Source organism: Pinus tabuliformis, chromosome 9, assembly GCF_031772625.1.
Source record: "Pinus tabuliformis cultivar Carrire ecotype Pingquan chromosome 9, CPIR1, whole genome shotgun sequence".
Taxonomy (NCBI): domain Eukaryota; kingdom Viridiplantae; phylum Streptophyta; class Pinopsida; order Pinales; family Pinaceae; genus Pinus; species Pinus tabuliformis.
This window is the reverse complement of record NC_142307.1, coordinates 346,365,803-346,437,891: the sequence shown is the minus strand read 5'-3', so window position 1 is coordinate 346,437,891 and position 72,089 is coordinate 346,365,803.

The following is a 72,089-nucleotide window of genomic DNA, read 5'->3' as shown; positions in this document are numbered from 1 at the left end:
GATTTCCTTACAAGATGGCAGTTTCATTACATGTTTAGGGGGAGAAGAATAGTTGAAGTATTATAGATTCAAGAGAGGAAGTGATGAAAAAAATATTTATGTGAAAGTGGATTGAGAAAACCTAACAATTATCAAAGTATATGTGGATGATATAATATTTGGAAGCATTGATGACAGATTAAGTAAAGACTTTGCCACAAAAATGCAAAGTGGGTTTCAAATGTCTATGCTTCGCGAACTAACATACCTTTTATGGCTTCATATTTATTAGTAGGATAAAGGAATATTCATATATCAAACCAAGTACATCAAAGAAATGCTCAAGGAATTCCAGATGTAAGATTGCAAGCGAGTCCTTATCCCCATGATAATAGGTTGCAAGTTAAACTTAGAAGACTCATCAAAAGGTGTTGACCAAAGGTTGTATATATCCATGATTGGTAGTCTCCTATATGTGAGAGCTTCTCAGGCAGATGTGATGCAGGTAGTTGGAAAAGTAACACGATTCCAAGCAGCAAGAAAAGAATATCATATTATTTCCATCAAAAGAATTCTTCAATATCTTAAGGGAATAATGGAATATGGTCTCTATTATCCCAAAGGAAATTATCTAGTCATCTAATCTTATACAGATTCAGATTGGGCAAGAATTGTTGATGATCGTAAGAGTACCAGTGGAGCATCATTCTACCTATGTGGTTTTCTTATCTCATGGTTAAGTAAAATTAAGTCTTCAATCTCGTTATCCATAGTAGAAGAAAAATACATTGCGACAACTTGTTGTACTCAAGTTCTCTGGATGAAGAAAACCTTGCAAGATATTCAAGTTAAGTTGGATGAGCCTATTCTCATCTTCTGTGATAGCACCAATGCCATCATTATCTCCAAAAGGTCTATGATGAATTCCAAAACAAAGCACGTTCTGATCAAATATCATTTCATTAGAGAGCAGGTCATTGAAAAGAATATCAAGCTTGAATATGTTGGCACAAAGGAACAAATTGCTGACATATTTACCAAACCATTACATCATGAAGAATTTGAGTATCTTCTTCAAAATCTTTGGATTCTCCCAAGTTCTCATTAGAATATTTATCTTATCTAACTAAGTAGAAAGGGGGAGTGGAGGTGTGTACAGGTCCATAGGATGATAGTTTGTCAGGGGGAGTTACCCTTTGCCATTTATGAAAAATGGGGAAAGAAGGAAGTAGGAAGAGGCTTCATGATCGTAAGGGGAGTACTTGTGTTTCCATCAATGCCAAAGAGGGAGATTGTTGATTAGTGGTTGTCATTGATGTCATCCCAAGCAGCTCCAGGGGCTACCCCGATCTTGCATGGGAATTTTGGCTTGGAAAATTACTATGTTCTGAGTGAAGGATATTCTAGATGGATTCTACTTGTTGATATGTTTCCATTTATATATGGCACGTCATGTAATTCTTCACGGTTTGAGAGATATTCGTGTTTGAAGTTAGTAACCAGAGTTAGTGTGCTAAAACCCTATGGGGTTGTGGCATGGCACTCATAATTGTTTGTGGTCATTGAATAGTAAATAATTAATATTGTTTTTTTTCTCCTAAAGTACCTCCAACATTCACTTGTTGAGAACCCTCTCAACTCAAGACATTCATATAAATAGCGACCCTCATATCCTCCTCTAGCAGGGATTTTGTGGCTTCAAACGGTTCATCGTGGTAGTCTCGCTATAATGTTTTTTTATGAAACTCTTAAGAAGCTTAAATTAAAAATATTTTAGCCAAAATTGTGATAAAACTCATGACCGAATTTCATATCTTGGTTCGCTATATTTTCGGAGATATGGTCTAAGGAAGTTAGGATTTTTCCAGGCTCCCGAATTCCATGTCAAACAGGTGACATTAGGAACATCAACATAACTTTCACTCTGAACTAGTCACTTCATACGATTTCTCTCTACTGAACTAGTCTATAATTAGGCCATCGTGGGGGATTAGAAATAAATATTTCTTGAAGAATCCAATATTGATCAGACTTATGGGGTTGCAAAGAGGAATCATAGGGATACCACAGGACGACATTTCCGACCCTAGAGATCCAAAATTACATAGGTATAACATATTAAATATCGAGGTCCTATAAGGAAAGAACAAGCACACATTCAAGGATCACTACATTAAGGACCACAAATCAATAGTCAAGGGTAAGTCTCCTACAACAAGGTATGTATTGTTAGTGTTTAGCTTTGAATTTTGTGTATCATCTTTGACATATGTTTTTGCCAGACAACATAAGTATATACAGGGTCTCAATTATATCTCTATGTCTATATTTGTCACAATTAGTTTTGATACCACGTTTGACATGTTCTATTCCTGATACTACATATTATTGATGCTACACCAAATCTACTAAATCTATATGATCTTGTAAGTTCATGTTACTTGTCTTGTCATAGTTGATAGAATGTTCTCTGTTGTTGTACTTAGAACTTGGTCCATCACAAGTCTAGGTTCTGTCATCAATTTTTATTGTATATATATTTAGGTGAGTTTTGGATAAAGTCTTTTATAGAGTCCGGGCCTATATCAAGAGTAGGAGATTATGTCTAGTGCTGCAAAAAGTCAATAGAAAAAGTGACAAGCACACTTCGGGTATGTATTGTAATTTTAATTTGTATTTATTCATTATTATGCACTTACATGTGTTTTGTAGGTAGAGGTAAGTTGAAGGGTATTTTGTTTTATTTTGGGATTGGTTTTTACGGGAAAATTTTGCATGCCTGTAGAAGAAGGTTCAAGTCCAACATCAAGCAAGAATTTAAGAGTAGAAGTATCAAATCAAAGCAAGAATTGCAATAGGACATCCTTGAAGAAATGACAACCATCTAGATATCGTGAACTATTGTTAAGGCCAAGAGTCATCATTATAAAGTTGTAAAAGATTCATTTATAAAAGAGTCATCATTATAGAAGTCATTTGAAAAAGAGTCATCATTGTAAAGCTATAAAAGATTTATTTGTAAAAGAGTCATCATTGTAAAGATTGTAAACGAGTCATTTGTGATAGTTTCATTCTTCCTAGAGTCGAAGAGGTAGTGTTGGGAGGTATAGGAGTCACTGTTGGGATGATGTCATGGCTGTTTTGCAGGTCAGAAAGTGATTTGGTAATTGGTCAAGAAAACAAAAATCATTGTACATCTTATTGTATCATGCATTGTTATCCCTGTATTGGGAATCTACAGCCTTGTCTTATTTCAGTCATTGTAGGGCTTGTAGGGAGGTGATAGGCAGGTATATGAAGTCACCTATAGGTTGGGGCCTGTGAACGCGTCAGGGTGGTAGGGTGGTGCTAGGACAAGTTGTGGTTCGCTAGGGTGTTTGGGCATCCATTCAGTTTATTACTGAAGAAAATAGGGTGTTGGGGCTTCCTTCCAGTCGGAGATGTAAAAGAATGCTTCTTTCGAATTCTAGGAAATTGTTTCTTTCATTTCAGTTGGGGCTGAAGATTAAAGAATTTACTAGAAAAGCGTTCAGTGGTTTTTGACCCAAAGGGGGTTTTCCACCTAAACTTCTTGCGCATACTGTGTTATTTTATTTACTGTTATTACTTCATCAAAATTAATAATAATTGAATAATAAGTAATGACCTGAAAAGTTTTAAAAGTGTTAATTTCTAAAGAATTCTAATTCACCCCCTCTCTCAGTATTTCCAACACTTATCACATTTAGTGTATTTTCTCTGACAACTGTAACACAAACCTTTTTCTCCTTTTTCTTCCAATTGTTGTGGTGTCAACCTTGTAGGTTGTGGAAGGGTAGGGGAAACACCACTTCCATCTTTATAGTTATGAGTGGTAGGCTTCCTTGTTTCCATAATTTTTCTTGCCAACCTAAATGCCTTCTCCAATGAATCAGGTTCCCAAAGGTGAACCTTATCTTGGATGTTATCCTTTGAAGTCCCTATGAGCACATCAATCCTATGCTCCTCTAGAATAAGATTTACCCTTATATTCAATTTTTGGAAGCCCTGAATGTGCTCTGTCATTGAACCTTTTTGTTTGAGATTTATCAATTGGATAAACAAGGTGTTTCTCTTTGTATCCTCATAATGTGCTATCATTTCCTCTGTAAAAATTGACCAAGTGACAAGTGGTTTATGAGAACAAAGTCATCGATACCATACAAAATGATTGGGTTCTAAATATAAAGTTGAAATGCATACCATTTGTGTGTTGCACATTATGAAGATCAAAAGATTACTACATTTTTAGCATCCATGTTACCGAATCCTTGCCATCAAACTTTCTCATATCGATCTTTGGAATATGGTGGGTCTTCAATCCAATGTCAGAATCTATGAAATCATGATTAACATTTATTTTGTTCTCATGATGAATTTCATTAATACCTTTTCACCATTAGGAATAATTTCTTGTAGAAACTTTGTCAAACCTTCCTTCAAACGTTCCATGTCTCAATTTAAACCATTCTTCAAATCTTCCATGTTGCCTTTCATTTTTTCTTGTATATCATTCATATTATATTTCATTCCATCCATAATAGATTTCATGCCATACATAATAGATTTCATGCCATTCTTCAAACATTCCATGTCTAATTTTAATCTATTCTTCAAACCATCCATCTTAGCTTCAATTTGATTTTTGGTTACTCTTTGTGAGTGCCAAAATTGTTGCACTTGGTCTCATAATTTTGATATATCATGTTGCATTTCTTCTTCTTCTTCATGCGTCATAGTAGAGCTTTCTTATTTCTTACTAGGTGTTTCCATTTTATTTATTTGAGTCATTTTTAAATCAAGTAATGATATATATGATTCATTATGCCATTTGAATCACTTCAAACTGGTTTTTCAAACAAACGTTATGCAATTTAAAAAAAATACACACATTTTGTTTTTCGCTTTGTAGGAGCTTGATATTGAATCTGTTTTATATATGTAACGTATAATCTATAAGGTCTAAAATTTCATCTTGTTGTATCCCTCCCATTCCTATTTTGAACCCCACAAGTCGTATCGAGATTAGATTCTTCAATAAATAGTTATGCCCAATATCCCACGATGACCTGATTATACACGGGTTCAATCGAGAGAAATTGTACGGAGTGTCACATGTCACTATGTCGACCTTCGGCCCTAAAAATGATACCCAAAAAAGTAAGTCCCATCTTATTTCTATCACCTTTTACAAAATTTAAATCCAATTCTCAAAGAGAAAGTTATAACGATTTTCCCAAGGTCACTTGTTTCAGATGGAATTCTAGATCCTACAAAAACCCTAACTTCATTGGATCATATATCAAAAAATAGAGTGAGGAAAAATATGAAATTCATACACGAGGTTCATCAATATTTCGGTTCCATGGGGTCTTAATTTCAGCCTCTGAAGCTTCTTATAAAAAAAATATAGCAAAAATTCCACGATGGTCTGTCTGAAGCAGCGGAACCCTAGAATCCAAAGCTCTACTACCACATGTTAAGAAACCAACTCACAGATAGATAAATTAACGACTTAAAAATTATCATCTTCTAAGGGGAACATCCCTTATATTACATAAATGAATGTTTCTTAGATAATTCAAATGATAAAGCCTCCTTTCTATACACAGGAGTCTAAGGGGTCATAATATAATCTGAGCCGACATAAGAATAACAATGTAAGGGCACAACAATAATAATAGTGGGTTTCTCTGGGACACACTAATAAAAATATGGGGAAGCATGGGAATAACAATAAAAATAACGGGGGCTACATTGATAATAAAAATTAGGTAATACACTATTATTATAGGAACCTAATAGGTAAGAACAAAAACTACGGAGAAATGTTTTTCTCCTGGAACCGAAAACTAGGAAAACCAAATTTATTTTTCATTATATTATTTTTAAACTTACAATAAATTTATATTTGTTGAAGCTATAACCCTAATCCATTGACCATGGATTAGGACATAACCATAGTTCCCTTGACCAGATCTACAAAGTGCCATGGGAAAAATGATCATGCCCAAGCCATGCACAAACCATGGGTAGATCCACCCACCATCATTGGGTTTGCCTAAAAAAAAATGGGCCGCTGCATCGAACCATGTGTAAGGGGGGCTATTCCCCCCCTAGAAACCCCCCAATAGGGAGGGGGGCTATTGTTACTGCCAAAGGGTACTGGAAGCTTGAATTTGAATTAGATGTACTTTTCCATATGAGTCAAGTGAGCTTCCAACCTATAAAGACTATTTTTCATTTTCCATTGATTCTAGTGTATGTCGTTAAGGGAGTAAATATATCATTTTTATCCTCATGCTTTTCATTTAAGTCTCACGCCAGTGAATTCTTTAGCCACTAGTGAAGAGTAATAACATGCATGTACTAGTTTCTACTTCCCATGGTATGCCTAGGGCCAGGAAACCAATAAGAAACATAATCCATAAGTTCAATATTAGAGAAAGTCTATCAATATTGATGAAAATTTCCTTATAACCATTGAATCTCTATTTGAGTGCTTGGTAATTTCATTGCATGGTATGTAGTATTCACTTACTAGGCCATAATATTAGTATGAGACAAACTAGTCTGGCTGTGTTCCCTAACCCCACATCGACTACACCCAAATTGACATAACATAATGAACTGAGCTAAAACAGTATCCCATAGTCCCTGAGATGACAACAAAAACAACTGCCCAGATGTCAAACCAATGCCAATCCCTTGACGCATACAGGTGATGTAGAAAAATGAAAAGAGATAGACTAACACCACTTTCCCAAAGAAAAAATTCCACAATAACCCAAGCTACACCAACAATAAATTGATAAAGGAACAAAGGGAGACAAGAGAAATGAAACTTGTGCCTCAAGTATACAGTGAATAATCTATTTTTCCATATAACTTTCATCCCAGAAGGTGAAGTCAATTCCCAACATAAAAGAACCTTCAAGATCATAACAACCAAAATATCCACATTCCCTACCAAAAATTGAAGAAAATGAACTAGAATAGAACAATAGCAATCTTGAATGGAAAATAAAAAATTATGGAGCCAAGATCTTGGAATTTTTTTTTTTTTTTTTGAGGAAGATATAATGAGAATCACCTATGAGAATCATAGTCAATGTGTTGCACCCTCTTATTCCGCTAGTCAAATTCAGAAGCTACCCAATTAATATTTGCTACTTTCTAGATAAGAAACCCACCATTCTTATTGTCTTGAAAGCAAACATCATTCCCTTCTTCTTGAAGATATAGAAAGATACCACCATTATATGGCATGAACTGTAGATAATACCTTATATTCCATTCTTAGAGAAAATTTTCCAATTCCTCCACCGAAACCTTTAGCTGCACAATAGAAGAATTCCATATACCTAGGCTTTTGGGGGTGCCTATTAATACCACTTGAAGCATGAGGGCTTCACTCAATGAACCTCTGATATGTCAAGTGCATTCATGGAATACTAAACAATACCCTTAATTTGATTACATATTAGAAAATACCTCTAAACATTACATTATTTAACCTCCTACCAATACGAACCCAATACACATTTCCAATTTAAAAACTCCTACTTTCACTAGATATCACAAGTATCCATTTTTTCATTAATATATTTTATACCCCTTTTATTGTGAGCTCCATTTTTGTATACCTACCAATATAAAGACCCTTTAACCCCTATTATATGATCAATGTAATATGCCATTTTTTCCTCAATATATATCCCCCAATATGAATACACATGGTATGATATTTCTCCCCAAGTGAGTGACCCATGGCCTACATCTAGTGGATGTAGGCCACATGGTACAATAACCTACTATGCATTGGAGGCTTTGAGAAATAAAGTGCTAGAAACCGAGGATCCATTTGTTCAAGTAATAAATGCATAACATGTATCTTTCATGAAAAGTGGGAGTAAGGGTGAGAGAAGGGGAATGCCATTCCACCCCTCTCTTTAATGATATTGAGATTCGGTGAGGTGGCAGGTACCCCACCAAACTCCATTATCACTTGCTCTTCCATCTCCATGAGGGCTGTTGTAATAGTCTTTTGAAAATATATTATCTTAATAGTTTTCAAATGTGAAATGCTTCAAGTTATCACACCACTCAACATCAAGCCACATAATGTAATTATTAAAGAAATAGGAGAGAAAATAATAACATAATATGATCGAGGAAGGATTAAAAATAATTCTTTGAATAAGTAAGATATTGGGAGAAATTTCAATTTAAAAATAATATAATTTAAAGTACAAGTTCAGGAAAAAAAAAAAATATTAAAGGGAATGAGATGTTGTTCATTAAAAAAGCAATTAAAAGAGATGATGGAGAAAATTCAATTAAAATATACAGTGCATTATTTTAGGCTAAAAAAGGTTAGAATGAAAACTAAATTAAAGGAAGTAAGATAATGGTGATTATAATGAATTATGATATTAAAGTTTTAATATATGAATAAATAAAATTAAAGTTAATGTTAGAGGGAAAGGGAATAAATAGATTATATAATGTAATGGCATTAAGAAAAAGATAACGATAGATTAAAACTAATACGCAACTTTTCGTGATAGAGTTGTAAAGTAATGTTGAAGGCGAGGAATGTCAAGGAAGAAGGGTTTACAAGTTTAACTAACGAGTAGTGGGTTTGTAAGATTACCTAAGCTTATAGTCATTTTCTAATTTCAAGGGATTTATGAATGATGTGAGAAGTGTAGTGGCGAGTTGATAGTAAAATTTTGATTTAATGAAAACAAATTAGGTGTTTTTTTTAAAATAATGCTTGGTAATTTCATATTCTGAAATGTGATTGTGGGTTGTATTAGTGATATGTTCTTTGATACAAGTTTTAAATGTTCACCTAGTTTGTGTTGGACATCGTGTTGTCATTCATAACAAAAAGATCTCATTGATGTCAAAGGGGATGTATGGGATAGCATCAATAGGGCCATGCTTGATGATCAAAGGAGTAACAAGGTTATTTGTGAAGCAATATGATACATTAGAGAATTTTTGAGGTAAAAAATGAACCTAAAACAAAAAATGTACAACAAAAAAAATAAGAACCAATAATATTCAATATAATGATGTCAACTATGGGTGATGATTCACCAATTTTGGAGTTAAAAGGTTAAAAGACTATATATATATATATATATATATATATATATATATATATATATATATATATATCGACTCTTATTTTCAACTTATCTCCCTACAAATTTACTCAAATTTTGAGCGGAAGCACTCGTTAGATGTAGAATTTAATTTTTCATCCAAGGAGTACCCATGTTGCATACTTTCAATGGACGCCACTACACGAAAAATGTGAAATACATAAAAAAATCATGATTGCAATCATGTTTTTTCATTTATTTCACATTTTTCGGGTAGTAGCATCCTTCAAAGTATGCAACATTGGTACTCCTTGGATGAAAAATTAAATTCTGCATCCAACAAGTGTTCCCGCTCAAAATTTGAGTAAAATCATAAGGAGATAAGTAGAAATTATGGGTTGAAAAAGTAGTTTTTTCTTCTTTCCCTCCAAAACTTGATGATGTAATTTAATATTGTTTGATTATTTCCACTATTATTTTATAATATTTCTTAGGAGGCCCATTTTAGACCTCAAAATTTCTCTGATGGTTGGGCCTTTCAAAAGGTCTCTTGACATGAAGATATGGGTGCTTGAAGTTATTCAAGTTTTTTGTGAAGTTATGTTGCACAAAATATACCAAAAATAACATGGTTTCACAGAGGTTGTCGACACCTTTTGAATGATATATGCTACTTAGAAAAACTTTTACTAGATGAGAAATTATGGCTACTTGAAAATCAACATTAGTTAGGTTAAATTTAAAATGGAAAACTATAGGGTCAATCCAAAATTATTAAAGGGATAAATAGTGGGAAAGCTTAAGATGGATCCACCATAGACAAAACATATCAATGGCCTTGATCTCAAAAATATGTGGACTATATATCACTATTAAAAGGTGTGAGTATTCTAAAAATATCAATAGTATCTCCAACAAATCAATGTACAAATCAAATAAAAGTTTAATGACTCTTCTAGGACCAACTACACATCAACACATGGAAACATTTTATTGCATGATGGAATAAGATCTGCTAATGTCAACATGTTGACATGGGGCCACTAGGGATCGCCACATGGTAGTGACATATGGGACTTTTGTGTTCACAAATAGGGTGACATGTGGAACCCTTTGCTGCCACATGGATCAATGACTTCACGATGATATCATCCAAGAAAGAACTAATTACCCTTGGTGGCTGGTCGTATGAATGGTCACATGGATATTTAGCTGTAGACAATTAATGACCTTGGTCATATCGCATGGCCACATAGTCTCATGTGGCAAACTTTCACTAAGTACTCTATTGGTTGATCAATGTTGGAGGCAATATTTATGAGCACCTACGGTCAGCCCCATAAGGTCTAGCACCACTCACCCGATATATATGTGTGTGAATCATAATTGATTTCAAATATTTGATTCACACTCCAAGTTTGAGCAGTAAACAAACTTGGTGAACAAGACTTGCATCATTGGCAAAATAATTGTGTTTTGTTTATGGAGCGAAGTTGTGTCTTTATTTCGTTGTTGGAGGTTATGGTCTCGATTTTATGCAAAGGTCTAGTTATTATCTATAGTTTTGTTTTGAGAGATCATTGTATGTTATGGTTTTTCCATAATCCTATATGGTCATGGCATGACTACCTCAGAGTCTAGGTTTGAACTGGCCAAAGCCATGAGAACGAAACCTCTTCATTTTCGATTGGTTGTTTGAAATATTGCATGGCCACAAGAGTGGCTCATTGAATGACTATGGTTTTTCCAAAGAACTATATGTTAATGTTGTAACTACCCTAAAGTCCTGGTTTGAACTTGATGAAGCCACAAGAGTGACACCTCTTCCATTTTATTGGTGGTTTACATATTGAATGGCCACAACGCTCACTTGTTGGTAGGATACAATTATACGTGTAAAGGTTGATTTGACTCAAGGGGAAGATCCATGTCCTTAACCCATTCTATACCTGTTACGGGAATAATATACCCTAGGGTATGGGTTGAGCACACCAACAAAGCAGAGAGCATACACCAACAAGAAGTAAACAAATAAGCAATCTTGATACTTAAGCTACTAAATTAGGAAGAAGAAGTACCAGAAGGTCCTACATTTGAGGTCGTTCCCATAGGCTCCAAACCCTCTGCTTCCTCCAATGCTTCAAGACCTACAATGAATTAAAAGAAAGCACATTTACTAGATGCAGTTCAATGTATGCTTAGGATATAGATGTTAGATCATATAAGCATACAAGTATAAAACATGAAATCATATATAAGTTAGATTAAAACATGAATTAAATCATTAAGATCATAACATCAGGAACAAGATGGAGCTTCTTTATTGATGACTACAAAATAATGTGGAGGTATACAACTTGATTCATCCATGGCCCCAAGCAAAACCTTCCTCCAGATCCATCTGGCCCAAGCCTCAACAATCCTCTTTCAAATGCATACACATGGATGCCATATAAAGGAGATGGAAATCACAACGAGAAAACATAGGTTTCCTATAGCTAGGAGTGCAGGAGGCATACAGATAAATCAAACTTGATCAGGGATTAATTGGATATAATTTCAATATCCTATCTTTCTCTCCCCTTAGGCCTTCCCCATGAGGTGTATTTATATCATCTCAATTTTTTTTTTTCAGTTGGGATATAGTTAGGCCATGAGCGCCTATAGGTAGGCTTCCAGTGTAACTCGTAAACCCTACCAAAAAATCATGGATTTTATATTTTTTTCGTATTTTAAATCATATACGTGGGTTGGGTATAGATGAACCCATGTGTGCATGTGTTTTTTGAAGGGAAGAGTCATGAATGGAATTTAAAATAATGTTTTTAAATAATTGGACCAAGTTTGGGAAAGGGTTACCCAAGGCCATGACTAAGAGAATCAAGTATATAAAGGTGATAAATGATGCTTTAACAGATACCCCCTAATATACGAGGTCAGAGGGGGTACGTGATGGGCGAAATGTATTAAATGTACACAAAAAATCATGCGAAGACTTGGGAGGAGATCACCAAATTCTAGCCTGCCAAACCAGCAAAAGAGATAAGAAAGAAAGCTCATGTCTGAGGTGGGAATACACATGCTTAAAGATAGTAAAGCATGTCCGTATATCAAGTGTAGAGAAGATTGAATAGGTATACAAGTACAAACAAAACTGAGAAATTCATAGTGGGTCATCTAATCATAGCTACAAAAGTACATATCAAGGCCATGTCACAATATCACATATAGAAGAACTGATCAATGATGCTCGAGTACATATCTAATCATTGAAGTCACATAACTAATCCTCAAAAGTACCAAGTCAAAAAGTGTAATAATGGTACTGCATGCAACTTGGGTGCCAACATATAGGATGTTGTTGTGATGAACTACAACATATAAGGTTGATGGTGTCAGTAGCAGCAAACTTGAGGGACTGACAAGTGAACCATGAAATGTTGATGCAACCTGGGGTCTTCACCAACTGCCATGGTACATTTCTACACTATGGGAATAAATGAGTTGAATTCGACCATGTGAGAAATTGTTTGATTACCGATCATTGATTTATAACGTTAAAAAAATGAGACAACTCACCGATAATGATGATGAGAGTCAAGGTAACCTAGTACAATCTAACAAGTGTGAATGAATGAGTTGAAGTCGAACACTTGAGAGAATCTACCAGTCAGGAGAAATTGATGTATTCCCATTGTCGATAGCGAAGGAGTCTACCACTAATGACTGCAAACCCTAAGGTATTGAAAAATGACTCTAGATCTTATTACCAGAGAAAGGAGTTCGAGTCAATGGGAAAATATCATTTGGAAGGCAGGCATTAAGGCATCCAACATCAATCCAATGCGATTCTATCCCGTGGGCTAATAATGTCAAAGGAATTGGACGAAGAAAGATGAAGTAACCATAGAAAAGCATGTTTCTAGTGTACACAAGATATGGTTAGCGCACAATAGAAACCCTTTGAAACAACGAATAATGAAAGTTGACACAGTGGTAAGGAATCCACCAATAGGGTGAAATGGAAACCAAGGTACTACATGAACCTCGATGTGTGATGATGTAAGATGACATCATACACAAGAGAAACCAAGCAGTCAAAGACCCATAATAATGATCGATGTTGAGCACAGGGTCACCCATCAATGATGGAAATAGGGTTAGGGTGCTTATCTAAGCCTACTCTTAGAGCAATGTGTCAAAGTCGATAATAGAAGACCTGCCAACAAGAATTGAATGGAGACCTTCTCAAACTAGCACAAGAAAATGACCAAATAGATGATGTGATACTGAACATAACTCTCACAGACCGAGTATGGCTGACTAAATATGAGTCAAGAGACACCAGAGAAAGGCCGACTCAGGTTTACTTCCCTTGAACAAAAGCAAGACACAAATGTGACTATATGGAATCATATGATAACTTTTTATAAGTTTGTCATGCAAGAGGCATAAAAAAACTCTCCATATGATTGGAAGAGATAACCAACCGGAGGAGTATTGACTCAATAACAAGGTTATGGCTCTCCTAAGTCAAACTAAAGCCCATCTCAATGGAGGAAAGACTCGTTTTGAATGCTTTGTTCAAGGGCGACACACCTGACTCTTGCTGCCATTAATTATGGAAGTAAAGTCTTGTTCCCACTCTTTTTGGAATATATAAGTTTTTTGTCTTTTTCATATTTTAAAAGCCTAAAAGGGAATAAAATAATGCCTATGGTATAGTGGAAAGAACAAGTGTTCAGATACAGATGCACTACTTCCTGGGAAGGGAACATTCTTATGCTCAATGCAAATTGACGAAATTGGTCAATGACACTCAAAGGAATTTTCTTTCCATGGGTGAAAGGTGTCAAGTTGCAGAGGCTAAGTGATTGCAAGGTTGATTGTGAAAAAAAAACATGGTAAAAAAGTGGCTTATACATGGGTCCAAGTGAAGCCGACTAAGGCCAAAAGGTACAAATAGTCAACATGAAATGTAGCAGTACAACTCAATATATGGGAGCCTCTAGAGTATAAATCCAGAAAGACATCGAAGTAGAAGGAGAATGAAGCTTCATCGTAAAAGGTCACGACGAGACTAAAGAGGACTCCCAGGTCTAGCCAATCTCTGCAAAATGGGCAACATATGTCAGTGAGGATCTAAATAGGAATCCCATGTAAAGGAAGGCTCTACCATCATGTCATGATTTTGTAAGTCAACGAGTGAAAATGGTTTTAAGAATCACAACATAATGGGGTCGACCCTAAGGCAACATATCATAGTATGGCGGCTAGAATGCATAATGAAATGGAAAATGTGATCTTCCCTAAACTATATGCCAGTGATAAAAATGATACCTGCCATGACCAGTCAACGGTCATGGAATCGAAGCGGTAGAAAAAATCTCAAAGTATTCAATTTAACTTGAAAGACAACCTATCCCAACAATCAAAGACAAAAGGTCACAAAGTTTATAAGTTTTTTAAAAATAAAACATAAACGTTGTAAAAATGGGTTTTTAAAAGTTTTTGAAATTACAAGTTATAAATAGACCTTTTGACTCAACCAACCTAATTTGTGTTGTGAACAATTGAGAGAAATAGCTCTGGAGAAAAATACCAACAACCACAACCCACTTGATTTGTTAGCCACAGTTACCCAAATGTCCATGTATTCCTCAAATTTGATCTTTCAATCAATTTATGTACATTTCATGCATTTTTTCAAGAATTTTACCGTAGGAATCTTGTTGTTATATTTTTACTTTGCACGTATGTGGGATGGGCATATCAAAGTCACGTATCATTAAACCCTACACACAACTATGTATGAAGTGAACCCATGTGTGCGCAACAAAAAAATTTAAATTATGAATTTTAATGGATAAAAATGCTTGATTTGTAGAATGACTATAACATGGAAAGAAAGAGAGCATAGTGCAATAGAAAATGAAGTAATTAATAATGCATTGTCACTAGATTCACTGAGAGGGTGTGAATTATTGAAAATTTTCAAAATGCCTAAATGAAAGCCAACAAAGGGTTGTTGGAGATGCTTGTGAATTAATGGGATCCAGAAGAGGATGATTTTATGATTGATCAAATTCCCTTGCGAATTGGAGTAGAAGATATCTACTTCATCACTGGATGCAACCTCAATGTAGATGATTATATTCACATATATTGCCCCAGGAACAACGAGAAGGTAGGGACACAGATCCCAATAAAAAATGTGGAGAGTCTACCCCTCAAAATTCTACTTTTTACTATTGTGAGGGTATAAGGTTCAAATTCATTGTACAAAGAATCATGTGTTACAATGAGACTAACAATTGATTGTCTCACCACAGTCTTTAATTGGTGTATCTCCCTCTTGATGAATCCGAAAAAGAAAGTCACTTATATAAAAAAGAGTAATGCCAAACATTTTTGGTATCGTACCATCCTTTTCACTTGATTCTTTGAGAGACAACCAGAGCTTCGACCCAAAGTTCTCTCTACCATCAGTATCCCGAGAGATCCATGTATATGTAGATGGGCTGATTTGATGAAGAGACTAGGGGGTGGAGAGGTCCCTAGAAATTTTTTTGATGACGATGTTTTCCTTTGGTGGGAACAACAAGTCATTTCCATCGATTACTATCCTATGTAGGCATGGAATTCAGAGTGGATCGAGATCTAGTGCTTCCACCTGACACTGCATGGGGTTGCCATTGGTAAGATAGTTTTTAAGTTTTTAAAGTTTATTTATTTATTTTTATTTGTTTTTATTTTTTTTTCGGATTTTGTGAACTATGAATTGAAATTATTTTTTATGAGACAAATATTCTTACAAAATTATCTGATCATGGTATAGATGTGGGACAGGTAAGACCTGAGGGTCTTCCCAGGCATAGGCGTCGTGGAAGAGAAATAGAGAGTGTCAAGTCTGAGCTTGAGAGACTCCTCCACATTGTACAAAGGAACTTGGAGAGATTGATTCACCAAGTATGTAGGGCAGCGTCAGAGGATTTAATAGAGGTTATGCAGAGATGCGTGGTTGGAGTACCACGATATTGGGTGTGGCTCTTTTGACATGTGGCTACTTCCATCATCTTCTTCTGAGATGCACATCCGGGGCTGGACCCGTAGATATAGATTAGAGATGTCTAGATTTTGATAGGCATGATTGAGCTTAAGCCCTAATTTTCTGGGACATTTTGTCCCAATTTTGTATAAAATTTTGAACATAAAACTTCTATCTATATATAAATGGTTTCATGATGTAATGATCATATATACAGATGATGTTTGATTATTTTTTTATTTTTAATGTGATGAATGTTTAATATTCCAATCTAATGCTTGATTAGTTATGGAATCAACAAATGAGTTTTCTGATCGTGGAATGTGAATAAATGTGATAAAATTAAATGATCTTTGTAATAAACACACTCTCAGAAATTAGCAATATTAATAAGGAGCTCTCACATGATAGATGTTTTTTAACTGGGAAACCACCAGTTGTGAATCCAAGTATACCACTAACGAATAAATACAAAGATATTTTTGCTTCAGATAGTGAGTTAACAATAACAATATATTCCAAAACATTGTTTGAAGTAGGGCCAGTACATAGGCCTCTTGAAACCAACAACTGACTAGATGGATAGTAAATCATCCAAGCTATGGAAGTCAAATTATGGTTATGTCGACTAGAACCATTGGAAAACCCTAGATATATCAAATCATCCATCAATACTTGCCAAAGAAGATAAAAAATATAGATATAACTATGAAACCTATAGATAGGAATGCACAAATATATACAATATCTACGACCAAGAAAATGCTAGGTAGAAACCTACGCATAATCATTTTTAAGATAGAGCCCATTTCTGGGCTTCGGTAGCTTGTTTTCGTTAAAATCAACCAATTTGTAAGCTCCCTTTTTAAAGACCTTTTTAATGATATAAGAACTTTACCACATGGATTTAAAATTATCTACCCCCAAGGCGTCTTTGTCTTGGTCATACACTAAGACGTGGTCACCTTCAAAGAAAACCCTAGGACGCACAACCTTATCATATTAGACTCTTGCTCTTTTTTTATGAGCTTCGTTAATTGTGGAAGCATCTTGACACTAATTGTCAAGATGTTCTAAATGAATGAGGTGTTCTTCCAGACTAGAAGTTCCTGGAAGAATTTCTACAACTAATTTAAGAGAAGGAATTTCACATTCCACAAGGAAGATCGATTCCAAACCGTAAACTAGTTGAAAAGGAGAGAAACCTGTAGTAGTCTTAATCGACATCCAGTATGCCCAAAGCACATAATATAACATGATATTCCAATTGGCTCGAGCCTTATTAATTTTCCTTTATAGGATAACTTTCAGGGATTTATTCACGACTTCCACCTGACCATTGGCCTGAGGATAGTAATTAGATGAATTATCCTGCCGGAAACCCAACTTGAGAGCAATTCAGCCATCATCATGTTCTAGAAATTACTACCATGGTCAGTGACAATCTCCTTTGGAATACCGAAGTGAGAAATGACTTAGTTGAAAAGCAATAGGGCTATTGTTTCACCATCATTCACAACAGTGGGCATAGCTTCCACCCACTTAGTGAAGTTGCCCATTGCTACAATAATATACTTATGACCCTTTGTCGAAGGCGGGTTACAAGTTGTAAAATCAATGCCCCACTTTGTGAACAGACCAACGGTAATAATAGGAAAGAGAAAATATAGATGAGCGTGCATTTTTTGAGTATAAACTTGACAAGGATGCCATTTTTTGATTGCTTCAACATAATCTTTGAAAATTGAAGGCCAAAAGTACCTTGCACGCAAGATTTTTTGGACTGTAGAAAGCCCAAACAGATGACCACCACAAGCTCCACTGTGGTAATCATTCAAAAATGACTCATATTCTTCTACGTTTAAGAAACTTCTAAGGATTGAATCAACCCCATGATGATATAAGGTGTCACCAATAATAACGTAAATTTTCACTAAGTGAAGCAATTTTCTTCGCTCATCCTTTGAAAAAGCAAGAGGAAACTTCAAAGTTTGATGATATATTATAATATCTCTATACCAAGGATCTTGTGAAGAAATAAGGAAAATATGCTCATCAGTAAATGATTCCTCATAAACTATTTCTTCTTCACAAGGCAACTCTAAGATTAATTCTGCAAATACTAATGATTTCTTATATTTGGTTGACAAGAAGTCAAGATGGAATTCTTGTAAAATAACAATCCATTTGTTATATTTCCCCCAATCACTTGCCTACTGAGAACAGACTAAAATGGGTTGACAGCTGCCAAGACAAAAAAAATTATAAGTAGAATATAGTGTCAAAGTTGCTAGACAACATGAAAAACTTCCAAATTTAATTTTTGTAGAGGATAATATCATAGTTCAGGACCTACCAAGGCTCGGCTCAGATAATAAATCATGTGCTCACAGAGATCATTGTCTTCCTGAACCAGAACCATATCAATGGTTGATTTTGCTGCAGTGAGATATAAAATGAAATCCCTTTTATAATTGAGTGGAATCAGTCGATCAACCACTTTTAATTATTATTAGAACTTGTAAAGACTCAAAAATTATAAATCTATTGAAATCTAGGAGCAAAGAGCACTCACTAAAATGTTGCTAAAGATACAATCAATCAAGCTACTTTTAGGTATTTATGCTCTAGGTTATTAGGACCGGACACCAAAATATAAGAAAGTGATATAAAGGACCTTCTAAAGATAGTTTGGGATAATGATGGCCCAAGCTTACCAGTGAAGGTAACATAAATAGTTACACTGACCTCCAATCAAAAGCCTTTGCTGGTGCAAGTACCCAAGCTTCACAAGGGCACCCTCTAGAAGTACTAATGAGAGTGATATAACGTCTACCTCAGGTACCACGGGTATGCCCCCTTGTAGTCACTTATGTGGTCCCTAGGAAAGGAAACTAAGGTCACTAGTTCATATTGGCAGCTGGGTGGAATAGTATTTGGTCAAGATCCAACAAGTCGGAGAGGGGGTATCTCTCTTTCCCACCTTCACTCGCCCTCGTGTTTAACTTCCAGAAGAGAATAGATTTCATGGTCATCTTCACGATACTAGATTTCACTCTTTTAATCAACTTTTATGTTTAAATTTAGAGTGTCCTTGGAGAGTTATCTCTCCACTCGCCTATTCCAAGGCCCTAATATGACTTATACTAGTTGATGTTACTATGACAAATAAAAAAATTCTAGTTCATTTTAAATTAAGCGCTTGATTTTAATGGCTTTTCTTAGTCAGGGATAAAATGGAAGTGCAACTTTATGATGTTATGGATGCAAAATAAATCAATAGAAAACCTGGCTACATGTATATGCAACTTTTTTTCTTTCAATGAAAAGAGATTTCTACAAGGTTCTATGAAAAAACTATGAAATAAAACATTTCTTGTTCTTTAAAAAAAAAACACTCACTCTAAATCTACAAAAATACTAAAAAATGATTACAGTGCAACTATCCTAACGAAAACTAAATTCTTAATGCAAGGTTCTAAGGGCTACTCTAAAAACAAGCAAATGTGTTTCTCAAAATGATTAAGTGGTCAAACTTGAAAAAAAGGAAGAAAAAATTCAATCACAAACACTTCCCAAAATCAAGCGAATTCAACCTAATGAAAAGACTTCACACTTGCTCAAAATGATAAGAATACCAAAAAGAAACCAAAAATGAAAAAGAAATGCAACATTTTTTTTGTCTTCTTATTTTCAAGGACATGAAGAGTTTTAGAGAAAACAAAAACTATTGAATTCATCAAGATCAAATTCAAGCATGAAGAACCACAAATTTCACAAGCCACAAATATCATAAGCATGATAAGACTTAAAGTTACAATAGGATACAAAATCAAATAAAATGAACTAAACAACAGCATACAAACTCCAACAAACAAGAAATAATTCAAGAAGACCAATAAAACTTTTCAATATTTCAAGAAAGACTTTCTCAAAAACCAAGAAAAAACAAAAAACGCCAACTTTCAAGAAAGAAAGGCAAAGCAATTCAAAGGCTGGGTTATAAATGAATTGAAACCAATTCTCTATTCCAAAGGCTTAGAACAACCAAAAAATTCACTAAGAAGCCTTGAACCCAAACACAGAAACAAACACTTTCCCAAAAAGAAAACCTTAGGTTGACTAGGTTTTTCCACAAAGAGGGACAGGAAACTGAAAAATCTGCAAGAAGTAGGACTTTCCTAGACAACCAATGACTAAATAGAAGTAAGAAACATTAGGAAAAACAATATACTTGACTCAACATTTGAAAAATTCAAATAAAACCAAGCATACGTCATTGTTCAGTGATAGATCTCCATGTATACGCGAATGTTCTCAAGGAAACACATATATACATGTGTTTCTTTGGACAAAAGAACATGTATACGCGACTATGTAAACCAAAAATCATGTATAGAAAAGTCAGGATCAAAAAATAAAAAATTTAGGTTTGATCCAGAAGATCAAATTTTTTCCCAAGTTGCGACAAGTCAAAGATACTAGAAAAACAAGAAACTAAACAAGAAGACCTAGATCAAGAAAGAAACAACCCAAACTAGGAAATAATAGAAGTATTCCTGAGTGGAGTTGCCAATTATGTTATGGGAATAATACAACCTAGGGTATGGGTTGAGCACCCCAATAGAGCAGAGAGCATACACTAACAAGAAGCAAACAAACAAGCAGTCTTGATACTTAAACTACTAAAGTAGGAAGAAAAAGTATTACCCGAAGGTCCTATGTTTGAGATAGTTCCCATAGGGTCCAAACCCTATGCTTCTTCCAATGCTTCAAGGCCTGCAACTCATTCAAAGAAAGCACATATACTAATAGTAGTTCAAAGCATGTTCAAGATATAGATATTAAATCATATAAGCATATAATTATAAAATATGAAATCATACATAAGCTATATTCAAACATGAATTAAATCATTAAGATCATAACTTCAGGAACAAGACAAAGCTTCTTTATTGATGACTACAAAAGAATGTGGAAGTATAAAGCCTGATTCATCCACAGATCCAAGTGAAACCTTCCTTCGGATCCATCTAACCCAAGCCTCAACAATCCTCTTTCAAATGCATACACATGGATGCCATATAAAGGAGATGGACATCACAATCAGGAAACAGGGGTTTCTTATAGTTGGGAGTGCAGGAGGCACAGGGGTAAATCAGACTTGATTAGGGAATAATTGGATATAATTTCAATATCCTATCTTTATCTCCCCTTAGGGTTTCCCCATGAGGTGTATTTATATCACCTAAAAACAATTTTTCCAGTTGGGATACAATTAGGCCATGGACTCTTGTAGTTAGGCTTCTAGTGTAACTCGTAGATCCCACCTAAAAAAAATGATTTTATATTTTTTCATATTTTAAATCACATACGTGGGTTGGGTATAGTTGAACTCGCATGTGCACGCGTTTTTTTGAAGGGAAGAGTCGCGTATGGACTTCAAAATAATGCTTTTAAATAATTGGACCAAGTCTGAAGGGAAAGGGCCACCGAAGGCCATGACTTAGAGCATCAAGTATATAAAGCTGATAAATGATGCTATAGAAATACCACTATATACTGAATATTATGAATAATGTAGGATAGCTTAATAGGTCACATGATAGACATGAGTTGGTAAGGTGTGTTCATTGTGAATTGGTGGTTGTGGGTTTGATCCTTAGTGGCACAGAAGCCTATTTTTATTATATTTATAATTCACCATTTTATCACATGGTTTACAACTTCTGGTGCCCGACACTGGAATCCAACATATTATTGAAAAATTCCCTGAAAAATAATAGACTATAGAATATTTAAATCAATATAAATTTCTTTACAACTGTTTTTCATTTTTCGGGTTTGTTGTTTACCATCATATTTTGTAGGGGGTGATAAGAGGTTGCTTTCAATACCTCTAGCTTAAAAAATAATCAAATTAATGAGATGGGAAAGTTTATGCCCTAGTGGAACATTAGGAGCTATGATTCCAAAGCTCGCATCTATGTAATACTTCATCTAGCTAGCGCAATGGGGAAAGAAAACAAATTTTCAAAGGTATGATGTTTTTGTTAAAGGTTTATCGGGTTCCAGGGTGGATCTCCATCCATCTCCTCACAACCTGCCCCCGGAAACACTTCCGGGGTGGGGGTAACCTATGCGGTAAATAGATCGATGCTACCCCTCAGAGTTGAATAGTAAAAAGAGCGGATCTCACGATCCAATTATCCAAATTAATACAAGGGCATCATGAAAGGATCTCACCCGCCATTCTTTCACCTACCGGAGGAAGGTGGGGACAACCCGCCACATCACGATCTCACCAACATTGTTTTTCGAGCGAGTGATGAAGGTAAAGTTTAAATAGTAAATTCGTACCCCCCCAGCTTCCGTCCACCTATCACCTGCCGCCACCAATAATATTCCACCATGTGTTCTCTCATGATGTCATGTAACATGAGATGATCGTTTGCCACCTTCGCCTATAAAAAACCTTCCCACTGCATATTTTTATTTTTATTTTTTTTGCTTCCTTGTGAAACTCCTCCTACCATTCACCTAGTCTACAACGTCATTCACTCACCAAGTTAATCCATAACTCCCCTCCAACATTGTTTGCAACTATCTCCCAATCAATCAGGTAACTTGTTGATCTCTCCCACCTGCAACGTGTTTTGATATTTTTTAAAAATGAAGAAAGAATCTCCGAAGACCCCCAAAGCCTCGGAAGTCAAATCCTCCTCCAATCTTAAACCATTGATGGAAATGGAGGTACAAATTACACATCCCCTTGTTCTTACTGTTAGGTTCCTATACCAATAGGTTTTTTCATGATTTACCGTGGAAGTGCTAAATATGTTCATCCTTTCATGTTGAAAAGGTTCCATATTTTGTATACAGATAAAGAAAATTAAAAAATGAAAAGAGGGTATGCCCTAAAAGAAAAATCAAAGGGAAAAAAGAGTAAATTGGTTAGAACGAATAATAGAAATGAACCCCAAACCAAAATACCAGGAAAGTGGCTAGTCAAAATGCCACTGCTATCTTATTTGCAAGTCCACAATGTGCAAGTATTGTTGTTTATCACACTTGATGGATGGCCCAACAGTTCAATCAGGACCATGCCATGTTTTAATTTCCTGTTATAGAATAGAGAATGAATATCTGTCCAAACAGTTTAAGCTTGACAGATGATTAGATAGGTAGAGAAATTAAGGAGCCCAACTGCTTAATCTGGGTCCTTGGAAGAGATAAGGTTAGATCTATATAGGAGGGCAGTCAAAAGAAAAGAGGACAATCAGGGTTTGCTAGTACAAATGCACCCAATCCAAAGGAAGAAAAAATGCTAGGTGTATTAGGCTGGGTAGGCAGTTTGAGGTTGCAGAAGCAAGTGTGTGCTCACTTTTTGTCTTATCAAGAAAGATTTATCTCATCAGTGACACAAATACCAAGGTAGTTATTTGGTTGAAGTACAGTGGAAGCTTGACTAATTTCCCCTTTCATTCCCCTAGAAATCTTTTACTAACATCCCCTCAGGGACCTTGGGATCTGCCCAATAGTCCTACTTCACTTCATTTTATGAGAGATGATAACTTGAACCTTGAGTTTACTTAGTTGAAAGAAGCCACATTTCTTGTGTAAAAAACATCATGCCATACTCCTTTCACTTCCCTATGCCTAAGTTTCCACTCTATAAACTTAGCATTTGTGCATGCAGTCGCATTCCACAAAGTCATATTGACATTTAACTTTATTATTTTAGCTCCCTAAATCATTTTCCCCACCCCTATTTTTACAAAAACTATATAAAAACCCCAAAAAATGTAAATATCCCCACCCCTCAACACTATAGCCATATAACCCGAGTTTGGGGAATATTAAGTTCATTTGGGACTTGTATTAGCCCTTCCACGTCCAAAATACTTGGGATTAATTTAAAATTTGGTTAAATTAATAACCATGCCGACCCCCCCACATAAACCATACTTCATTACCCTTCGCGCTTATATATTTTGGGTTTCGTTTGATATTTGGTTAAATGAATAACCATAACCCCGGTGCCGAACACATAAAACCCATATAACCAAAGTTTATTACCCTCGGTGCATTATCAAACAATAAAATATTCCTCGGGTCCTGCGTCCAAATCTACTCGCCACCATTGCTTCCCGTCCCCGTCTGATCCAGAGCCTTTAATCTAACGGTGGGCAGCAATATCGCATGCCCCGATCTACCGAAGATTAGCGTCCGAGGGATGGGCGGTATTGTTGCCATACCCCCACCACACGTCAATCTCCCGGCGTGATTGGAGCCTCCCTCTGCAATACCACCTTCGACCAAAGGCGGTGCGGGGAAAACCGAAAACTGGTCGCCTCCTGCCCCCTGATGTCAGGTCCAGGTCACCCTATGACGTCACGACATATCGCCCGCCGCTGCTCTGCAGTACTGCCACATCACCCACTGATGTCACCGCCTCACCACCATGTCAGCTGCCACATCACCATACGCGTCAGCTGCCACGTCATCTTCCATACTCGCTATGCGCCAAAATACGTCATGATGACGTCATCCCCGAAAAGCGCCAAAAGTGCTAAAATGTCCAAAATTCAATAAAAAGTCGTGAAAATTACTATTTTTTTTGTTTTCTATTATTGCGCCTGTGGAGTCGCTTGGATACGATTTTATGTTCAAATCAGCCACCAACGTGCACAGTCCATCACCTTTTGAATTCGGCTCCATAGCTCGACCCCGCAGCTCGATTTGTACCTGCTAGTTGCCCTCTGCGCCATAAAAACAGGTATTTACCCGCTGTTGACCCATAAACCCTGTTTTTCCATAGTTTCTCCATTGAAATTGATTGAAAATATACAAATTCACACTAAAATGCACTCCAACCCCTGAAATTCCACCTGTAAATTCACTAGGTGAGCCTCTGTTCAAGAGCAACCCGGAAAACTTTCCCTCCTCTGCAAATTCCACCATTAAAATACATTTTAAGCTTGTTTCCGCCTGCAGATTCTCGAAACTGCCTAGCCATTGAGTTCCATTGTCAAATCCTCTGCAAAATTTCGCTCCTTTGGCTTAAAATCAATCCCATTCCCTCTGTAGTTTGCTCACAGAGCTTACAATCCAACAAATTCATTTAAAGACCCTGCTGGACTCTGCAAAATTTGCTTTTTTACCATAAACTATACACAGTGAAGGCCAGTTCTATATCTAAGCTCATTCTATAGCTCCCTGATAAAGATTCAGAGGCAATTTTCACTGTTCAGTTGTTACACCAATCCAAATTTCATATTACAGACACAGAGCATTCAAGATGGCCACTCCAGCAGCCTTGAACATCACTCCTCTCAATGCACCTCACAAAGAACTTGAAGCATTACCTCTGGCTGATAGGGACCACTTAATTCAGGATTTGGTTGGTGATAGAAACCACTTGCAAACCTTCTATCAGCTAAGGAATAGTTACCTGAACAACAATGACATTTATGGCATTTGGGAATCAAACTTGCCCATTTACTTCCTCCCTTCTGTCAATATTTTCCCTGAAATTATTCGCCTCTACTGTGAAAACTATGACCCATCTCAAAGAGCAGTCAAGTCTCCATTTGGGAGCACCCTCTTCCAAATAACTCCTTATTCAATTAACCAAATGCTAAAATTCAAGCAAACTCAGCTTCTGGTCCCTCTCTCTATGAAATTCCTACTTGATGAAGGTCCTAAACTTTCCAGCTCTGAGATAGCCCGAATTGCCAAAGTATTCATGAGAGAAGATCACCAGCCAACAGGGCCACCTCCTTTTCTCTATGTGTGCTTCAATGAAGTGGGCAAGTTACTAGTTGATATGATATCCTATGTACTAGGTTTCAAAACAAGTGAGCACATTGATGAAACTATACTAGTCATGCTGTCTGCATTTAGCCCAGGACAGCCCCCTGCTGTCAAGTACAATTATGCCAAATTCATCTCCAATAAGATACATGACCAACTGTTGAAGCTGGATAGGGAGGGGGTCTTCAAATATTCATCCTATATCTATCATTTGTTCATGTATTATCAGCTAGACTGCTTCCAATGCCCCATCAAAAGATTGGACTCTAAAGGAGAAAAGAGGTCTGTGATTTTCTGGACCTCAGTCTTTCATGAAGTCCAGAACTCCCCCTACTCTTACTGTGAGTTTATTGACCTGTTTGGCTATCCAATCTCTTGTCTCCTGACGTGAACTCCTCCTGCTAGGTTATCCTATGACATGCAGAAAATATTGCAGCTTTCAAAGAACTACAAAATAGGTGACTGGTACTTTTACCAGAATCACACTGTCATTAGGATATATGGCTGTGAGCTCTGTCCCTACAGGCTCCCAAGATATGTACCAATGAGACTGTTTGCCTTGGAGTATTACAGGCAACTCATCAATTCAAATTTAACTCATTTTCACAGTGCCAAGAAAAAGGCTCGCCTGAAATTCAAAGACCAACTAGGCCCCTTTGTCATGAACAAGAAAGAAGGTTGGCAAGATGTTGATCAAATATTGGGGGAGAAACTCAAGTTGAAAAGGAGTTTTTGGTGGGTCCCTTATGACCCAGATGGCTTTATTAATGCCAGAAAAATAAAATATAGGCTGTCAGCCTATGAGCATTGTAAAATCCCACAGATTGAACAATTTGCCAACCAAGATGAGTGGGTGGCAGGGACACTAGTTGAGGAATTCACCCAAGAAGAAATTATGGAGAAAAATGTAAAAGATTTGGAAAAGACTCTTGACTTGGATTCTTTTGAGCAGGTAATATTCAAACTACCACAACAAGTCGGAGAAGGCACATCAACCGCTGCAGCTTCACAAGCTGCCCAAGAAAGATCTACACCAACAACAGGTACAACAAAGGGAAAGGAGGTAATGGATGCAGAATAGGAAACAGTGACAGAACAACCTACCACCTCAAAGGAGCAGAGTCAAGGGCAGGCCCCTCCACAGCAAACTGAGGCACTACAGGTGCCAGCTTTACAGACTCCTCTTAATGAGGAAAGAGGTAAAAAAAGGGATAGGGAAGAGACCACACCTCCAAGTGGCCAGCACAGTAACCAGAAGCAAAAAGACAGAGAGTTGATCCTCAAGTTGAGGAAGAAATTAGTGAAGAAGTCACAGAAAGCCCGAGGAGGGGAAGAGAAACTAGCCAACAAACAACTACTAGCTTATTCTAGTAAGAGCAAGAGAGGCAGCATGGTATGGAGGTGTCTTCCTCAAGGCAGCAAAGCAAGCAACCGCCTGGCATTAAAGGAACTTTCATGGAAATCAAGGCCCAAAATGAGTTGCTAAGAGTACAGCTATATGATCAATTCCTCAAGACAACGCCCTCCAAAAAATAGAGATTAATGGCAGCTTGACTTTAAGGAGGAAAAGATGATTCTGAGTCATTTCAAGCCTAAGATACCATAGCCCCAGATAGATGCAGATTACATAAAGACAAGATTAGAGGTCCTCTCCAAGGATATACACCTGATGGACCAAATAGAGCTGCACAAGCAAACAGGTGAGATGGTTTATGCCACCCTAGCAGATAAGGCCATGCTGGCTCATCAACTCAAGGAATCATTGAAAAACACAAACACTCAATTGGATTTGGAAAAAATGTCTTCCTCTACCAAAGATAATAGAATAAAGACATTGGAGGAAATCATTGTGGAACTAGGACATGATCCTAAGAAGGATGCTAAAGCCATCCAGGCCCTCATAAAGAAAAAAGAGGAAGATATTGCTGCACTTAGAAAGCAATTGAGGCCGCCTGCAACTATGCACCCTCAAACTGCAGAACTTGTACAAGAAAAGGAAGGAGAAGATACCATGGATCTGCTAATGAAGATGAACCAAAGAATAATTCAAATGGAGGAATAATTGGAGAGAGCATTGCAAGGCAAGCAGGGAGAGTCAGCCTCCCATCCACTGGTGACAGCTCCAACAGTCCCCACTACCCTTCCTACATCAGCAGCAATCCCTCCTGTTATCCCAACATCCACAACAGCTACATCAACTACAGATGCTACAACAGAAACAACAACATCACCAGAATCTAGCATGAGCATGGAAGAAATGATGAAAGCAGTCAAAGAGCTAGAAGTTTAGGTGACAGAGGTGAAAGAGGCCAAAGAAAAGTTGGCCAAGCTAGAGGCAAGCTATGACAAATCCAAGATGACAGTGGCTGAGAAACAAAGGGAGATAAAAGCCTTGGACAACAAAATAAAGGCCTTAGAGAAGGAGCTTACTTTAGACAAAACTCTAGCTGAAATCAAGAAGATTTTGTGGGCCAAAATTGGCCAGTCAATCACTAACCAATGGCGATCGATTCAGGCCATACATGAACAAATAGAATTGATAGGCCTAGCTCAATTTGAGACTCAAAGGGCTAGAGTAGCATTGGGAAATATGCCTGAGCAGGCCAATAAAATGATTCACTTCCTGAACACTCATACCAAAGAGGAGTTGGCAGCATTAGACATCAGTAGCAGGATAGATACTATTCTGACAGTGAAAAAGGTGCTGACCCTAAGAAATTTTGTGCAAACTCTAGAAAGAAAGTGCCAGGAAATGCAGGCAGAAATAGATGATTTCAAGCTAAAGCTTGCAGCATTGCAGAGCAGAGGATTACCCAGTTTATTAACCAGCGCTGGAAGACTACTCACCTATGAATAATATATTACTAGAATGAATAACTATGTTTCCAATCAGATTACAACATCCTCAAGTACCTCAGAAGAAACAGGGCCTCCCTCTGGACAGAGTCTTTATGACAAGCTAGAAAATCTGTTCTACATTGAACATGAGATAAATCACCTGTTTGAGGTTCAGCCCAACTTTTATAGATACACTGAAGCTGATGAAACACTCATAAAGATACAAAGACATCAGCTGCCTACAGAGGATTGGTGGCAGGCAATGCTGGAGATTTTACCAAGGTAATTTCGGTCCTTTTCCCTCTTTTGATCAGCTTCAGATTTTTAACCAGCTACAGGTCAGCAAATTTGGATACACGGGCCACCTGTTAAAGAGTAAAAACAACAGAAAGAAAGGGTCAAATTATGACTGCAACTCATTAATGAAAGACCAAGTATGGATGCCAAGGCCAGGACAACAAAGCAGTGACGTAGCAAAGCACCAAGACAACAAACACAGGAACCACATATTAAAGACGTAGCTCCAGCCATCTCATTCAGTCTAGAAAGTCAAATATCTCTGACAAATTGGACAACTAGCACACCAACAATTACTGCAGCATTTATTTCTTTCATTTACTTCTTTTAGAAGAGTTGGTGAAGAAAGTTATTGCATGAAGACTTATCTACAAGATATTTTGTATATCATTTTTGTATAAATACCTCCCCATAGAATGTATTTGGGGTTGGTGATTTTCTTTCTGGACTGCGCTATAATTTTTGAGACTCTCTAATACAAATGGCTATTAAAGTTCATGGTTTCTACACCGTCTGAATGTGAAAATGATGTTTTGGGACCTGCTACAGAATTCATGTGTCATTCAATGGAACAATAAGTTATTCTGAACTGTGTTTTATGTTTTTTGTGTTTGCAAATTTCATATATGTTCCATAATCTTGATAACAGAGAAGAAAGAATAGCCCAGGATTTGTTTAAATGCACCCTGTGTTCAATCCCTGCTATTAATTGTGTTTTCTTCAGGATTAGCCATAAATATGAATTCTTAATTGCTCATGTTTACACTAATTCCTTCACTTTGAATACTATTTAGGAATTCTTAATTGCTCCTGAATAATATTCATGCACTTTCCCTCTGCCAGTATAATGGAAGATTCTTGATTGCCTTTCATTCCCTGACTTCATTCCATCAATTTCTTGATTTGAAAATTGTTCCTAGACTGCCTACCTTGCTCTGTAGCATTACCATTTACCTAAGAAACACTTTCAGCAGTACACCATCATAGACTCCATTTCCCAATAGTATACACTCTTTTGGACTTTGCATCCCAGCTTTTCCTGAAATCATCATCCAACAAACTTAAAACAAAACCCTGTGCATCATAACTAGCCTAAAATACACCAAAACTAAGCTAAATTGCAAAGAGAGAGCCCTCTCTGGTTACAGGTAGGCTAGGACCTGCAACTAAAAGATTGGTTAGTGGTTACCTCGGCCGTATTCCCTTCAGGAGGCAGGGAACAACCTAAGTGATAACACTTACCATGTGATTGACCTCCAATTTCACCTGTATGGCCACCATGTCAGAGGAGAAGACCCATTAAAAGTAGTTGAACTAGGTTTATACTATCAAATTGGACCCTCTCTATTTTATTTCCTTGAGTTTATTTCTTCGTTAAATGTTGCATACATTGAAGAAAAGATTTTTTTTGTATCTTCCACTGGAGTCAAAATCCTAGAGGTGACCCCAGAAATAATCCAAAAAACTCTGATTTACCCAAGCTCACCTGAACTCTAATAATTCATAGAAACCACTATGGTATATGGTTATACTACCCTCACATCTATTGAGAAACTATCCTTTCTACAAATGGTTCTAGCCCATGGCTTGCAGTCGTTGCCCATTGCTAACATTTTCCAACTTACTATCTTTACAGGGTTTGTGCAACTTATTCTATGTATAATTACTCATATTTTGGGGATGATAATGCCAATATGGCTAATAAATCCTCCCTAGGATTTATAAGGGAGATGATGCAATTAGGCCACCTATTTGACATACCTTCTTACTTGGCCAATTCCATAAATGTCCAATTGTGCCATTTTCCTAGCACCGCCTACTTCATATATTATTTTCTATTGTTTTATTTGTCTGTGTACACCCATGTACATGAATTTGAGTGCCCAAGCCTCAATCTGATGGCTCCAAAAAAGCAAAGGAAGTTTTTTTTTGACTAGGATGTTATTGTTAGAAGAAGGCCAATTAATGATGGCTATTACAAATTCATATATTCCTACATAGCCATTACCTATAAAAAAATTCATAATGTTTCCCCTCCAAGGATCCTCCATTAGCAAAAAATAATCCTTCAACTTAGCAAGGACACTAGGGTAGGAGATTGGTATATGTTTGATGATTACATAGTGTTGGATTTTTTTGTTATCGAGAATGTACAAAAGAAATAACTTTAGACCATGGATGAAAAAAGACTCAACAGTAAAAATGGATGTTAAAAAATATATATTTACAGCAAATGATAGGAACAAAACATACCAAAGCCCTGATCTATGCAACATAAATAGTTAAACAACAAAATGGAATAAGAAAATAAGCGTAAGTAACTCCAATAATCCAATGGAAACCAGATATATAAAGAATATATTTTATTAAATAAGACCTATGAAGGGTACAAATAATATTACCAGTCCCCCTCTATGGGATAGGTTCTTTGCTATTCTCGATGTCTTCAGCTTTTTGTAGAGTATCTCTCCTCTATAATGTGTAAAACCCAACAAACAAAATGTTTGAGCTCAATGAGAACTCAAATGAAAAAGAATATGGTGTGTCACAATGATAATAATCAGAGCTACAACAGTGACTGCAACAATGAAAATGATCAAAAGTGGAGAACGAATGTAAAACCCTTCTATTTATAACAAAATATTAGGTTATTCTCAAATATTGAGAAATAATAAAATATTATTAACCAGATTCTAGAATTAACCATTTGGAATATTTTATTATATTTGGTTGGAGGGAAAAATTATTTAAATTAGTTAAATACTTTTATTTAGAAATAATAAATAAATGATTTATTTATCATCTAAAGAAATATTGTTAAGGAATAATAAAAAAATAATGATTTATTTAAGTATTCCTAGGGGATTTAGTCAAACTTGACAAGGAATAATAACTAATTAGTTATTAATTAATTATTCCTAGAGAAAAATAAGAAAAATAATTATTTATCTATTTATTTCTCATAGCTAGGTCAAATATGACAAGGAATATTAGTTAAACAATGGTTTAATTAATTATTCCTAGAAGATGATTAAATAAATAGTGATTTATCTAATTATTTTTTATGGGCTTAATCATAATCGACTTAAAAAATGTGGTTTATTAAGTAATTTATTATAGTGAAAGTAATTTTAATATGGTAAAATTGGCCTTACATGGTGTATTTCGATCCATATAGTAAATGATGGCTAGATGATCAATTTTTGGTGACAACAGATTCCCCCCCAATGTATGAGTGTTAGGATCAAAACTTATGACTGAAGTACATTGTAAGGACACAATCATTAGACACCGAAGGGGAGTCAGAGAGAGAGACAGAGACCAATGGAGCTGAATCGAAAGAGGATAGTGACAGAGGGGGCGAGACCAACTAACTCATGTAAGTCTCCTTTTATTCTGTGGTACATAATCTCAGTAAGGCGGGGGAGGCATACCTATACCCATCGAGATAACTCAGTACAAAAATAATAATTCTCCCAAAAAGATGAAACTGAGCAATAAATTACATGTTGAATGGTACATGACATGCTGACATAAATAAACCAGCAAATAATACAATGTATCCCATATACATAATGCGCCTGGAAAAACATGAGGCAAGACTAAATAAAATAACATCTGAGTACATGAGATATTATGGCCCTTCCCTCAAAAAATGGGTGGGAGAGAGGGTAGAACAACTAAAGAAGCCCTGCTGAACAGGAAAGTGCTTTGTAAAAATGAATGGATCATATGAAGGACACATGCATGCTATGAACATTACAAGCGACAAGAATCGAACCCATCAAATCTACGGAACTATATCTAAGGCTATATCATAATATGAAGTCATCCTGGCATGTGGGTGGCTACCTAAAGTGCCACCCCCTCATGAGGTCTGAAACATCTCACACACACCCGAGAATCACTAGTACAATATTCTGCATCACTGGACCATCAAGTGTATGAATCACTTGCATGAAAAAATCAAGTCAAAGGGAAATGATGATTCCCCTTTCTTGATCTGAGACACCAAACAAGAGTGGAAATTGGAACTAAGATACGTTGCACTTTAGGTCATTCTTTTGGAATAGATGTGCCGATGTTGATAGAATAGGGCCCACTATAGGTGAGGCAATGGGGATCCTAAACAAAGGAATGGGGGAAAATAATAATGTGACTGATTGAATATCACCAGGTAAAAGGGGAAAATGGGACTGAGGGACAAACAAACGACTTCCCTTATTAGAGCATAAAGTGCATGGTTGACCTGGTAGCAATTGACTCAACTCTGTAGGGGATGGGGAATAGTATGACTGAAGGCCAAAATGGGCAACACGGGATGAAAGGTATGAAAATATGGATGGAATGGTGTGACATGATATAATGGGATGAAAAATAGACTCCATGGATGCAAAGTGACTCATTGCATATGCTTTGAATAAGGGTGAATCGATGATGCTACCACACAAAATAGGCCCAGTGGGGACCGTGAAGACTTCCTCCGTCAGCATAACCGGTATACAGTGTGGATGATGGATCCATCTAAAAGGTGCAAAGGACGAATGATGAAATGATGCAACCTACTTAAATGCATGACAAAAATGAATACACACAAATCAATGGGATATGTTATGGCCGAAATTTCTTAAGGTAGAGTGCATTGCGAGGATTAAGAAGGAGTTGGCCTTCAAAATCCTCCAGAAGAGACGTCCCCTTGCTCTAGTACTTATGAATGACGTAAGGTCATATCCATAAAGATTCAAAAGAATTTAGGGTAAGGAATCTAAATCCATCGACTTCACCATGGATGAAGTCTTTTGATTTCACAACATATTGGTCATGAGACTGCTGCCGCAGGTAGCATGCATGATGGTGTATATCATCCCAAGGGTAATCAGACATAGAAATGGCTTCCATGATGTCCTCATTAGAATGGAATATGGGTGGATGGGAGGAATATTGACTACATGATGTGGTGATGGTACCTGTTACATCATCCTCAGAAAGAAGGTTCACATATGCATCATATGAAATGGAAGACGATGAGCTAGTAGTTGGAAAATATATCGATGTTGAGACTTGAGTTTCAACTGAAGGAGGTTCGATAGAAGCATGCGCATAAACCTTAGAAAGGTTTTCCAGTGAGGAACTCAAGGATGACGATAGGTAAAGGATATGGACCGTGGATTCCATCATCTCGACATCGGGGGGAGGGATAATGATGGTGGGACTAGAGTCCCCCTTTTCTAGTGTACTAGTGGTAGTAGAGTCCATAGGTAGAGGAGTAGATGATCCATTATGAGTGGCCTCAAAGTCGCGAAGTACCTGGAGGCAATCATGAAATTCATCGAGATGAGGGAAACAACAGGAATAGTGACCATAATGATTGCACAAGACACAAGGGTTATTTGTGGGCAATGTTTTAAGTCTCTTGGCTATACCCGCTAAGGTAACTTGAACCGCAAGGATATTAGACTCAGGGAATGTTTAATGAACTAAAGGTTTGAGACGAGGAAGTTTAGGACAGTTATTGGTGGCATTCCCAATAGCATTACACAAAGAGCATGCTTGTGTCGACTTTGGATATTTGGGAGTTGGAGGTTCTTAGGGAGCCTTGTCCTTAAGTTCATTCTTCTTAGTTTTCCCACCTATTCGAATGCTTTCGCAACAAGAGTGGGTTCCTGTTGAGGTTGCAGTGGGGCTGGAGCAGTGACATGGGTTATAGGAACCAGTTGAACTAGGGTCAAAGAATGATATGGTATTAGTTGACCAAGCAGAGTGCTCGCTAGGGGATTAATGTACCAGACCGGGATCCCAAAAGTCATATTATGGAGAGTCAATGAAGCCATGACAGGGACAAAAATGATTCCAGGAGGAGGAAAAAAGAAAGGTATATGTCGTGCAGGGTAATGTCTTGATAGAATAGATCTTGGATGGTTGAGACCTAGAGGCATAGTTCCTGATGGGAACAAAGGGGAGGCACCAACAAAAGGAGGAGGTCCTATGGGGTGGATTCTCATGGCTTGGATGAGATGGTAACAATAGGGTGCTGAGGAGCTAGCTCTTGATTAGAGGTTCCAGTTTGATTTTGAGTTTCCCATGATGCTTGTAACATGTAAACACTCAAAGAGCTAGACTCTGAAATGGGAGGGGGAGGACCAAGGAAAGCACCCAACAAGGTGGAATCTTTGTAGACTCTAGGTGAAACATTGGTGAGGGGGGTGGTAGGCTACTTGTTGGACATTGATGAGATGATGGACTCAAGGGAGGTTAAGGATGACGACTCTTAATATGTCAACTGATCAATTATGAGGATCTTCCCTTCATGGGGGAAGCACATCTTGTGGAAAAATGTAGATGCGATGACTAACATGGCGTATGTGTAACTATGAACTAAGTGAATGTTGTAATCTAGAGGGGCATCAATAAATTCAATGCCTACATGGACAACCTTACCTACAAGAGTCACTGGGAAATTATGGTACATGCTGAGAGGGGTGACTATCCAAAGAACACAAAGTGATGATGGATGGGGAGAATTCAGGTTACTTGAGTTTCTTCCAAACAACAACAAACATCACATAGGTGGATGCGCCTTTGTCGATAATTCATCAGGAGGTGAAAAAATTATAGACTCGAACCAGTATCTGGAAAGAAACAAATGGAGGTAATGGAGGATGTTCTGACACATCAACAGGAAATAAAATCAAACGATCTTCTGAAGGATCTATTGTTCCCAAGGTAGTTAGTAGAGAATTCTTTTGAGATGGGCACAATCGGAGGACTTCCAACATTGACATGGCAGCAAGTGATTGTGCAATGTAGTCTAATATACTGTATGTATTGGAAACTCAGTTAGAAGTCGTGTTACGATGTAATGGTCCTTTAGGGATCTTGGGAATTGACTCAACTTTGGGCTGATGGATTTGTAACGAACCATTTAGTGTCGTAAGAGGCTTAGTATATGCTTTTTTTTGGCTTGGTTGTAGACTAAGTCGATGGCTTACCGTATTGACACGACTAAGTTTGCAAGTTGACATCAGAGGTATTAACCTCATTAAAATTCATCATGAGGATCTAGTAGTCACCAAGACTATAAGGTTGGAGAGGGTGGGTCGCTCGACCTTGTTGGGATTGAGCAACCACAAATCCTTGCTGAAAGAAAGGATTTTTGAGAACGAATGGTTGAGATGGCACAAGATTCTGAGGCGATTAACACGTGGGTGGTTGACCTCTAGAAGATGCTTGGGCTTCCCACATTTGGCACATTTAGGGTAAGAGGGGACACTCATGAGTATAATAGCCATGTACACCACAACATGCACAAGGCGTTTTCATATGAATAGCCTTATTCTACTTGGGTTGGTTTCCCTGTCGTTGGTCGTTTCCATTAGGCTGGTTCCCTTGGGGTTCATTGGGTTGATTACCCTACTTACCATGCTTACCCTTGTTACCCTTCCCCTTATTCCTTTTGTTTTAATTTTGGGGATTGATCACACTCTATTGTACATAGACTTGACCCTGAGGGGGCAGTGGCTGTTAGGGCTGAGGATGAATGGGAGGCTACTGTGCTAATGTCTGAGGGGTTGGAGCGCTCGACAGTGCATAGGTGTAAGATGGTGAACAAGAAACAGTTTGGTAAACAGATTGAGCACTAGCTAGCCTTGAAATCTAATAATGTGGTTGGGTGAATCCATAGGATGTTCATTATCTTGAATACGCATTGCTGGCAGGAGGAGGAAAAGTGTTAGACGAACTTGTGCCCCCCTGCGGATGGCCATAACACTGCTTAGTATATGGTGAAGAGTGTGAAATAGCTCCAACGATACCGTCGGCGGTGTCAGATGTCCCTAGTGCATTAATGATCCAGGTGGATGGTGGTGGCCACCCAGCTATCCCACTTGGACCCCCACAACTATCTCTTTCAGTTTTTCAGTTTCTATAATTGTAGCACAATTTACTATTTTTAGCATTTTTTCGGGTCCTGAACTTCTGGAGCCATTTTGAGGCCCTAAACGATGTTTTTTGGGAAATTTGGGAGCAACATGGCTCCATGGACTGATGTTTCTCTTCCCAAAGTTGTAGTTCTCAAATAGATATTTCTAATGAACTATTGTACACATCAAACAAAGATTGGGTGCCAAAGTTGTTATAGGCATTTTTGTGCCTTACAGCATTGAGCATGAAATGTCCATAATCTAAGGGATCCAAAGTCCCTAAACATGTTGTTCCTACCCCTAAAGGAACAAGGTCAACAAATTACAGCTTCTCCCAGAAGTTCTCCACCAGAAACTACTCAAAATTGGTCAAAACTGGATCAATGCACCCTCAACACAGAGGTTTTGACATTCAGCGCAGGTTGTACACATGGGAATTATGTTTCAGTGCACCTAAATACACTGTGAGGGTGCGGTGATCAGAAAAAGACAAGTGGCAGAGACAGTTTGCGAGGTGGATGATCATGGAATCTTCTAGAAACTTCTCATGGGACACTTGCCTCTCAAAATCTCTCAAGGATGAGTAAGAGATCAATGAGATCTCCAAGTGGCATCAAGAACTATCAGAGAGAAGACACTAATCAAAAACCCAGAGCTGACTCACACCTTTGAAAATATCTATATATAGATCTCAACAATGTAAACTTTGAAACGGGAACTGATACTGTTACCTGTTTTGTAGAGGTGGCAAAAAAATGACCCGATTTTCAAATGTGTTGATGCAGAATACACATGTTTTTTTAAGAACATGGTTTTTGGAACTTTAATTTTTTTCATGTGCATTAAGTTTTAGAATGGTAGTGAATGGTAGTGATTTTCATCCTGATTTTAAAAAGTGAGTATTCTGCATCACACCCTTTTTTTAAAAGACCTATTTTTTGACTTTAAATTTTCTAGTGTGTGAAATGTAAAAAATTATTTTCTAAATTTGATAGTTTTTGAAGTCGTCATTGTATTCATATTTTCTTGTTCTCTATCTTAATTTTTTTTTTTTTTAGTGGGGTTTTTATTGTTTTGCGTTTTTAAATTAGAATGTCGATAGTTTGAATTTTAGATAATCTACATATTTAGACATCCTTAATTAATTTTTCAATCCACATGAAATAATTGTTTCTAAAAAACAACATTTTTTAACAATGGACATAAAAAATAACCATTTTTAACATAAATATAACAAAAAAACTAAACATTTTGATAATTTTTTGCTAGAATTAACATGTCAAAATCACAATTTTTATACAAAAATATTAACTAAAAATGGTCAAATAATAGTTTTTTTTATGAATTTCATGTCAAAAAGATAATAATAACTACTTTTTTTTCAAAAAAAATGATCAACTTAAAAATCAATGCAAAAATCACATATTACCAATATTGAACGTATAACAATCCTAATTGAGTGTTTATTCTTCTCATAAAATGTCAAAGTCAAAACATTGCAAAGCTTGAGTTACAAGCATAACTTAAATTTAATCAAGAATGTCACATAATCCAAACTCTTCGTCCTCTAGAGTTTCATCATTGTCCTCTTCCACAATATTTTCTGTTTCATTTTGCTCATTTTCCTCTTGTAATGGGTCTTTCATGTCTGCAAATCCCCCAATATGTGTCTTTCCATACATTCCATGTAATGGTGGTTGGGGTTCCTTTGCCTTTTTTGCCACACGTGATTCACTAAAGTCCCCTTTCTTCAACCCAATTTCTTGCATTGCATCTGGAAGAAATTGAAGAGCATTAATTCTTTGCTGAATGAAATTGCATTGTAATGGATCTTTCTCAATTGCAATGCAATTTCTTCCTTTTTGAAGGCAGCATGCTAGTGTTGTACCTAATTATCAAGCACAAAAAAATAATGAAGTAAATTAGTACAATGACATATTAATTAAAAAAAAAAACATATTGAAATTCAATTCCATGTGGCAAAACGTACCTGAGCCAGAAAATAAATCCAGAACCCAATCTCCTTCATTTGAACATATGTCTATAAGATAGTTAATCAATAATTGTGGTTTCTGATAAATCTTAACTATCTCTCCTTTCATTTCTTTGTCTTCATATGTTAGTTTTCTCACAACAGCATCATAAGTCAGTATTTGGCTATGACTCTTTTTGTCCACCCGATTAAAAATCATAGACATATGGCTATCATCTTTTGCCCAACTATCAATATGAATGAACTCACAGTCATTTATAAATTGTTGATCTTCATTGTCAAGAAGATTTGACTTTTGCCTGTAACATAAAATAGTAAAAGTTCAATTAACTTGTACATAAATTAATTTTTCAACATTAATCAAATATACCTTTAAACATCTTACCATGTAAGCTGCATCCTTGAATTTGTTTTCCCCTTGAAGCTTGACAATAACATTGCCAATCGTGTGTCTGAATGAAATGTCACAAATCTCCATAATGGTGATGACGTCACTTCCTTAAATCCCGCCACCACTTTATTAAAAGCTTGATAAGTATAAGGGTCAATATCATAGAAAATGTTTGGAATATTGAAACCATGGGGAATATCTGCAATAACCAGGGCATAATCACTTTTTGGTACGAGTTTCGCAATGTCTTCACAGTCGCCTTGTATTACTTGATATTGAATAGTGTCTAGCCCATTCCAAATGAAATGATTAAGAGTTGGATCAAGTTCAACATTCTTAATACGTTGCTTTCTCAGTCTTTCAATCTTTATTTTTTCAATAAAAGTCTTGAAACTGTCTGGTGCTCCATTATCTTCTTTCTTCATCTTTTACCAAACAAACAAATGTATGTGTAAGTTTTAAATTAAAAATAGTACACAGATGATTAAAACTGAATGTATAAATCAAGTTACCTTTTTAAATGCAAGATAAAAAGCTTTCAATGTTGATGTAGAACTTGAATCTGGATAGTTGCGTACAACATCATCCCAACTATCTTCATTCAACAATTTAACCATTTGTTCCTGAATTTTCATGTAAACTTTGTGACTGCATAGATAAAGTAAGAAAAAGTTAATATACTGATATGTATAACAAATACTACCAATAACAACATGTTTCAGTTAAAAGATAACTATAATCCTGGAAATAAGTAAAAATAATTCAGCAAACTTACTTTTGAAATTCTTCAGACATTTCTTCCAATGATAATTCCCCCGACTTCACACGAGATAATATTTTTTGACAATTTTTTCATCTTTCACTCCTTGCATCGCCCTCTAAGGCGTGATGGTCATATCGTCTGGAAGATGCTTCAGTTCAGGCGCTGATTTATTGTTGCTACATATCAATGGCTTAGACTTTCTGACCCTCTGGTTTTTAATGCGAATGTCTTCCCACATGCTAAAAATATCATCAATCAAATTCCAAATATCTCTAGTTCTAAATGCCAATTGGAAAATGTTATCAACACCTCTGAATAAATCGCTAGATCTTTTGTCTTTTCCATTTTTTGAATTGCCTTTATCTTCAATTTGATAGCCTATTTCCATACAACATTCCTTTCGGAAATCTGTAGTAATATTGATCTTATCCCCACCACATTTTTCTAGGAATTCACTATGAATAAATCTAACCTTTTGGATCAAAGTCATAGACATCCTATATTCATTATCTGAATTATGATCCCATGCCACTAACTTTGCTTCTGTTTCATTTAAACCAGCATAAATGAAACATTTCATCGTTTCAAAACGTGGGTTATTAGGATATTCCTCCATCAATTGTCTTTGAGCTTCAACAGAATGGCTCCCCCCAAGCACATAATAATTGTATTCAAAATATTTTGACTTATCAAATGCTTCTTTGTTGGGAACTTGAAGTGGATCAACAAAAAGCACATAACTAACCACATGAGCATATGGATTGTACCTCATCAATGTCTTCAAGTTGTGAACATGCAGATGATGTGGCTTTCTGACTTGATATTGGCATTGCCCTTCACTTGCCTTATGGTTTGTGTAACATTTAACTGAAATGTACGACCACCATCAACTGAGTTTCTCTTTGTCAAATTCTGTCGAATGGCATTTTGTTTTGTTTTGATAATGCCATCACCTAAATCAGCTCCTGGTGTAATGATTTCTCTGCTTTCTTTTGAAGTTTCACTAGGTTCTTGACTGCTGGTAATGACTACTTCAAGATCTTCAACTCTACTTTTTTTCGTCTTAACATTCTCAAGAGATCTATTCTTGGGCATTGTTACTTTTTGTCTTTTACGACCTTCCACAATTTCAATGTCATCTTCAGTAATGGCAACATATGCTTCATTGTCAATTTCAACTTCATCGTCCTCAAAAGTAACTTGTTTACCCTTGCTAGATTTATCCACCAGAGGCCTTTTTTTCTGATTCTTTGGATGTAGTTTTGTAGCATCATCAATTACTACATTTTCCATGTTTTGCATATCTTCTTCTGACACTGAGTAAAAATGGCTGACAACTTTCATGATATCATGCTCTATGTAATGAATGCCTCCCAACATAATTGAACAGTTTTCAACAAAATTCTGCCAAACAAAATATCATATGTTAATATAATCAAAGTTAAAAAATATAGCGAGACATTTTCAAAACGCAAAATAAAAATACAAATAACAATACTTACCGTGTTTTGTGCCATATTATTTATGATTTATTTACACAACTTTGTAGATACCTCTCTCCTGTCATATAATGAATATGATAGTCAGTATTTAATCCTTTCATGTGACTTGGCAGCTTTTGTAAGTACGTAAACAACTTCAGTGTTTGGTACCGAACACATATCTATGACTTTTCCCATCACCTCCAAATTTTCATTATTATTGCGTGTATCAATGTATAGATATATATTCACAGTTGTGCTCTCTCTTTCTTTCACATACCAAGCTCTTGATGGAAATTTCACCTCTTTTGAACTTTTCCAATCTGAGATTAGCTTCTTATCACTTAAAGCAGTTGACATATTTGTAGGTATGAGCTCAGGTGGAGTTCGTTCACCAACGTTTTTTGAAGATACACCTTTAAGACTCCTTGCTCCAGAAAGATTCACAAAATTTTCCTTGATGCCATTTTCCTAAAAAAAAAACACATAAATTAGTAAATAAAAAAACATATTAACTTAAATTAACAACAAAAATATACCATAAATTTTTTATTTGTATAACCAAAATTTCCCTCCCCCTCCCCCGACCCGCCCGCCAGCCCACCCCTAGGCCCCCTGCCCGGGCCGCCCCGCCCCCCTCCCCCTCCGGCCCCCCGGGCCGCCCCGGCCCCCCCTCCCCCTGCCCGGGCCACCCCCCCCCCCCTGCCCCTCCGGCCCCCTAGGCTGCGCCACCCCCTCCCCATCCCCCTCCCTCCCCCCCGGGCTGCCCCCTCCCACCCCCCACCTGCACACCCTTCCCTTCCCTCCCCCGGCCGAGCCGCCCCAACCCCCCCCCGGCCTACCCCGCCCGGGCCGCCCCACCACCCTCCCCCTCCCTCCCCCTGCCAGGCCGGCCCCTCCACCCCCCGGCCGGGCCGGCCCCTCCACCCCCCAGACCCCGCCCGGCCGCCCCATCTCCCTCCCCCTCCCCCTCCCTCCACCGGCCGGGCCCGCCCCCCCCCCCCCCCCCCCCGCCCGGCCGCCCCCTCCCCCCCCGGCCCCCCGCCCGAGCGCTGCACCCTCCTCCCCCTCCCCCTCCCTCCCCCGCCCGGGCCGCCCCCTCCACCCCCCGGCCCCCCGCCCCCTCCCCCTCCCTCCCCCGCCTGGTCACCCCCGCCCGGCCGCCCCTCCCCCCTCCCCTTCCCCCTCCCTCCCCGCCCGGCCACCCCCGCCCGGACCGCCCCCTCCCCCCTCGCCCCCCCCCCCCCCGCCCGGGCCGCCCCACCCCCCTCCCCCTCCTCCGCGGGCCACCCCCGGGCCCCCCACCCCCCTCCCCCTCCCCCGCGGGGGCCACCCCCGGGCCGCCCCACCCCCCTCCCCCTCCCCCGCGGGGCCACCCCCGGGCCGCCCCGCCCCGCCTGAGGGCGGAGCGTCGATTCCGGGAATCGACGCTCCGCCCTCGGGCGAGGCGGGGCGGCCCGGGGGTGGCGCTGCACGGGCGCGCCGCCTGCGCAGGGCCACCCCCGGGCCGCCCCGCCCCGCCCGAGGGCAGAGCGTCAATTCCGGGAATCGATTCTCCGCCCTCGGGCGGGGCGGGGCGGCCCGGGGGTGGTGCTGCGCGGGCGCGCCGCCTGCGCAGCACCACCCCCGGGCCGCCCCGCCTCGCCCGAGGGCGGAGCGTCGATTCCGGGAATCGAAGCTCCGCCCTCGGGCGGGGCGGAGCGTCGATTCCGGGAATCGAAGCTCCGCCCTCGGGCGGGGCGGGGCGGCCCGGGGGTGGCACTGCGCGGCGGCGCCGCCTGCGCAGCACCACCCCCGGGCCGCCCCGCTCCGCCCTCGGGCGGGGCAGCCAGGGGGTGGTGCTGCGCCGCCTGCGCCGCGCCACCCCCGGGCCGCCCCGCCCCGCCCGAGGGCGGAGCGGGGCAGCCCGGGGGTGGCCCTGTGCGGGCGGAGGGGGCGGGCGGGGTGGGCGGCGGGGCAGGGGGGGGGCGGGGAGGGGGAGGGGCGGGCGGGGCCGGGGAGGGGGCGCGGGAGGGGGAAGGGCGGGCGGGGTGGGCGGCGGGGCCGGGGAGGGGGCGCTGGAGGGGAGGGGCGAGAGGGGTGGGGCGGCCCGGGCGGGGGAGGGAGGGGGAGGGGGGTGGGGCGGCCCCGGGGGGGGGGGGGGGTGGTGGGAGGGGGCGGCCCGGGCCTGGGGGGGGGGGGGGGGGCGGCCCGGGTGGGGGTGGCCGGGCGGGGGAGGGAGGGGGAGGTGGGTGGGGTGGCCCGGGCGGGGGGGGGGGGGGGGGGGCGGAGGGGGCGGCCCGGGCGGGGGTGGCCGGGCGGGGGAGGGAGGGGGAGGGGGAGGCGGGTGGGGCGGCCCGGGCGGGGGAGGGAGGGGGAGGGGGAGGCGGGTGGGGCGGCCCGGGCGGGGGGGGGGGGGGAGGGGGGTGGGGCGGCCAGGCCGGGGGGGGGGGGGGGCGCGGAGGGGGGGGGGGGGCGGAGGGGCGGTCCGGGCAGGGGTGGCTGGGCGGGGGAGGGAGGGGGAGGCGGGTGGGGCGGCCCGGGCAGGGGGGGGCCGGGGGGGGGGGGGGGGGGGGGGGGGGGCCCGGGCCGGGGTGGGAGGGGGAGGGGGGTGTGGGGCGGCCCGGGCGGGGGAGGGTCGTGGGGGGATGGAGGGGGAGGGGGCGGCCCGGGCGGGGGAGGGCCGGGGGGGATGGAGGGGGAGGGGGAGGGGGGTGGGGTGGCCCGGCTAGGGGTGGGGCTGGGACGGGGGTGGGCGCCGGGTGGGCTGTGCGCTGGGTGGGGGCGGGGGTGCCGGGGAGGGGGAGGGGCGGGCGGGGTTGGGCCGTGCGCTGGGTGGGGGTGGGGTAGGCGGGGGTGCCGGGGAGGGAGGAGGGGCGGGTGGGATGGGCAGGGGGCCGGGTGCCGGGTGGGTTGTGGGATGGGCAGGGGGGCCGGGGTGGGGGCGGGTGCCGGGTGGGCCCGGGGTGGGGTGGGGTTGGAAAATTTTTTAATTTGAAAAAAAATATGGGGGGGGGGGAGGGAGTTAGGGGGGCAGGGGTTGAAGAAGGGGGGAGGTGTGGCGGGCGGGGTGGGGTAAATAGCAAGATTAGGCTAGACAATTACAGATTCACCATGTGGTAAAAAAAAAAAAAAAAAAAAAAATTGGCTTGGAAATTTTTTTAATTTAAAAAAAGAAAATATTTTTCATTAAAGTAATTTAATATGAAAATTTCGAAAAAATAATTGTACTTACCTTTCAATTGCGACAATTCTTCGTTGTATATATTGTTGATAGCAATATCGCTGCTCCACAAATTCACGAGTCTTTCAAGGGACTTCAGAAAACCTAGATGTGAGGAGAGTAATAGTGATAGCGAAATTTATTATATAAGTGAAATTACGAAGATGTTTTTCCATACGATTAATGTGGGATAGTTTGTTTTACATTATTATAGAGAGAATATTGTAGAGTTGTTTTACAACAGATTGAATGTGGGATTAATTTGTTTGAGAATATATTATAAAAATTAGAAAAAAATAATTGTTAAGTAAATATTATATACTTTAACTATTAGAATAATTAATGTACAAGTTGTGATTTACAATTTGAATTTTAGTGATTTATTTCATAAAAATAAATTAGTTTACGTTTTTCAAACAATTGTAGAATAAAATAATAAAGGTAAATAAATCTAACAAACTTTTGGAGGGAAATATTTTCGCGAAATTTTTTGGAGGGAATAACTTTGGAGGGAATATTTCATTCTTTAAGCTATATAATATTCTTAGGAGACTCCATTTGTATCATTCAACATTTTCTATTTGAAAGTGATGGATTGCTCTGATGGTGAAGTTTCGGTTTATACACCATCAACATCTTCATCGCGTAACAACTCTATTCATATTGATGAATATAGCAGGAATTCTTGCACTATGAATAGAAAGTCAATTCTTCCACTTAGTCCTGATTCTAAAGAATACGAGAGCAACACTGATGAAAGAGGGGATGGAGAATTTCAAATTAATAAAGAGTCACAGATTCCACTTAGTCCAAATTCTAGGGACTATGAAAGCAGCGGTGATGAGGAGCATGATGGTGAAGTTCAAAAGAATGGGGTGTCACAATGTCCACTTAGTCCTAATTCTGATGACTATGAGAGTAGCAGTTTTGAAGAATGTGATGGTGAAGTTCAAAAGAATGGAGGGTCACGATGTCCACTTAGTCCTAATTCTAAAGACTATGAGAGCAGCAGTTTTGACGTGCATGATGGAAAATTTCAAAATAATGGAGTGTCAAAGTGTCCACTTAGTTCTAATTCTAAGGACTATGAGAGCAGCATTGATGATGAATGTGATAATGAATTTCAAAAAAATGGAGTGTCAAAGTGTCCACTTAGTCCTAATTCTAAGGACTATGAGAGCAGCAGTGATGAAGAGCATGATGATGAATTTCAAAAGTATGGAGTGTCACAGTGTCCAGTTAGTCCTGATTCTAAGGACTATGAGAGCAGCGGTGATGAAGCGGGGGATGATGATTTTCAAAAGATTGGAGTATCACAATGTCCTCTTAGTCCTAATTCTAAGGACTATGAGAGCAGCGGTGATGAAGCGCGGGATGATGATTTTCAAAAGATTGGAGTGTCACAATGTCCTCTTAGTCCTGATTCTAAGGACTATGAGAGCAGCGGTGATGAAGCGCGGGATGATGATTTTCAAAAGATTGGAGTATCACAATGTCCTCTTAGTCCTAATTCTAAGGACTATGAGAGCAGCGGTGATGAAGCGCGGGATGATGATTTTCAAAAGATTGGAGTATCAGAATGTCCTCTTAGTCCTAATTCTAAGGACTATGAGAGCAGCGGTGATGAAGCACGGGATGATGATTTTCAAAAGATTGGAGTATCACAATGTCCTCTTAGTCCTGATTCTATGGACTATGAGAGCAGCGGTGATGAAGCGCGGGATGATGATTTTCAAAACATTGGAGTATCACAATGTCCTCTTAGTCCTGATTCTAAGGACTATGAGAGCAACAGTGATGAAGAACAGGATGATGCAGTTAGTCCTAATTCTAATCAGTATAAATGTAGCAGTGACAAAGGACAGAATGTAGCATCTTCAATAAGTAAACAGCCACATTTTCAACATAGTCCTAATTCTATGGACTATGAGAGTAGCACTGACAATGTACATGAGGAAGAATATCCATTAAACATCGAGTCAGATTTTCCATTTAGTCTGAATTCTAAGGACTATGATAGTAGCACTGAAGAAGGGGAAGATGAAGGGTATCCTCTCAGTCAAAATTTGAAAATCAGAGCAGATCATAGTGTGGATAACGTTCCTCTTAATGATGATGAAAGTCCTTATAAAAATGATGATCCAATGATGGAGATGTTGCCAAGAAATATTGTATCGAGGAGTAGGAGTAGACCTTTTCGTATCGATGCAAGCTATTCTAGTTATACAAGGGGTAGAGTAGAATATCTGACGAGAAGAAGTTCTATCAGCGCTCTCATTTCAAGTGAATGTTGCCAAAAAAATTGCTTGAAACGTATGGATTTCACATTTGCATTAGAAAGCAGGAAGAGATATTTGTCAATGAATAAAAGCATGCAAAACTCATATTTAGTTGGCTGCATGCAATCTACATTGTCAGGTTATGATTATCATATTAGGAATTTTTTATTGTGTAGAAAAGCTTTCAAAATGTTTCATTCAATTGGGAATTTTTGTCTCTCGAGAATTCAAGAAAATTTGGAAAAGGATAACACATTTTATTCAGAAGTATGTTATAAAAGACAGTTTGGGCCATTATCAAATACTGCAATGTCATGGATGAAAGAATTCTTTTCAAAGCATGGAGAGTGTATGCCAAATAGAGAGATAATACATATTCCAGATAATTTTTCAAGACGAGAAATCTACAACTTATACAAAGAATATGCAGAAAGTGCTGAGGGACAGGGCCACTTTATTACATATCAATATTTTGTGAAGATATGGAAGAAAGAATTCAATAATGTTCGTATTCCTAAGAAGACAAGGATGGGGATTTGCAGTACATGTGCTTCTCTTAAATCAAAAAGGGACAAATGTGAAGGCTCAGAAAGAGGTAAGTGTTCATAACTTTTACTTTTAAAATTGTATAGTCATCAACTATGAAAACATATTTCTTAATGAATTTCTTTTATGTTGTGTAGATTTAATTGTCAAAGAACTTCAGGAGCATCGCGAAAAACAAACAAATGAAAGGAAGAAGTTGTACAAGCATCGAAAGAAGTGTTATGATAATCCAAATAAATATTTGGGTTTGATAATTGATGGTATGGACCAGAAGAAAACACTTTTACCACATTTTGTTCGCACACCCAAAAATATACAAGAGGAAAATTTTATTCAGTTTCACTTGGTCGGTTGTATGGTCTTCAATGGGAAAATGTTTCCAAGGGTGTACTTCACAGCTCCAAATATTCATAATGATGCAAATCCGACCATAACCATAATTCATGATGTGATTTCTCATTGGTCTGGTAATCTTCCTGAAGTTTTGTATCTACAATTGGACAACACTTGCCGTGAAAACAAAAATCAGATTGTTTTTGGGTATCTGAACATGCTTGTTGAATTGAGAATTTTTCAAAAGGTAAAGGTTGGTTTCCTTCTTGTTGGGCACACTCATGACCATATTGATCAGATGTTGAGTCGTTTTTCAGTCACATTGAGGAGGAAGGAAGTTGGGATCTTGCCATCACTAATTGAATGTATTAAGAAATCATACATGCCAGAGCCTGCTTTTGAAGTGTTGGAAGAAATTGTTGACATGCGAAGGTTTATTCTGGGATCATATGGTGAGGGGAAATGCATTGAACAACTTAATGACATTAGCTTCCAACATCAATTTCGTATCAAAAAAATTGATGGGAAAACACTAATATGGGGCAAGAAGTATTCAACTGCTACAGAGTGGGCACCGTCATCAGGATTGCAATTTTTGAAGTTCATTCCAGATCATCCAATATTTGCATCAAAAATATTGTCATTACAGTCAGTTGGTGAAGTTCAGAATGCACGTAGACAGAACAGGGCTATAAATTATTCTGATTGCCTGGAAGAAATTAAAAAATGTATTAGATATACATATGAGTACTTTGACATTGCTGATTCAGTTTGGTGGGAGTCGTTTTTCAATAATCAAAGTGATCTCATTTCGACAACAATAAATGAAGATATACCTTTGAAAAATCCATTTATTTGGCCACAAAATGTGTCGAATGAACATGAGGAAGTAAACATTGTTGAACAACAACAATCTCAAGGTATTATTAATTCTTCACAGGCAGAGGAAAGAGAGATGTATATAGGTTCCAGAAGATCTCGTGCACAACGTGAAGCCATGGAAGACCTTTATAGGGGTTCAGTAAAGGATATTAAGGAGGGTTGCATGATTGCAGTGCTAGCAGATGGAGATCCCAATGGCTATCCATTTTGGGTTGCTAAAGTTTTAAAGGTCTTTACAGAAAATGAGGATGTTACAGGTGTTGAAGTACATTGGTATGCCACAAATACACACCCATTCAATGGTGTGTATAAGCCAGAGATGGTAGTTGACAAAAAAAATGGTGGAAAAAGAAAAAGAAAGGGTACAAATATAAATCGCCGCCGCACAGACATATTACAATTGAAGGATGTTGACATACTTGTTTATGACTTCAATTTAACAAAGAGAGGAACTCTTCGCTTCAAGATGACAAAGATTCTGAAAAGGTTGTTACTAGAAGGAACAGTGTTGACATGGGACTCTGCTGAAACCAGTCGTAGATCTAGAAGACTTTTGAAACCTGGAATCTTGGGCATGCATGTGGACTCAGATGGGGCACTAGTTGATGACAGAGAAGAATATGGAACATCTTCGTCAGCATCCAGTCACTCATCTGAAGATGTGAATTCTGATGGTGTGCAAGAAAATACGAGTGATTTTGAATAATTGTTTAAGACAGTTTATATAACTGATGTATGCATCGTATCTTCAAATAAAATTAATGTTTTCCATATTTTGTTAAATGAGAAGTTATGAAGCATTTTTATGTTGTTGGATTATGTCTTAAGTATGATAAATTTTATTGTTTAAATATCTACAATGCAATATCAAATTAGAGATATAATGTCTCTTTTATTCAGTGTACAAATAAAGACTTTTGAATTCATTCAGTGATATAATTTGTTCATAATGTCATGTTTTTTTAGTTTTGTGGTTGAAAACATGTTAAATTTATACTTAGGAAAGAAAAATGATATTCTACCAGAAACATTAATGTGTTTTTCCTTAAAAGTTGACTTTGTTTGAGACATAAAAAATTGGTTTTATTAGCATTGTTTAAAAAGTATGAAAATTGACCCCAAAAAAAAATCATTATTCCAGTATCAACACTTTCGTTCTGAAGCTATATTTTGCAGGAAAATTTCGTAGAAAATTTCGTAGTCGCTGCCATTTTTAAAACAACCGCAAAATTGACACCTAAAAAAAAAAAACATCGTTCCCGTATAGACACTTTTCGTTTTGAGCACTGTTTTTGTGGTTTTTTTGGGGTTTTTGGGCCAGAGTTCCCGTTTTGAGTTTATAGTTCCCGTTTCAAAGTTTACATTGTTTCTCTCATCCCAGAGATCCGGAGGGGAGGGGCTGGAATTTTGTTATTGCAAAGAATTGTTGTTGGTTTGAGATTGGAATCATTGGGTGCTTAATGCTTTGAGGGAAGGTGAAGATAGGAATTTCATTTGTTGGGAAGGAGATGCTGGATTGGAGCCCTCTGGGTTGTATGTCTTCCTGAACCTTGTTATTCATCAATAAAGCTATCTTGGTTTCTCCTATATACTGATGTATCTTTGATGAATGATTGCATTAGTATGTTTAGTTTATTTCTAATCCTGAACTAGTTATGAATATGAATCCATGTCTTGTGTAGTGTTCTCTTCTTGTGATCTTGCAGAAACCTCTTGAAGCTGGGCGAGCGAGAAGGCAAGTAGCTGGGAACTCTCCAAGAGAAGGGAAACCAGATCGAGGGACAAACGGAAGACACCAGTTAGTCCATCCGTCTCTCTTCATTCTTAATTCATAAAGGAAGAATACTAGAATAGTTGTCTCTGTTTGGTGCTAAGGCACTGTCACACCTTAGGTGGATAGGATCGTCCTGCATAGGCATTTTTCCCCACACAAATTGGCGAATCCGCTGGGGAGATCTGTTTAGTCATTTTATTTGTGTTTCCATCATTGTTTGTTTCATAGACTCAACAGCAACAATCGAACTGCATTTGCTATTCTCAGATGCAAAGTAGACAGCTGCTGCTTTGATCCAATCACTGGATTTGTCTATGATCTGAACAATGGACTCACAAATGATTTGATGATCCTTTGTGATAGATCTTAGTCCTCCCTCAAAGCATTCGTTTGATTGTACCTTGCTTGTTTCTTTGATTTGGCCTGAAACTGTAGATTAAATAGCAAACTGTGACCCAGAACCCAGTGAGAAACTCTCGTTTCTCCTTCAACGCAGACCCTGTGAAGAGGTTTTGCATTTCAACGCAGGTCCCGTGAAGGCTACTTGCGCTGAATGTCAAAACCCCTGTGTTGAGGGTGCGCTGATCCAGTTAGGCCTTGTGTAGCTGGGGTTCTCTGCTCTGTTTTGCCTTGTTTTGATCTCTGATTTTTGCAGCTTGTAACCAGCATAGGTACCTGTCTGATAACTCCTTTTCTCTACTTAAATTTGCCTCCTTTTGTACAAAACGACTGTGAGTGTTTTTATGTGTTTGTGGCATCATTTACAGTTTTCTTTTGCAAGAGTGAAATAGTCATTCTGTAGCCCTTGATTCAGATCTGTTGATTGTGATCTTAGGAGAGAGTTCATTGGCTGTTTACAGTTGATTATACATTTACTTTTTCTTTTGGTTTGAGTTTGTCTCTATTAAGTGTCGAAACAAGTATTCATTTCGAAAATCGTTAAGTGTTGTAATCTCTTCTACCCTTTCTGATTTCAAAAAAATTAAACTTGTTTGTATTTGTCATTTAAAAGCAAATTCAAAGTTGTACAAAAAGCTTTCTTTTTAGGCATCAATACTAAGAAAGCAGAAAACAAACACCTGCATTGTGCATTTGCATCTTGATAGTTTGCATGCTTGATTTAGGGAAAGTGCATTAGAGTGTGCTGAGTGCTCTTTGAGAAAAGATGGTGTCTTTCTTTTCCCTTTGTAGCTAGGATTTTCATGGTTGAAAGAGAGATAAAGCTTGCTTATCATCTTTAGACTGCATTTAGGAATTGTATCATACATCTCGTGGTGAACCTCAAAAGGAAAACTTCTAAAAAGATCAACCTAAAATAAATTGAATGAACTTAACAACGCTTTGCAACATAACACACAACATAGAGGTCTAGGCTAGAGACGTGTTTCGACGTCGTAAAGCCTGGTGATTGTCGATCTCGCTGATGGTGGGTGATTCCTCCTGAGGGACGATAGCGCCAGTACAGATTGTGCTCCCACGTACCGTCGCGTATATATTGGGAGACACCTATAGGCATAAAACCTTTATCCTTAGGAAGCCGTGTCGGCCACCCTACTGATCGCAATGCACTGAACACAGCATTCAGGAAGATCGACCGCCCGTACCTTAAAAAGTATTCTGCGGTTTTGTGAAAAGTTTGGCACACCCTCTACCTAGAACTCCAGATCAGTTCCTTTTGGCCTTTTTCAGACTCTATAACGGAAAAAGTCCATCCGAGCATTTGTCACTTCGGGCTCGTTAAAACATCGAAGGAGACTAGAGTCATCTTTAGCTTTTTCTCGACTCTTTAAAATTGAAAAAGCAGGTTGTGTCTAAGCGTCGTTAAAATTTATTTTAAATGGAATAATCATCACCATTCCCTCGTTGATCTTCGAAGTTAGTCTCTTTTCATCGTAAGTTCTTGTAGAATCGCTAGAAAATCTTTTGGATAGACTAGATATGTCTGAACAACCGTCGACATCCAGGACTGTGTCATCCGACACAGCAGCGGGAGAGCCTCCTGCTGCTACCCCAACGATGTTCGATGGTATACCATCTGTCCCGGCAAGTTATCAACAACAAGCTGGGGTCCCATCAGGGACTGCTTCGACGACATGGTTAGTTCCTATTTCTTCATCCGGATTATCATTTGGTATTTCTTATGTTGAAACTCAACAAATTGATCCAATGTGTCTTCAAAGGCCAATCTTCCCTTTAATTACTGGATTTCCACCATATGGAGGGCAGTATGCCTTTTCATTGTTCCCTCCCGGAGAACAAGCATATGGGAGTTTACAACAAAGTTCAGGTCAAACTGGAATTACATCCAGCGGTTGGGTACCAATACTGCCTCAGCAACCAAGGGTTGTATATTCAATGCAACCAGTCCACCCTGTGTCGAATATTCCCACTATACCTGCTATGGTTACCGCGTCGCAAGTACAAGCGCTACCTGTTGTATGTCAACCCCAACAGCCTCAAGTTGCAATACAATAGCCTCTTGTCTCAACGACTCAATCACAAGCTCAGGTTAGTGCCTCCTTATCTGGAGCGACTCAGGATCAAACAAGTATTGTGACTCCTCATCTTGGTCAATCATCCAGTATTGGTCAACAGAAAATGGTTCAACAACCAGAGCTGGTTCAAACTCAACAAACCCCATTCCAGCAATCATATCAAGGACCTGAGCAACAAGTCTTTGTAAGTAATGGGCAATCGCATTTCCAAAGCAGTAATCAACAACCATATTATAATGGTTATGCCCATCAACCTTGTCAAAGTTTCCAGCATCAAATACATTATGCTGGTATGCAAAGACCCACTGCTCAGGCGATTCTATCTTATCCTGGGTATGCTTTGCCTAACCTGAATCAACAGTTGCCCTTTGTAGCAACTCTAGAATTACCAGATCTAAACCGGCTGACGAATGATCCAATTGCTTATGCCCCTTGGTGGCCAGCGATTCCGCATAAACTTCCGTCAGATATTCCTAAATTTAATGGAAATCCGGGTGAAGATCCGTCGAATCATGTGATGAAATTTCATCTGTGGTGTTCATCAAACACCCTAAACGATGATTCGATTAGGCTTCGCCTTCTTCAGAGGACGTTAACTGGTCCAGCGGCAAAATGGTATATTGAATTTCCTAGAGCTTCATTCAACAACTTCAGTACCTTAGCCATGACTTTCTTAACCCATTTTCAATTACCGATAAGGTATGAAACGGGAACGAAACTCCTAACCAACTTCAAACAGACAACAACCACTCACATATCTGATCATATACATTAGTGGCGACGTCGTCATAGGATGGTAAAAACGTACGTTCCCGATCAGCTATTAGCTGAATGGTTTATCAAATCCTTACTTCCTACAATCACGAAAGATGTGGCAAAGGGGGGAGTCATAACAGAAGAGCAAGTCATCGCTCGTGCGCAATATCTGGACATGGTCTATACTCAGTCTGGCACGCTCTACGACAAAATACCTGACGCCCCTAGACCGGAATTCTCAATTCCTCCTCCTCCTAAATCAAACAATGATTCTCATGCCATCAATGGCGTGATTGGCATGATAGACACGAAATCGACGAAGGCTACATCTAAAAGGGCCCGTAAGATTTCCAGTCAACATGCAAATGAGGAACTTCTTGCCTGGGAAGTAAATGTCGTGTCGACCAACAAGGGCAAACAACTGAAGCAACCGGGGGGGCAAGAAGAAAAAGAAAGGGAGAAAAAGGAAACCCCCTGCAGGGTGTCATATATGGGATGAGGATCATTGGACGAGAGATTGCCCACATATAGCTGAAGTTAAGAAACTCTTTAAGAGTTCAAAAACCTCCGCAGTATTGACTGATCCGTTTCCAAGCCCGGGTACCAAACTGGTTGCTAATCAAAATGCTTCTCGATCCCAAGTGCTTATGTTGTCTATCTCAAAGCAGCAAAATGATGCTTTGGCAAGGAATAAAGATTACGGGAATCCACAAGTGTCGAATAACAAGGCTAATGAACAACCTAGTAGTTCGACAACAACTTTGACCAAAGTTGTGCCACCCACCATTCTTGAACAAATGATAAAGTCGCCAAAGGGAGTAGTGTACAAGTCGACATTTAATCCTCGTGCAAAAATAGCACAGAATTATAATATAATAGAGGACCTGGCCCAATCGCCGTCCGCTATGTCGACACTTGAGGTACCGCAAAATTGCCTCTCCCAAGAGCAAGCTTTATTATCAGCAATAGGTGAAATTGACCCAACGGACTCCAATCTTGTGGCCTTTGATCATAAAGGATATGACCCTCAGTTACCAGCTCAACTAGCTTTCCTTATTCAAGTGAAAGCCCTCAACAAAACTGTTCATCGAACAATTATTGATGAGGGGGCATCTACGTGTATTATGTCGATGAGTTGCTGGAAGAATTTAGGCTCACCACCCTTGTCGAGATCGTCAACGACATTAAAAGCATTTGATGGACGATCATACACTCCATACGGGATTTTAAGTAACTTGCAAGTTGAACTAGGGGGCAAAACAGTAGGAATTGACGTTGAAGTAATTGATGGAAACCTCGATTACAACATCCTACTGGGAAGGCCCTGGATATATGCCATGGCCGCAGTTGTGTCGACCTACTTCAGGAAGATTTCATTTCCCTTTCAAGGAGGAATTACAGTCGTCGACCAACAAGCTTTCCTCCCCGACAGTTCACAAGTTACGGGAAGCATTCCAATGATCCATGGAAGCAATCATTCGCTTCAAAATATTGGAGTAGGTCTCCTAAAAGACCCTGCCTTAATGGGTACTTTTGCCCTACTGCCTGCAAGTAATCTGGCGGAAGTGGCCACAGTGGAAACCTACAATATGAAATCTTCTATATCTAATGGATTCGGAAGATTCCTAAACATTTTTTCAGCTTGGATCATCGCCCTAATAGAAATACTGTAAATACAGTGGGCTCCGAGGACGATTCTTATCTCATGTCAACCTCGTTAAAAAATGAAACAAGGAGTCGAGTATGGTTCTTATCTTATGTCAACGTCATTAAAAAATGAAACAAATCCCCTTTCCTAATCTCAAAGGTAAACCTTCATTCCAATCACCGAGTTGAATGCAATGAAGCTTGGGGGGCATGCACCTCGATTTGAGTTATTATGCCAGGGGCATACACTCCGATTTGCGTTATTATGCTGGGGGCATGCAAACTTATCATCGAGCAGTTTTAACACACAGTTCATGCTCGTTAAAAAATAAATGCAAGATCCGAGCAGTTTTAGCACATAGTTCATGCTCGTTAAAAAATAAACATAAGACCGAGCAAATGTTTCCACCCGCGTTTAAGCTCGTTAAAAAATGAACTATCCCGATAAATAACCACAGTGAATGTAATATCATCAGTCGTTAAAGCCTTGGTCATGTTTGCCCGTCACCTCCACTTTTCCATTGGCCGATCGTTCACCACCATATGATTGTTTACCCATTTTGAGGAACAGCTACGAAGAGTGATTTCACTAGCCATCCTTGTGACACTGCCGTGATTGGAAAATTCCAACCCGTACCTGGAATTAGCTGCTAACTCGTTTTATCACTCGTTCCTCAAAAGACGAGTCTTCTTTAAGCTCTTTTCATCTGACTCGTAAAATATGAAAAGATTGCTGAGTTTTGGCCTTCCAGCTCGTTAAAGCGACCGGAAGAGCTATCCCTCCTCTAGATTTTAATCTTTTTGGACCTGAGGGATTATTGCACAAAAAGATCGAGCGCTTGTTTTATTCGGCTCGTTAAAACTATCGAAAACTCATCCCTTCTGTATTGTTTTATACTTTTTCGGACTTAAGGGATTAGATGACCAAAAAGGAATTTCGGAGTTGACTTTACGTACCTTTTCAGACTCTCTAAAAATGAAAAACACCGAGTTATCTTTGTCGTTAGACTCGTTAAAAGCATTAAATAGCGACAAACTTGTCTTTAGACGAGAACGAGTTTCACTATCACTAGGCCCGTTAAAACATAGCGATGGGCTTGCCCGAAGGGCAAGTTATAGAACAAGCATATGTTATCCTCCTCAAGCTTGACAAAAATAAAGAGGTACTGGTCAGCAATGACTGGGGAAAAATTGGGAGAAATTCAAGAAAACTTTGATGGTAGCAAGTCACTCTTGAACATGACACTTTTCCTCCGTACCACAATCGGGTTGGGTTGTTTCATTCACCGGTCACATCACCATGGTCTCGCCATACCATCCATATTTGGGGTAATGCTACCAATCCATCACATAAGTGTCGCCATATGTTCAAGAGAAGTCGTTCAGAGAAGTCAACCGTGTCCCATCCACTACCATACATTATCCTTCATCCTTTCATGACCGCCACCCTGAATCACATGTCATCAGATCGTTTTCACCTCAATAAAAATCATTTGCTCCGTTCCGTGTCACTGATGTGGGATACATTAAGGCCCTCCTTTGACTGATCACTTCTTGTCGACATCAGCTCATTATCGAAGAAGTTGATCTAGGAACAACCCCTTCAATACTTTGAAGCTTGCATACCTCAATGGCAAGTTTCTCACTTCCGGCGACAGGTATACATCAATGACCTTCGACCGAACGGTTTTGCGTGGTGTTCGACGCCAAGTCCTTTATTCACACCACGTGAATTGTACTGCAGTACCTTGAGGGTCATTATCATTATCGGTGATTCCTCTCGCGCTTGTTAACGGTTTACCTCATTGATCGATAATCAAGCGATGTCTTTCCATGTTCGACTTCAGAACAATTCTCACATGGATCGACTTGTACTTAGAGTGAAGATCGAACGAGTTTGAAGACCCCGGATCTAGTTTCATCCATCCGGTCTGCGATATATATTCAGGAAAGATAAAGACATTGACATGTACATCATTGCAGCAGATAATCATCCTACCCAAAGGATGATAATTTCATCAAAATTATCAGTCTACCATCAGACGATTGTCTGTTCTATGTACAGAAAAATGAATTTATAAAGCTGAGCATGGGAATGCCCACCTCAGCTAGATCATGAAAGCAGTATGAAAAATAATGTATTGTATTGTATCTTATTACGGGTCTCCTCTCAGCATTGAAAGAACTTCGGATCCTCTTGATAAAGCATTTCACCCGATAAACGACCTCATACTTTAGGGGGCAACTGTTGTTCCTACCCCTAAAGGAACAAGGTCAACAAATTACAGCTTCTCCCAGAAGTTCTCCACCAGAAACTACTCAAAATTGGTCAAAACTGGATCAGTGCACCCTCAACACAGAGGTTTTGACATTCAGCGCAGGTTTTACACACGGGAATTGCATTTCAGTGCACCTAAATACACTGTGAGGGTGCACTGATCAGAAAAATACAAGTGGCGGAGACAGTTTGCGAGGTGGATGATCATGGAATCTTCTAGAAACTTCTCATGGGACACTTGCCTCTCAAAATCGCCCAAGGATGAGTAAGAGATCAATGAGATCTCCAAGTGGCATCAAGAACTATCAGAGAGAAGACACTAATCAAAAACCCAGAGCTGACTCACACCTCTGAAAATATCTATATATAGATCTCTCATCCCAGAGACCCGGAGGGGAGGGGCTGCAATTTTGTTATTGCAAAGAATTGCTGTTGGTTTGAGATTGGAATCATTGGGTGCTTAATGCTTTGAGGGAAGGTCAAGATAGGAATTTCATTTGTTGGGAAGGAGATTCTGGATTGGAGCCCTCTGGGTTGTATCTTTTCCTGAACCTTGTTATTCATCAATAAAGCTATCTTGGTTTCTCCTATATACTGATGTATCTTTGATGAATGATTGCATTAGTATGTTTAGTTTATTTCTAATCCTGAACTAGTTATGAATATGAATCCATGTCTTGTGTAGTGTTCGCTTCTTGTGATCTTGTAGAAACCTCTTGAAGCTGGGCGAGCGAGAAGGCAAGTAGCTGGGAACTCTCCAAGAGAAGGGAAACCGGATCGAGGGACAAACGGAAGACACCGGTTAGTCCATCCGTCTCTCTTCATTCTTAATTCATAAAGGAAGAATACTAGAATAGCTGTCTCTGTTTGTTGCTAAGGCACTGTCACACCTTAGGTGGATAGGATCGTCCTGCATAGGCATTTTTCCCCACAACAAAAGTTACAACCCCGGGAAGTTGATGTACCAACTTACCCAAAACGAGGCCCACAAATTGGTGTTTCATCTTCTACGGTTAGGTTTTTGGATGTTAAGGGTTTTCCATTGTTTCTAAACAATAAATAGGCCTTCGAGCCTCATTGTAACATAGCTCAGAGACATGTAGCCACCACATCTCTTCTCAGAGATAAGCTACCATCACCCTAGCTGGTTTATTTCCAATGTTATTTGTAAGCATATTTCAGTATTTTACATTAATGAAATGAAGTATTCTTTTTTATGCATCTCTGTGTTTATGGTTATCTCTATAATTTGATGCATTCCTATTTAAATCCAAATCAGTGGTATGAGAGCGATCTGTTTTTTCTCTGTTTTTCTTCACATGTCCCCAATGAGGTTGGGATATAAGGAGCTAGGGCTCGATCTGTTTGAACCTTTGCAAGATAAACCTTGCAAATCCTGATAGCCTCCCATGGTGGATGAAAAGAAAGATAACGGAGTAGGAGATCCTATCATAATATTTCTTGAAGAATCCCTTGAGTGACAAAGGAACGCGATGATGGACAAATTTGCGCAGATCCTTTAGCAACTACCCAGAGGTGGCGCATCAGCTTCCAAAAGCTACTCTAGAAATGCCACACTGTTTAAGGTACAAGCTAATTTTGAAATCCCCATATTCGAGGGTCAGATAGATGCAGATGCCATAGATAAATGGTTAAATTTGCTAGAAGGGTATTTTTCTATTCATGATTTTTCCAGTCGGGAAAATATTATTTTCGCTCTTCGCAAAGCAGCCCCCCACGTTAGGGACTGGTGGGAAACCTACTGTAAGAAGAAGGATGAAAGTACGCGCTCACTATTTTTAGCCGCACCCACTTGGAATTCATTCTAGGATGCCATTAAGGAGCAATATTACCCTGTCAAAAGCTACAAGGACAAATACATAAAGTGGACCACGCTACGAGAGGGAAGGGACCAAGATGTGCCGAAGTTCACAAACATTTTTCATACCATTCACACACAGTTGGGTAGTATAGATTCTGAGCTGCATTTGGTACTAAAATACCATGGATGCCTACATAGATACATCCAGGAAGAGATGGAGTTCTTGAACATCTCCTCACTCAGCACAACGTACTGATACAATATCAAGATTAAGAAGAATTTTAAACAAAAGAAGAGAGACTTTGGATCTGCGAATCCAAAGACCAAAGGAAAAAGCCAAGGCAGGGTGACCCAAGACAGCCCGTCGAAGCCGCAAGAAAAGAAAAACACCATGAAATCAAAGAAGGACATAGGAATGTGGTGTGAGTTCCACAAGAGCCCCAATCACAACACAAGTGAGTGTCAGACCAAGTAATCACTGGTGGCTGAGTTGAAGGCTTCCGAATCAGATGCATGTTTTGACCCTAAGTCAGAACCTGACAAGGGGAATGGCAAAGGGAAGTAGATCATTGACGTGGAGCCCAACACCACTATTGCCACTGCCAAGGTCAAGAAGAATGAGCCCAAAGATCTAGAGGAGGGGGAGCGTATTTTCCACTCATAGATTTGGGTGAAGGGTTCGCCCTTGCAATTGATTGTTGACAGTGGGAGCCCAAAGAACCTCATTTCAACAAAGGTCGTGAAGTGGTTGGGCCTACTGAGTACACCACACTCGCAGCCATACAGTATTGGGTGGCTTCACCAAGGATGAGATCTCCGAGTTCGCCAGCAGTGCGGCCTTCCTTATAGCATCAAACCCTTCACAGACGAGGTATTGTGTGATGTTACACCTCTGGATGTTTGTGATGTATTATTAGGCCGGTGATACTTGTGGAGATGACATGTTGTATATGAATCAAGGCCTCATGCTGTAATTATTTCTTTGGGTAATTCATTATACAGGATATCGGAGGTAGCTCCACCTACCGCCACCTATTTGATTGTTGCTAAGGAAGGCAACAAGCTAATCTCACAAACTAGGAAATTTATTTTCTGTCAGGTTCGCTCCCAAAGTAAGGGGAAGATCGTTGCCACATCCATGACCCCAGTGAAGGGTTCCTCCACATAGAAGTAACAACAGAGGGATACAGTCATGACAGAACACAGGAACAAATTATCCTCTCCCACAGAGGTACCACACAAGTTTCAAGTGGGTGACAAAGTTTGGTTACATCTGCAGAAAGAGCGCCTTACCAAAACCCATCAGAAGCCTAGACCACGCCAACATGGTCCTTACACCATTAACAAGGCTGTGGGAAACAACACTTTGGAGCAAAAAATTCGTCCATTCCTTCGCCTACACCAAGTGTTCAATGTGTACCACCCTTGACCATGCTTCCCACCATTACTGGACACTTCCGAGATTGTAGAACAAATCACCAGGGACCAAGTTCAGTAGATGGAGGAACTCAACGCAATGGGGGCCATTGCTTCCTAAGGGGGAGGAATGATCTAGGTGGATGGTGGTAGGCACCCATCTATCCCACTTGGACTCCCACAAATATCTCTTTTAGTTTTTTAGTTTCTGTAATTGTAGCACAATTTACTATTTTTAGCAGTTTTTCAGGTCCTGAACTTCTAGAGCCATTTTGAGACCCTAAAGGACATTTTTTGGGAAATCTGGGAGCAACATGGGACTATGGATTGATGTTTCTCTTCCCAAAGTTGTAGTGCTCAGATATATCTTTCTAATGAGCTATTGTACGCGTCAAACGAAGATTGGGTGCCAAAGTTATGACCAAGGGAAGTTGATGTACCAAATTACCCAAAACGGGGCCCATAATTTGGTGTTTCATCTTCTAGGGTTAGGTTTTTGGATGTTAAGGGTTTTACATTGTTTCTAAACAATAAATAGGCCTTCGAGCTTCATTATAAAAAATTTCAGAGGTACGTAGCCGCCACATCTCTTCTCAGAGATAAGCTACCATCGCCCTAGCTAGTTTATTTCCATCGTTGTTTGTAAGCATATTTCAGTATTTTACATTAATGAAATGAAGTATTATTTCCACTACACCACCAGGACGAGGGAGGTTTGGTATAATGATATAGACATAACTGGATTGAGCATAAATCAAGTCATATCTTAGAGTAGTTTGGAGAGCTTCTTCCTCTTTCTGAGGGAAATGAGACATGACATATTTGGAAATAGGCACTAAAAGAGTCTTAGGAAACCAATTGAGCTAGACATGGTCTTCGAAGGGCGGGGCATGACACATGTTCCTCCTTCTACATCATTCCTGGACATGATTGGAAAGACGGGTGACAAAGGATTGATGAAATGTGTTTAAGAGCTCTGTACTGGTTTCATATCGGAGAGGTAACTAAAAATATGAAAGGAACACTTTAGAAATCATCATGAAAGTGGAATGAGAATCAGAGGGTTGGCCAATGTACCACTTCACAACATTTCCAGTGAGCATGCATTGGAACAACCAAAGACGAATGGAGTCATCGATGATGGAATTGTTATTGGGGTCCTCTCTAGAGTTATGCTCAAACTTGGGAATGTCTGAGGAAAGCTTAGTCAGCATTTCTGGCCAACTAGCGTTGTGGTGTATGGGGTCATTAATCAGCTGGCTAAAATCTGGGAGACTTAACCCAGTCATGAAATGTAGCAACAAAACTGCTAGATTGGTTCCTGTAATGGTTCCATTAGATGTGACGACTAGGGTAGAACCAGAGCGAACACTAAGTTGGTTTCCTACACTTGCAATGGGTCTCTGACATGATGATAGTATGTAGTGAAGGAGGCTCAGAGTCAGATGAGGAATTAGATGAACTAGAAGAAGAGTGGGTATGGGGACTCAGGGGAGGGTGAAGACGAACTTTGCGGGAAGGAGTAACACGCTCAAGTAGAAACTAGGGATGAAGGCCTAAGCATCTCTGCAACAAACACCTTGGTGTGCAATGGTTACAAGACACAAGTGACATGGAAATGGTGAAGGGAGATAAACAAAATTTCTTTGTCTCTATTTGGGGAGATAAATTAATTAAGTGTTAGCTTGGTGGTGTAAAAAAAATGCCATTTAATTAAGGTGTGGTTCTGTGTGGAAGTGTGTTTATTAATTAATCCCATATCATGTTTGAAAAAAGAAAACTATTGCTGAACTAAACTAAAATTAAAAATAGAAAATAAACAGGAAATCAACTATCTAAAACCCCAACTGAACTGGGTTTGCAAACACTACCCTGGTTTGTGGCGAAATTAACAGAAAACACACAAAAAAGGACAAGAGATATAAGAGTCAATGTGACTGGGATCAAATGACACTATGCTACTTGAAAGTGGTGCAATAACAACAACAAACCAGTGAGGAAAATCAATACAAAAGATAGGGAGATGGGTGTGAAACCCAGGGCAAGCAGTGGCACCCTAAGGAAAATGACCAAACATGGTTCAAGAGGCAACTTTTGATGGAAAAAATCTATCTTTGAAGGTCTGAAGAAGGTATAAATTTGGAAAATATGGCTGAAAGCACTACAAAAACTCAAACTTCTTACTCAACTAAAGTCCTCCTATAAAGGTGGAACCGTACTATAATCCCTAAGGGAATAAATTCCACTTCGACGAGTGAAACAGAGTAGATCAAGGCCTAAGCAGGTTAAGACAATGGTCAAACAACCTAATGCACAACTCTGAACAAAAACCAGAAAAATATTAGAGAAATTCCTAGAAATCCCTAAAATCCCAGGTACTGACCTGATTCTTGGGATATCACACTTTTTGGGATAGAAAGTGTGCTTTGGACCTCTAGATCACAGGTGTGGGTCATAAAAGTGCAATTTATGCTCCTCTGTTCTTGGGCGGCAAGTCTATGAAAAAGTTGTTGTCTCTGTCGCGGCTGGTTCCTGTGACCTATGGAAATAACCAAAAAACTTGCTCAAGTTAGAAATTTGACTGATCTAGGCTAAGAATGCTAGTAAACAACATTAATATATTAAAAAAGAAAAACCCTAATATGAAAACGCTAAGGTCACTCGGGTTTTGGAATCATAATTAAAAACACAGTGGAGTCACCAATCTGTTGGGGTTTTTTCTTATCGAGAGTGTACAAAAAGAAAACACTTTAGACTATGGATGAAAAACAACCTCAACAATAAAAATGGTTGTTAAACAATGTAGATGTGCAACAAATGATAGAAACAAAACTTGTGAAATCCTTGATCTATGCAACATAAATAGTTAAAGATCAAAATGGAATAAGAAAATAAGCTTAAGTAACTCCAATAATCCAATGGAAACCAGATATATAAAGAATATATTTTATTAAATGACACTTGTGAAGGGAACAAATAATGTTAGTAGCCCCCCTCTATGGGATGGGTTCTTGGCTATCCTCGATGTCGTCAGCTTTTTGTAGAGTCTCTCTCCTCTACAATGTGTAAAACCCAAAGAACAAAAAGTTTGAGCTCAATGAGAACTCAAATGAAAAAGAAGATGGTGTGTGACAATGATAATAATGAGAGATACAACACTGATTGCAACAATGAAAATGATCAAAAGTGGAGAATGAATATAAATCCCTTCTATTTATAACAAAATATTAGATTATTCTTGAATATTGGGAAATAATAAAATATTATTAACCAAATTCTAGAATTAACCATTTGGAATATTTTATTATATTTTGTTGGAGGGAAAAAGTATTTAAATTGGTTAAATACTTTTATCTAGAAACAATAAATAAATAAATAAATGATTTATTTATCATCTCAAGAAATATGGTTAAGGAATAATAAACAAATAGTGATTTATTTAAGGATTCCTAGGGGATTTAGTCAAACTTGACAAGGATAATAACTAATTAGTAATTAATTAAATATTCCTAGAGAAAAATAAAATAATTAATTATTTATCTATTTATTTCTCATAATTGGGTCAAATATGACAAGGAATATTAGTTAAAAAATGGTTTAATTAATTATTCCTAGAAGATAATTAAATAAATAGTGATTTATTTAAGTATGATTCATGGGTTTAATCAGAAATAACTTAACATATGTTTTTTATTAAGTAATTTGGGTTTAATTAGAAATAACTTAACAAATTTTGTTTATTAAGTAATTTCCTATAGTGAAAGCAATTTTACTATTGTAAAATCGGCCTTACATGGCCAATTTCGATCCATCTAGTAAATCGTGGCTAGATGATCAATTTTTGGTGATAACACATAGAGATTAAGGTTTATGGGTGTGATCTTCCTCCTTACTACTTTCCTTCATTCATGCCATTGAGGTTTTTCACCCTGGAATTCATTAGATAGAGTCTTGATGTGGACAAAGTCCACTTTTTCTGTGCTAAGAAGGGGTAAATATTCAAGTTGTGTAAGCCTATAGGCCTTTTCATTGTTAACTCCAAACAAAACTTTAAGGAAGCTGAGGAATTACTGAAACAAATGAATTTTGACATTGCATATGCTTGAAATTATGATCCTCATGGTGTCATTGCAAAGAATAGGGAAACCATAAAGACTTCAACTTATGATCATGAATGTAGACCTAAGATTGAATGGAAGGCTAACCTTGATTCATGGCCTATTAACACAAAGATGGGGATCAAGATTCCAACAACAAAGGAAAAGGCATAGAAAAGGACTGTTGATGAAATAGGGGATGTGGAAATGGAAGATGTACACACCAACAAAAAGGTGAATACCTAAGAGAAAGAATAATAAGAGATTGAGACTAGGTTGGTGTTGGGAACGAGTTCTCCCAAGAGTAGTTTTGGGGCTAAAAGCCCATGTTTTGGGATAATTTTGTAATAAAGTTGTAAAGTCTCCACATTTTGTGGTTGTAGAGCACGAAGGTGTCAAGAGTCATACAGGGTTGTCTGCCCTTATTTTGCAAAGTGTCAAGTCGGTTATAAAGATCTACCCATGGTCTGCGGACCATGGGATTGTATAAAAAGGAGCTAAGTAAGTAAGCTCTAGGAAAAGGAAGAGTGAAGCATTGGATTTTTTTGTAGAGAAGACTAAGTGTTTCAGGTCTTAGCATAGGTAGATGCTTTGCAGCTGAGTCCATAGAGGCCTACGGTGGAAGTCTGCAGCTGAGGGTGTGGACCTCTATAGCTGTGTGTGCAGGGCAGATAAAGTCTATATTAAACTGAAATATATCAATAAAGAGAAGTATTTTGCAATCACTGTGTATTTAATTTTTGTTAATGCATCTGTTTATATTTCATTTTGGGTTTAATTTACAAATTTTATGCGATGCGTGAATATATGTGATTGTATTGGTTAACTGAACACAAGTGAGGGTACCAGTTTACGGGACGCTAACTATGATAGATTAGTAAGATAAATAAAACACTTGAGATAACTTGGGAACCTATATAATAAATTTTCATAGCTACGCGGAAGTGCCTGAAAAATGGGTTAGGGCTACACAATGGTCAATCGTACACCTTCACGGAGGTATTGAGGGAGGAATAAAGGGTAGATTGACAAAGCTCTGAGACTTAATGACCTATGCGAAAGTGGGGGTAGAGGGTATAAACCGACATCATGACCATCTCAAGGTGCAGAAACTTGGTTTGAGCATCCCCCCATACTGATTCGGGTGAGACTTCGGTTTGCGCTCCATGGGATGATCCCGAAAGGGCAAGTAGTGTAGGGATTTGTTTGGCTAACTAATGTTTAACTTGGGTCAGGCTCCAAAAAGCCAACAAATGGTTCTGTTGTCAGGACCAGAATCTTCTGTTGAAAAATGTGCAACAAGAAATGTTAAATTTAGAATGTGCTAAAAATAAACCTACTAAAAATAGCATGTCTAAAAATAGTAGTTTGGCCAGTGAGGTCATTGGCCACATTGGGTGAGAGGTGAAACTGCTAAAAATAGAAAGTTCTAAAAAATAGCATTTATGGGTCCCTTCCTATTTTTAGCAGTCCCTGGTCTAACTATAGGAAGTAAAAAAGAATTTGGTCTTACCAGCAGTTTAAAATATTAATTAATTAATCTCCATGAGCTAATTAGTTATGGAAAATCAAACTTGAAGTCTTTGTGAGATCATGCAATTATTTTCTCTCTTGATTTAGGAATTTATCCCTTGATTAAAGGAGATAAGGTTCAATTCTATATTGAGAGGATCAGTTGACTTAGTTATAACTAGTCAATTCCAGTTAGATTATTTAACAAGTTGTTAAATTTTCTATATTCAGTTTGTTAATGCTTGCATGCATGTGACAACTGATAACCGAGTATTTTCTCATGAATAACTAATGCATGGAAGTTTAGAGAAAGACCTAGTTGAGATCAGATGAGGGACAATGTACTATCAGATGCTAGGATATTTCTAGTAAGTATTCCTTACATGAGTAAGAAATCTATTTTCTTCTATGACTACATAGGTGGACCTGAGGTGACAGTAGGTATGATTAGGCCAATTTTAAGCCTATATAATGAGGCCTAGGTTGTCCATGATTTCCATCTTCTGATTGAATATCATCAGGGTCTTTTGATTACAGAGAGAGCATGATAGCTATTGAGCTGATTATTTTTATATGTTGTTGAGGATCTACACTTGATTGATAATAGAGTGTTGGGGTTCTATGATGGTGCTTTACCTAGTGATATATTCTATGTTATGTGTGATTGATTCCTTCTTATCAGTTATATGTGTTCATGCTTGATGTTGCTCATGGTTGATTAGTTTCCACAAAGTTTATGGTAGATGTAGATCTAGTATTATGCTTTAGTACATTGCATATATCAGTTGGATCTGCAGGTGAAATTTCTACATGATATCAGTGAGCTAGTTGATTTGTAGAGAAAATTCTACATGGCATTAGAGTACAGGTGATCAAGCAAGAACAATATACTCGCAAGAGGAATTCGAAGTTTCTTATTCTTGATATAGATCTCAAGTTCTTATCACATCTATTTCATCGATGGCGTTTAATGGTTTGAGGCTTGAGTATGCCCTTGATGGCAACTCAAACTATATGGCTTGGAAGGATCACATGGACGCAGTTTTGGAAGATAATGGTCTTAAATATTTCATTGATCAAGAAGTCCCTAAGCCTATTGACAAGACTGAGCAGGTGGAATGAAGGAAGTGTGTGGCTAGAGCTAGGAGAATTCACTTGGAGGGAGTGTGAAGGAGACTCTGCATGCAATGTGGAAAACATTGAAAGATTTATATCAGAATAGCAGTGATCAAAGGAAGCTGGCATTGAAGGACAAACTTCGAAAGATCAAGTGTGAAAAGGATGAGGCAATCTCTATGTATCTATTCCAATATATCTAGGCAAGCTAACATTACAATATATCTATTCCCGAAGCTAACTGGTATGAAGATGTTGTGATAGAATATTTAATTGGTTTTGAGCGACAAGAAATTTTGTTTTTTCGCATGCAGGTAATTGGGGATCTTATTGCACCAATGGACAATAATGTGTGGAAAGGTGACAACAACTTGTACTGGTTAGAGTTCACGAATGTATATGGTCTAACCATCAGCGGCAGAGGGAGTTTGGATGGAAATGGAGCCTTGTGGTGGAACAACGTGTGTAGTGAGAAGCAATAGGTAGCTGCAAAAAATGTTATTCGTTTATATATTTTTTGTGATTTGGAAAGAGCATAGAATCACACTACTGTATCCCCATTCTGACTGAAATACGTTATGTTGTGGGGTGCTGGAAATGGTGGTGGTGTGTAGTGCAAACCAGGGCCTGTGGTATTGCCTCCAGCCATTTTTATATAACATATACATGTGCTGAATTAGCGTATGAAGAATCCCAGCCTTCAGCCCGATGGGAACTACCCTCGATAGCTCCCTCAAAAGTATATAGTGACGTTTTAGCTTTTCATCTAATAGCTGCTACTAGAATAAGCATTAAGGAGTCTGTAAGCTAGATCCAGGAGAATTTAGATAATATACAGACCATATCTCTGTTAAAACCCAAAGAACTACAGGCAGAAGCAAAGAGACTAAAGACAAACTATTTGCACTTAAGATGCATTCGAGTAGGGATTAATGCCTTAACCCACAAAGGCTTAAATACTTTTGTGATTGCTACTATCAGGGATATGACACACAATAAGTATACAGATTCTTTAATAGGCGGGATTGTTTCTCCTCTCTCTGATGGCCCGGTCTATTTCGACTGTTACCCAAATTTCTCTGTTTATACCTATAACGAAACCATAGACCAAATTCTGCAACTCCAAATTCAGACTACTGGTTTTGATATGAAAAAGAAGAGAAATAATATCGCCATCCAGACCAAAGGTTGTTTCCGTCACACCAATACCCTTTGTCCAGCCATTCACCATACACCTTGCAGAGACTCAAAGTCAAGCATAGTTGTCCTCACAGATGCCAAAAACCAGAAGATTAAGCATCAAACCATCCGTTTGGAAGACTTGACGTTTTCAGAACACTGGGTTGTAAATAATCCTAAGCCTCTCATTCCAAAAAATATTACCTTCGCTGATATCATAGAAAACCTATCTTCTGTAGTTATTTCTTTTCCTAGAAGATCTACCATTGACCGGAGATGTATAGGGTTGGCTTGTAAACAATCCAAGTATTACAGAGATCCTTCCACTGTAGATACTGCTTGTTCTACTTCATCTTCTTGTAGACATAATCTTTTGTATGAATTAGCCCAGCTTGTAAATTGTTGTTCTTAGAGGTTAAATGCCCAGATTGTCAAGAACATGTAAATCTGCTTACTTTGGTAGAATCTGACATCCATACAAACCATAATCCCAGGACTGCTATAGCCCCACCTTCCACATCTGTAAATTCATGCCCAAATCCCGAATGCTCAGACATCTCTTTCCCGCATGAACCAGATGTTGATCATGTGCTCATGATGCATGAAATTGTTACCGTAGAAGGAGAACACCCAAGGATGATTGAAATAATGTGTTCTATGAGACCAACCAAGCCCATATATGGTTTGGGATACCTTGAGCAGGCACATGGCCTGATTCCAGATTCCAGATTTCGCCCTGTTCCTTCTGACTGTAAAAAGCCTATAGTAATGGAGATACATAAATTTTTCTCTCTTATGGATGGATGCTTGAAATCGAAGATTAGTGCCCAATGGATGAAAGCTATGTTAAATTGGGATCTATACACTAATCCTCATGCTGATGATTTTAATCAAAATTATACACCCATAGAGAAGAAACAATTTACTGAAAATTGGAAGCATTATATGGAGATGAATAACACTTGGATATCTTTCTATTCATGGAAAGATAATATTGCTCCATTAAATGTTTTTTCTAGTTCTATTAGCACTTCAACAAGCAAACATGCTTGGATTGCACTAGATGGATCTAAAGTTGAAACCCCTATGACCTTTCGTCCTTACAAAGGAATTGTCATAGGAGAAAGTCAAGCTGTAGCCAAAGCTATCCCTTTGATCCAGAAAGATGACAATGCTTTAGGCATTGATGGTCGGATACAGAAAGCTAGTGAATAGTTGAACTGGACAAACACTGCAGTAAAAGGCTTAGAAATGAATGTTGCAAAATCTGTAGCAGTCAAGGAACAAATTGGTACTGTTCAAGTATCAATTAATGATGTGAATAAATGTTTAAACAATGTACAATTTGAATCTAGCATGATTCATTCTTATGAAAGAGATTCTTTGAATAAAATAGAAGGAGTCGAAGAAAAGTTGGTTGATCATTTGGATACAAATAAACAACTTATAACTGGTTTAACAGTTGAAAAGCTGAATCTATCTAAAACTGAGAAACCAGTTCCAAATTCCTTTCTTGTAAAAGGAAGCATAAGAATTCAGGATCCTGTGAAATTTGTAGATAGGTTTCCTACTTTGTTCCCTAAAGAAGTAGCCACGTCATCTTCTGATACCAAGGCTACAAATAAAATCACAATAGCATCCTTATTCAAGGATGAAGAACCAGAAAAAGGGAAAGAACACAAAGACCAGGATACACAAACCTTTCCTATATATGAACTACTTGAACATAGGTTCACCAGATATCCACCACCTGACATAGAAGGAAAAGGAAAACTTCTTGAAGCACACACATTCTTTGCAGATTCCCACAGAGAGTGGAATATAGATAACATGAGTGTTGGCCAAATATGCCAAATGATTGAAATGATGTATACAGAATATAAACTCATGTGTCTCAGGGGGAAATCTGAAATAGATGCTTGTAGGACCATTATTGAGTGTTTTACAGGGACTCTTCTCAGGTGGTGGGAGACGGAGTCATCTCCGAAGCTCATAGAAACAATGGAAGCAGAAGTTCTTAAAGATGAGAAAGGAGATGTAATACATAATTCTGATGGCTCAGTTATTAGCAGCATGGTAGGGGCATTAACATCAATGATTCTGGAACATTGGTGTGGAAGTGAAACAGAAATTGCTGATAAAAATGAAGTTATTTTGATGAATTTAAAGTGCCATAAAATGTCTCAATATGATGACTTCCATAGGGATTGGATGTAGAGGATATATGAAGTAAAAGACTCAAAGAACCTGTTATGGAAACATGTATATCTTGCAGCTCTGCCATCTAAATTTGTTGATTATATAAGAATGTAGAAAGTCTTTCAATTACCTTTTGAGTCATATACATGGGGAGAGATTTATTCTTTCATTACAAAGACACTGGTCAGTCTTTGTACTAGCTCAAAGGTAAATAAGTCTCTGGAAAAACTTTCCAGATTGCCTGACAGAAAATCCATATGCAGCAAGTATGGATTAACATTAGATGATCCTTTGGTAAAACGAAGGAAGGCTAAGAAAAGAGCCAAAAGAGAGTTTAAAGAAACTTTCTACAAAAACCGAAGAAATGATCCAAACACCAAAAGAAGATATTCAAAGATGAGGCAAAGTCAAGCCTCCAGAACAAAAAGAGGGTATTATAAATACATTCCCAAAACACAATATTATAATCCCTAAGATATTCACCTGCACACCAGTAAGCAGGAAAAATGGAACAAAATTACTTGTTGGCTATGTGGGAAAACTGAAAACACTTCCTCCCGATGTCTGGAGGGTGAAGAGTCAAAGCTAAACAAGGGAAAGAAATTCCAAATCTTTTCCCAAAGAAACAAACAAGTAAAACAGGAAGGAAGAAGACCAATCCTGTGCATGAAATGTGGTTTTCATGCTCACAACACAAAATGCTGCCCGAATGTCACAATCAGAGATATAGCTAAGAAGCATCAAATAGAAGAATCTTCTTGTGATTCTTTCAGTTCTTCATCTGTAGAAGAACTCCATGCTTATATGAAAAAATATTCAGATTCTGGTTCTTCAGATTGTCTATGTTCTAACTCTGAAGAATGTGCTTGTCAAATTCAATATAATTCTGATTTTGAA